The sequence below is a fragment of the Dendropsophus ebraccatus genome, chromosome 7 (assembly GCF_027789765.1).
Source record: "Dendropsophus ebraccatus isolate aDenEbr1 chromosome 7, aDenEbr1.pat, whole genome shotgun sequence".
NCBI lineage: Eukaryota > Metazoa > Chordata > Amphibia > Anura > Hylidae > Dendropsophus > Dendropsophus ebraccatus.
In genome coordinates this window covers 55,534,181-55,600,194 of record NC_091460.1, presented here as the reverse complement: position 1 = coordinate 55,600,194, position 66,014 = coordinate 55,534,181, and the positions used below count along the sequence as shown (strand labels likewise).

General features: G+C 42.9%; 1 protein-coding gene across 3 annotated transcripts; it reads left to right on the top strand.

The window, feature by feature from the left end:
• Window positions 1-5,322: 5,322 nt before the first annotated feature.
• On the top strand, window positions 5,323-59,869 carry PDS5A (PDS5 cohesin associated factor A). 3 transcript variants are annotated; one of them, XM_069977544.1, is made up of 34 exons: window positions 5,323-5,797; window positions 6,228-6,390; window positions 32,608-32,811; window positions 33,973-34,059; window positions 37,097-37,194; window positions 39,445-39,571; window positions 40,272-40,352; window positions 40,694-40,834; window positions 41,904-42,019; window positions 46,242-46,336; window positions 47,428-47,573; window positions 47,678-47,829; window positions 48,175-48,288; window positions 48,645-48,726; window positions 49,605-49,653; window positions 49,827-49,966; window positions 50,330-50,445; window positions 50,773-50,878; window positions 51,080-51,240; window positions 52,171-52,294; window positions 52,493-52,651; window positions 52,734-52,802; window positions 53,299-53,435; window positions 53,528-53,651; window positions 53,856-54,060; window positions 54,195-54,309; window positions 54,409-54,541; window positions 54,703-54,822; window positions 55,096-55,158; window positions 55,862-56,007; window positions 56,249-56,354; window positions 56,447-56,802; window positions 57,330-57,474; window positions 58,750-59,869. In XM_069977544.1, the coding sequence occupies exons 2-34, from the start codon at window positions 6,280-6,282 to the stop codon at window positions 58,783-58,785; spliced, it is 4,164 nt and encodes a 1,387-aa protein (XP_069833645.1). In that variant the 5' UTR covers window positions 5,323-5,797; window positions 6,228-6,279; the 3' UTR covers window positions 58,786-59,869. The 3 variants fall into 3 exon arrangements, with proteins under 3 accessions (XP_069833645.1, XP_069833644.1, XP_069833646.1); XM_069977543.1 differs by having other exon boundaries at window positions 57,327-57,474; XM_069977545.1 differs by lacking the exon at window positions 57,330-57,474 and having other exon boundaries at window positions 5,325-5,797.
• Window positions 59,870-66,014: the final 6,145 nt, after the last annotated feature.

The window sequence follows — 66,014 nt, the reverse complement described above, 5'->3', positions numbered from 1 at the left end:
GCCGACCCACCCCCAGTAAGAAGAAACTCCAGCCCCTCCATGACTTGATTCCATTAGAATCAATTGAACTGTAGCATAGATGGGTGGGGGTTTCCAACCACTAAGGGTGGGTCGGCCAGCCTCCAGTGCTTCAGCCTGGGCCTGGTGGTACAGTCACTGTAATCATTGTTCTCCTTTCTGTGGCTCTCCAGATGTAGCAAACTGACAACTCCCATTATGCCCTGACAATGGTGCCACAAATTTGGAGAACACTGATTCTAAATTATCCTGGTAATACTCCCCTGACCCACGCTGCTATGGGGTGCTCTAGTGACTGATGTGGGTGCAGGCAGCACTACTCCCACCCACAGTACACAATAGGTGAGCAACAGGAAGGCAACTTTTCACAGCAGGTTAGAAGACTTTAACCTGCTGTTATGTTCCAATAGGACAGGCGAAAATGAGAATGAAGGTAATTTTCTTACTTTTACCCTTGGTGCCAGTATGTATTTTCCCCTAGTAACTACTGTAGGTACCACCCTTTAATTTCCTCTGGTATATTAATGCTCCTGTAGGTAGTTTCCCCTGGTATACTGATGCTTCTCATAGGTAGTTTTTGCAAATAGGTGCCCTGATTATGTAATTCCCCCCCCCCCCCCCCCCCCAGTAAATAGGTCACTAAGTAGTTTCTCCCAGTTTGAAGGCCCTCAGTAGGTAATTTCCTGCAATATATACAGTATATTCCTGCTTATGACTGCTTTTTAACCCAGGAAAATTTTCTGAAAAGTCAGGGGTCATCTTATACACCAGGTGCTGTCTTACAGGGCAGGTGCTGAAAAACTTTGGAACCGGACTGGAGAATCTGTGGTTGCCGCATACGGTGGGAGGAGCTAAAAAAAAGTCCACACCCCAGTAACTACTTTCCGTCAGTATATTTAGCCCCCCATAAGGTAATTTTTCCCAATATGTAGGCCCCAAGTAGGTAATTTCCCCCAGTATATGTAGAGCCCCCCCCCATATGAGAGGCCAGGAACATCTCTTCCTTCAGGATGCAGCACAGACAACAACGAGACTTCTAATGTGCCCTGAAGGAAGAGATGCTCAGGCCTCTAGTAGCCATAGGTATGAAGCTGTCTGCAGCCTAAAAGACAGTCATGGGCCACTGACTAGTTACACTTAGGCCTTATTCACACATCCAGTGATTTTTAAGCTCCATGCATTTAAGTCCACTATCTAGCTCCACGATCTGTGAAAAAAAACAAACGTCCAGGATTGCATCCATTTTGCAGTCCATGTCCATTTTTTTTTTTTTTTGCGGATCCATTAAACATTGTACAGTGCTAGTTTTAGTAAAGTTAAACAGTTTAAAAAAAAAAAGTAGAACTAGCTTAGATAGAACATCCCATTCACGTTTTTCACAGATTCACTGACGTTAAATACGTAAAAAAACGTGGTTCCTATAGACTTCTATTGGCACGGATGGTATGAATAGTTGATCATAATCTAGCATATGTCACACAGTGTGCTACAATAGAAGAAATCAGCAAATATTGTCTCACAGCACTATATGTGGCTCATGTGAGGTCCTTCCATATTCATGGAATCATGGCTTGTTCAGGGGCAAAATAACCAATATAATATATGTCTGCTCCCTACTGTAAGGTATAATATCCAATAATTCACATTACATTTTCAGGCTACATTGATAATATATGTTAGGATACCAACAAAAACCGGGATATTTTCTGAGGAGTTTTGCTCCTTGCTATAATATTCCGGCAGGCAGGGTCCTGCTCGCTCACCTTTCTGGCGTCTACAGCCTCAGCACTGATGGCTCTGCTGCTGAAAAAGATGAAACTGCTGTCCTTGTCAGAGGCCAAGTACGTAGCAATCTGCCTTCAATAGTTTAGACTTTAAACCAAAGTGACAACCAATATACAATACATGCAAAAAAAGCATTAGCATTAGGACACACCTCTCAAAGCGTTAGTCATTTGGGGCAAAAGTTATTGATGGTAATGGGTATCACTCCTGAGATTAATGTGCTCCACTCCCTGGCTGGCACATCTGACTCTTTCGCTTCATAGACATAAAGGGAGCCAGTCAGATTTGATTAGAAGACTGGCAGAGACATGCACTACCTCCCCAGCTTAGGATGATGGAAGGTCTCAGGAGTGAGACACAGGGCAATCAGTAACTTTTGACATGTATGATGACATGTAAAAAATTGCTCCAAATGATGGTAACGCTTTAAGGCCCCCCCATACACCTTAGTGAAAAGTTGTGCAATTTTGGTAGGACTAGCTGATGTTAATAGGGGCTCTATGACTCTCCAAAACTATGTCGATTTAGAAGGGTCAGGCATGTTAGATTTTGGAGGGAGATAAGTTGCCTAGGTCCCTGCTGAACATTGGTTTTGTGGGTCACTGTTGCAGTGGTGAAGGAGCTGTATCTCCTTGTGTTGAGTCAGAGACCAGGACATGGTTATCAGCAGAAACCCCAGCGCCATATGTACAGCAGCGGATCAAGCAGGTGAGTACAGCTTTTTATTTTTTTTTCGAACCCAGATGATGTTGTTTTAAAGTGTCACTGTTGTTATAACTTTCAAAGCCTAAATCAACAGATATGAAAGAAAGTTTGCAATATACATTCATTATTTTTTTGTTGTTATCATGCTGTAAAACAAAGCTTTACTTACCAGAAACCCAGGTCCAGTCTCCTGAAGGCAGATTTTCTGACTTGTATTGGTTGAAAAAACTGACTAAACACAGGAATTCCGGCCAGTACAGAGTCAAGGCTCAATGTGTCTGTCAATCACATGACTGCCTTCTCTCTGTGGCCTGGGATACACAGGACTTCCTGTGAAAACAGAAAGTGTTGTGTTTTCCATGATAACTAAAAAATAAATAATGAATGTAAGTTGCAAACTTGCCTTATATCACATCTACTGTTGATTTAGATTTTCAAAGTTATAGGGACAGTGACACTTTAAATGAACAAACAAAATGTTTGATAATCCTTTTACTACTAAATCCTGGCAGGCCCAAGTGCAAAATTTGTCATAGGGCCCCTTAACATTATAGCACTGGCCTCCTTATACTTCATAGACCCCATTAGGTTCTTGGGCCCACACTCTCTGCACCTCCTATTGCTACACCTCTGCATCCTGGTGATCACATAGACATAGATGATTTCAAAGGGCACAGACACAGGTGCTATCTCTGTAACCTCTACAATCAAAAATCTGGTCCTGGCCATTATCCTCTAAGGCATCACACACTTGCCTATATGGGTTTAGTATAGAGTTGTAATAAGAATACATTCATATACTAATGGCCTCATGCACCACCTCTGTAAGCCTCTGATTTTAGAATTTTATTTTTTTTTACAGATTTTGTAAAAGTCAAGCCATGTTAGATCAGATAGAAACACAGAAGCTTTACAATCATGCTCTCTACTGAGCACAGCATCTAGTGTAACCAGAGAGAGGGGACTGCTGCTCCCTCAGCATCCTCATCACCAGGACTGACAGTTTTAGGTCCTGTTTATTGAAGCGTATTTTGCATCTGTATACCATTTTTGCATTTGCTATTTATATAGTGATAAGGCTAGGTGATGTGATTTTACCTGCTTGCACTGTACCTGTGGGACTACACCTATATATACAGCTCTCTGAATTAGAAGATGATCAGAACGTGACAGAAAGATGGTCTGGAAGAAAGGAAGGAATGTGAACTTTCGCTCACAATGATATTTTCCAGAAACTTTGACGCATATGTTACATTTTCAATACTTGAATACACTGCGCATGAGTAGTACCGCCCCATATTCTGTCTATAAAAGTTTACACAAAACAATAAAGGGGGCGCTTCCCCAACTTGTGTTACTGATACGTACATCAGCTGTGATTTTAATGGTGCGTTTACACAGAGAGATTTATCTGACAGATCTTTGAAGCCAAAACCAGGAACAGACTATAAACAGGGATCAGGTCATAAAGGAAAGACTGGGATCTATCCTCTTTTCAAATCCGTTCCTGGCTTTGGCTTCCAAAATCTGTCAGATAAATCTCTCTGTGTAAACGCACCATTAGTTGTAAGCAGAACTGCAGCTGCTAACTCTCAATTAGGAACCATCCTATCCTGGGGAGTGTCTGACTTCATAAAGTCAGGCAAAACAAAAGTTAAACTTATCAATAGCCATAAAAATATCTTACAAATGCAGCCTGTGCTACGTTCATCTGTTTTCTGGATGGAAAATGCCCAATCACGTCTATAGAGAGGCGATTACAATGCAGATGCATCCGTGTATGTTCAATTTTGTATTTCATGCATTCCCGGTCCAGAAGAGACGGATCGGTATTTACTGCATAGACATCTAGAAACGATATCAATGAAATACTGATGCCATACTAATTCTGTGATGCAGATATAAACCTTGCCTTACAATGAAAAGGCCCCCCGGCCCCCCTCAATATATTGTCTGTATTTCTGTACAGAGTTTATATGGGCTGTTATCTAGACAGGGAACTGAACTACAGTTTGAAATATGGATACAATATGGAATACATACAAATGCGCCCATATTTTAACCCCTCTCTATAGACATATCATTTAGCAGCGCATTTTTTTTTTTTTTTTTTTTTTTAAATCCATATTTTACACCTATGTGACTAGCCCCATAGATTACCATTAGCTCTAGCTGTAATATACCGCCACTTTAAGTCATACGCATGCAAAATACTCTAGTGTGATAGCGGTCCTCACACCTTACAGGTTCTATCAAAAACATTACATGGGCAGACACCCGCTTTAATATTGCTCTGGTTTTGTAGATGGACACTTGGTTAAAGAGCCTATTACAAGACAATAACCCCTCCATGTAATTCTTCTTTGGTAAAGAAACATAAAACCCAAGAAGAAGGTGCTGGTGTGAACCAAACCATATACCAAGGGTAGGGAACCTTAGTCCCTCCAGCTGTTGCAAAACTACAATTCCCATCATGCCTGGGCAGCCAAAGGAATTGTATTTTGCACAAAGGTTCCCCATTCCTGCCCTATACTGATGGACCAGGGCCTCAGGGCTGTCTTCTGTGAATGCCTGCTGTGGAAAGAACAACATCCTGTTATCTGAAGGGCAAAACATCAGACAGCATATATACTGTAAAAAAAAAATGGCCTGCTGGGCGTTGCAGTCCCACTTATAGCCCTGCACACTCATCCAGCGTCCTTCAACCTGTTGCAAAAAACTACAACTCCCAGCATGCCATTGTGAGAGTTGTGGTTTTGGCAACAGCTGGAAAGCTACAGGTTGTAGACGAGCGGCTGCCCCCTCCGCAGCTCACATAATGCTGTATTAGTGGCCGGTGACCTGACAGCTCGGCTCTAGGCTCGGGGTCGCCCCCGCCGCGAGGTCACGGGTCACCCAGGATTTTTGTTCAGTTTCCTAGTTCGTCTCCAGGGTTTTGGCGCCAACCGCTAGGTGTCGCTGTGCGCCAGTGAGCGCCCCGGTTTCGGCAGCAGCAGTGGCGGCGGCGCTGGTGGAAGGAGCAGCGTGTGAGGAGGGAGTGTGGCGGCGGCGGCAGGAGTGCACCCGAGCGTGTGTCCGCCATAACCGAGCCCCGGTGCGGGGTCACGTGTCCTCCCGCTGATTGGTGCCCGCTGATCCGTGTGTGTGAGAGAGAAGCCAGGCCGCTCGGGACAGGAAGCGAGGTGCACGCCGAGAGGCCTTCCCCTCCCACACTCCTCCTCCTCTCTGAGAGCCGCCCCGACTCACCGGGCGCCGGATACATGCGGGGGGAGCTCGCCCTCCTCTGGAGGTAAGACCCCCGGGATACACGCCGCACACTCGGGGCCCCGGGCTTGGAGTGCTGACAGGAGAGTCAGAGCCGGAGTTTGCAGTGAAGTGTGAGGCCGCACTCTGGGCCTAGCCGCCCCTCACAGCAGCTTCCGCCTGGGCCCCCCCCGAGTGAGAGGCGCGGACTGCGGGAATCCCCCGGGGCTCGCCCCTCACTCACCCCGGCCCTCCATTCAATCCTTACCGGGGAAGAAGTAACTAGTACTCCCCCCAGTCTCCCCTCCCGGTTGTTTCCCGGTCACACCCCCGGGCTGCCCCTGCACGGCTCCTCCGGTGTCCCCCCGCCCCGGTGTGCTGTTAGTCCCGGGCACCGGGTGAGTGGGGCTTTATCGGGCTGTTTTTTTGTTTCATGTTCTCTACATGGAGGTGACGTTTTGTTTTCTGACCGATAGAGGCCGCTAGAGGACCGTGCAAGCTGAAGCAGAGGAGTCATACGGCTGTATAATGGAGTTCCCTCCCCAGCAGAAGCCCTCCGATGGCAAAATCATCTACCCACCCGGGGTGAAGGACATCACCGACAAGATCACCAACGATGAGGTGGTCAAACGGCTCAAGGTGAGTGCCGCCGCTGCTCATGGGGTACGGGAAGGCTTAGCCCTGCTCTCCAGATAGGGACAGGGGGTATGCTTGTCCCACAGGACACTTTCTGCCTCTACCACATGTGATTGCAGGGTTTTTTAAGGGGCATTCCACCATAAAAAAAAAAAAATTACGATGCCCAACCCGGGTCCTCCACCGCCCATCACTTTTTCCAGCTTCTGAGACGAGAGATTGAAGCAGGACCAGTCTGCAATCTTCTCTCGTTTCTGGTGTTGTGATCCAGTGCTAGTTGCTTTCTTCAAATAATGGCACTAGAAGAGGAGCTGTGTGGGACCAGGGGGTGGACAAGTATTTATTTATTTTACCTCCCCCAACAACAGTCCCCCCCCCACCCCCCCACCCTCAATGTTTACACCATTTAAACCTGCAAAAAATATACTTAATGGCTTTGCAATATAAGAAATAAGCTAAAAAAAGGGGAATAACTTTTTCTCTTAACTGCCCTGACTTCAGTGCTCCACAATGTTAGGTGGCCCAGTAGAGAATAAACAGCACTGACTATGCATATGGGGTGCATTTTGGGGTCAACTTTGTCCCTGTTTCATGGAGCAGTGGGGGGCCCAGTGATTAGTCCCACACACATCAATTAGCTTGTATCACTGATCCCATGAACAGAGGGAAACTTCATGATTTGGAAATAACAATTTTAAGTATCTAAATTAAGGCGCTTTGTGAATCTGATGTCAGATGTCCAATCTTCATTGACACATTCACTGTACTCACAGTACTATATACATGGGGCTGATCCTGTTTGCCTTGCCACCAACTTGGTCCAGACATCAAAAAGGCGAGGCGGTATATTCTTTGGTGCACCAAAAGCATCAGAGGGGCAGATTTTTAACAAAACTTGTATGACATCCATGTACAGGTTTTATTTTTCCACAATAGTACACTAGTAAACTCAGGTGAAGAGGTAAACTCTTATGGTCAATAGAAATGTATCTTATTGGTGTAAAAAGCTGTTGCCTGCTGAGTCCTGTGACTCTTCAGTTTTTGCAAAACTACAATTCTGAGCATTCCCAGTGCGTGCTCGGAGTTGTAGGTTTGCAATGTATTTTATTTAGATGCCAAGTTTGTGTGCATCCACATGTCTTACAAAGCTGCAAAGAAGTAAAGAAGTATCTCTGTTCACAGCATAAAATTTCTTGGGTATATAATGTAAGGGAGTTTTATCTTGGCACCTGTTACACAGATCCCCCTGTGATCTCGGGCAGGAGAACAGGTTTTCAGTTTACAGTTTCATCCCATCCAATTTTTGTGAATATACCACTAAGATCGGGGGGGGTGGGGGGAGGGAATCATTCAACCTTGCTGGTGCATAAATCTCAGTGGCATCATCCATTTTGTAAACCACTGCAGGGTTGTGCTATGCAACTTGGGCAGCTCTATGCGCTAGAGGTGCGCCCGGAGCCCCCAGCGTGCCTGTTTTCCCTCTCCTCTGTGACACGGCGAGACTAGATTCTGATGGAGCCGTGTTACAGAGGGGAGGGGATATCGGTACACTGCGGGCGCTGGGCCCACCTCCAGTGTATAGAGTGGCCCGAGTTGCATATCACAAACTGGCGCATATGGGGGGAACCAGTGCCAGTTTTAAAAATGGAGCATACTGTCGAGATTTATGCAGCAGCGCCGACAAGGTAATATGAAAAAGACATTTCACGGATCTAAGTTGTGTATTTGCTTTAACACCTTTTGCCATCACATTTTCCTTTATGTTTACACCCTTAAAGGGGAACTCCAGGTAGAGGTTAAAAAATGAAACTTCTGCAGAAGCATATAGCATTACTTACCTGTCCCAGTTTTAAAACTACCAAAAATCCATTTGTTTGGGGGGGGGTTGTTCTGTATTCTGTTTCTGTCCTTCCTGGTTGAGCAATTCCCAGAATGCAATGCTTTTCCTCAGCTAATCATCACGGTCCCCCACCCATCACAATTGGTAAAATTAGTGCTGCACCTGCTTCTGGCTGTTCAGAGATGGTGAATCACTCAGGGGATTGGGGGATCCAGCCAACCCTCCTGTGACATGACGCCCTGCCCCCTGTCTGCATCATCAGCCTGTGCTCAGCAAACACACACAATGTGAGACAGAAGCATGAAAGATTTGTCTCCTAAGGGGGGAGAGCAGCAGGAGACAATGTGAACTGGCACAGGGGCCATTTTTTTCACTTCCTGGATTTCTATCAGCTACCAGCGTGGCAGAACCGCACAGATATGGAAATACATTGTATAGACACATATATATAACTTTTTGGGTATATTCACACGAACGGACTCGCAGCGAGATTCTCGCTGCGAGTCCGGCAGGTCCTGGCAGTTCCCACACACTATATACTCGCTGCGGTCATTCACTGCAGCGAGTATGTAATTCTACCGCCCTTAACCCCTTCTGCTCCCGCCTGGCTCCCCCGCTGTAAGCATACATTACCTGTCCTCGCTGCATGGGTCCGGCGTCCTGCTCTCCCTTCTGGCCAATCACTGGCTGCGGCTGGGCAACACACTGGCCGGAAGGGAGAGCAGGACGCCGGACCCGTGCAGCGAGGACAGGTAATGTATGCTTACAGCGGGGGAGCAGAAGGGGTTAAGGGCGGTAGAATTACATACTCGCTGCGGTCGTTTAGTATATAGTGTGTGGGAACTGCCAGGACCTGCCGGACTCGCAGCGAGGATCTCGCTGCGAGTCCGTTCGTGTGAATATACCCTTAATGTACTTTTAATAGAAAACAAGTTTTTCTTATCTAGCGTTTCACTTTAAGATCCAAATCTATAAATCACTTAAAGGGATGTTCCAGCATCATCCATTTCCTACGTTCCTGGTGCCTTGGTAAAAATAGAAAACAAGTCACTTGTATCTCCTGTATCTCCTGTTCCATCAGCATGCGGGCTCCTGTTGGTTTTTTGCTTATTTCTACAGGCCCTATTACACCAAGTGGTTTTTGGCCGATAATCGCTTGGTGTAATAGCTCCTGTTCAAAGGCAACGACCAGCTGACATGCACAACGTCGGCTGATCCTTGGCCACCGCCGCTATCTCCTATGGGCTTTAGATTGTCCGGGCAGCCTCTGCGGCTCTCCTGCTCTGACCTGCTCACTGTTCGCACGTGTAATAGTGCGGGGAGCGAGGGAGCGTTGATGTGAAAGGTCGGCGCTCGCTTGCATCTTACCTTCAGCCTGTGTAATAAGGGCTTATTTTAGAACCAAGCGCTTACTACTGTGGTATCTCACCTTGGTCAGTGATTGTCTGAACATCCAGGTCCTGCTGAGACTGCTTGTCTGAACTATAGAAAAGTTGTGACCCGTGTGTGTAGATAAACATATCTACAGTGTAAAGAAACACAACTATTCCATGCCATTAAGTTATAATTAACTGCAACGGAAAGGACGACACTTCTCGGTCAGGCTGGCTCTGCTTATTGATATCCGCCTTGTGTCTGAGCTGTTTCTTTTGTTTTGAGTGTCTATATATTTTTATGGTTGTCATTTAAAGATTTATTTTACTTCTGGACTTTGTTTTCTCAGGATCATGGTAACTCTGCTTTCCTGATTTTCTCCCCCTTGATTATTGGTGAACTGCTTATGTTTTCTTTAGGCTACGTTCACACAACGCAGCGATGATTTGACTTATTTGCAGTTTGGCTTAGGATTTTCCAAAATCCAAAAACGTCAGTGTTAATGCAGTTTTGCAAATTACAATTAAACCTCAGCGTTTTGCCATAATTTTGAAATATCGCAACAGAACAGCACTGTGTGAATTCAACCTTTAGAGTCTTTGATCTCATTGACATCAGTTACATTAGCGTCTTCAGTGTGTGGCTATGTAGATACTAGCTTTATGGAGTGGGAGTATTTGGATGAGAACATTGATTTAGAAAATGATATGCTTGTTTGATCAAGTGTTAAGTTTTTGCTTCTTTAATAAATTTTGGACTATTTAAGATTACTTTTACACAGCAGTGTTTAAGTCAGTATCCTGCTTAAAGGGCATAGGTCACCTAAATTTTCGTCTTCTGATTAGAGTCAGATACTAAAACTTATTCTGATCTGTTTTTATTTTCTGACTTTTTTCCCCCACATTTTGTACATTATGGGGGCTGCCATATTGCCTCTTCTGTACTTACAGGTATTATGTACATGCTTTACAGCAAGACTCATGGACAAAAGACAGACTCTGTCCCCCTAAGATGAATGTGAACCATCATTGAGCGTGCTCTGTGACCTTTGAAAAGGTCATTCCACAGGGAGCAGCTATTGTCTTGTACTGATGCTATCTACCTACTGGTGTCACATGTTGCTGCAGTGTTGTACAGATCACTTTACAGCAGCCTCCCCTTATTACCACAGACACAACAGAAAGCCTCAGCTTAGTTTTATGCCCCTATTCCACTGGTCGTCAGAGGAGCAAACGAGCGCTCTCAGCGCTCGTTTGCTCCTCGTTCCCCGCTCACTGCCGCCGCTATTCAGCGCGGCTGCAGCGAGCGGGAGGGGCGGCGGGAAGCTGCGGGGGGGCTGCCCGGAGGATCGCTAGATCGTCCGGGCAGCCCATAGGATATAGCAGCATCTGCTGCCGACGCTCCTATTCAACGGAGCGACGTCAGCAGATCGCTGCTATATCAGTCGCTTGTTTTTCAACATGTTGAAAAAGAAGCGACTGCAACGATCAGCCGACATGAACGATGTCGGCTGATCGTTGCACTCTATTCCACGGGACGATTATCGTCCGTAGCGGCCGATATCGGCCGAATACAAACGATAATCGTTCCGTGGAATAGGGCCTTAAGCTACAGTGGTGAGAATGAAACCTGTAAAATCTCAGGATTATTTTAAAAGTACAGTATAGATAGAAAAATGGAAAAGTAGGGGAAAAGTCACCAAAAATTCTTTAAAAATAAATTTAACATAAAAACATTTAAACAATGTAATTTTCTGATGACACACTCCCTTTAAGTTTTTAGTCAAAACTGGGAGTGGAACATAATCAGAGAAAAACTATAATGTCCAAGATTTGCATCTCCTGTGCTTTAGGCCCACATGTAATGTTGGAATACCAATACTGACCCATATACTTTCATGTGAAAGGTAGTGCACCACCACCAAGGACTTATTCAGTCCAAATGACACCCTTTTTTCCCTCTTCCAAACTTAACTTTTAAAAAACGTTTACACTTTATGCCGAATTTTTAAAACCCCATGAGTTGCAGTCTGTTGACTTGTATACCTCACTTATGCTGTTTGTCTGCTGGCCAGCGCTACCTATTGCTTATCAGTCATTGTATCTGTATAGACTCTCAGACTAGCTGCCTGATGCCTTTAAAATCCTAACTCTCCACCCGACGGTTCTCTTGCTTCCTGAGGCATTAGCCTGGTATTTGACTGGCATTGTGGCTTCACATGGGACCTTCTCATAGCTGAGTTCAGGATGACCCAGTAATGTGTAGTATATTTTGTAAATCTGGCAGCATCCCAGTTGCCTCTGAGTGCATCATCATAATATTCAGGTCATCCATAAAGCAATAAAACCAAAAGGATCGAGTCTTTTCTTACAGGCTGTTTATAAAAGTAATCGGTCATCTGCAATTCACTTTTCAAACTGCTTATAGAATATGGAGCCACACGGTACCTTTCTATATATCTGTCTGTGTTCCCATAACATAGAAAAATACAAAGTGCCAGAGAGGCTTTCCCAAGCCCCAGAATTGCTTCAAGCTAGAATGCCTCCTCACTCCCCCTTCCATGCCTGAGCAAGCGCTTCCAGCTCTGTCAGTCCAGCAGGGACCGAGATGGAAGGGAAGTGATGAGACATTTCTAGCTTGCAGCAATTCACATTGCATTTTTCAACATTCTGGAAGCAGCGATCGATGTATGAAAGGTTCCATATGTCTCCTTGATCTAACAATGTCAGCAGTTCAGGTGTGAATTACAGCTGATGGATTCTCTTAAACTAAGTCTAAAGGGTCATTTACATGTTCCATGCACAGTCTGTATATAACAGGGATGGGGAACCTTCGGCCCTCCAGCTGACGCAAAACTACAATTCCCATCGTGCCTGCACAGCCAAACTGTGGAATGTGTATGTTCCCCATAGGGTTTGTGTTTTACAAGAGAGTTGAAAAACTGCCCACCCTGCATGGACCTTACAAGGTTGGAAATCTGCTGCTGCTCGGGCCTGTGGCTATATGTAGTTTATATGAGGGCTGGGAGAACAGTAAATCTCTTACATTGTTTGGCTTAGCAGTGTTATATTTGTTGTGTTATGTAAACTGTTTACATGTGAAGAATATCACCTTTGGGATCTGTATTGAGATGCCTGGTGATCTGATCTGTTACCATTTCCGGTCTGTGTATGCTTCCACTGTATCCCATATAACAACCTTCCTTAGTATGAATTAATAGATTAATAGTAGGTTCCCAGGATACTCTTTGGCTTTGTTCATAATGGATCTATAATGGACTCCAGTGACTTATAATTATTGTTGAATACAGAATAGTGCTACAGATGAACCACCTAAAATGCAGGTACCCCTAAGGGATATAGAGCATTAGAGACTTGAAGAGTCCTAGTTAAATGTTTTTATACATTAGGCATTTTCTGTTTTCTTTTAACTGTTCTAAAGATAGAATGAAGCAGAGGAACATGGTAAGAGTAAAATTGTTCTCCGATTATTTAGACTTGACTCTAAATGGGGGTCTATGTAAGGGCAAAGGGGTCATACTGCTGGGACTCCAGCGAACTCCAGGTAAGGTCTTGAAATTCCCATTGGAAGAGAGCTGCCGCCACCTCAGAGACGGACTTGTCTTGGCCCACTCGGCCAATCGCTGTCCTGTCTGAGACAGAGCAGGCTGTCGCTGCCGAGAAGTGGCTGCTGTCAGTGGAGGAGCCAGAGACACTGCAGGAGGGCACTGGGGAAGCATGGTTAGTTGGTAAGCAGTAAGATGTTTTTTATTTGGGAGATTATATATGCATAAGTACCCCTTTAATAGGGCTTGTGAACAAAGCCTTACTTAGCTTCCTGGCAAACCTGGTTGACACAATATAACCACTGTAATATTTATCATATTCTAGAACTGTGTTCCCTTAGGTGTCAGGGCATGATTTGAGTAGTTTTTCAATATGTTGTTGCAAAACTACAAGAGTAATGCTGGGTTCACACTGTTTTTGCAATCACTTTTGTGTCCGTTAAAAAAGCGGATCCTCTTTGATCCTTTTTTTTTTTTTTTTTTTTTTTTAAGATTAAAGTCAATGGAAAATCTGATCAAAACGGATGCACACAAAGGCATCCCATTTTTTATTTTTTTTTCATCCATTTTTCATCTTTTTTGCAAAAAACGGATTGCAAAGTAGTGTGAACCCTGCCTTACGGCCCTGATTTGCTAAATTAGACAGTGCAAACCTCAAGTATACAGATAAATTTGGTGTATCAGGTTGGCTGATAGATCTGGTATATCAGGAAGACTGCCTCTTTTTAAAGTCAAAATAGTTGGTGCAAACTTAGACAAGATTCACACGTAACGGATCCACAGTGGATTTCACACTGAATTAGCAGCGAAATCTGATTCGGATCCCTTGTCTGCGATTGACAATGAGAAGACATACTCGCAGCAGGATTGATATCCCGCTGCGAGTATGTTAGTGACAACCCCCTTAACCCCCTGCTGGCTGGAGCATATATTACCTGCTCCACACTGGCTTGCTTCGGGGGTTCCCAGGGTGTTTTACCATGCCTCGAGTCCAGTCAACTTTTAACTAGATGGTTAGAAATAAATGTACACATCCGAAACATTGCTGATAAACTTTAAGCGGACCACATTGATGTAGATCATAAACGCATCCGCACAGCCTGGTTTTCATTATGCTGGCCCAGAAGCAAGTGAGTGGTGACAACCATTGCCCTTTGTAAGTAAGGCTTTAGGAAACAAATTAAGAAAGTACTGTGAAAATTTTCTATACAAAAAATATAGATTATTCTCATGAGAATCCTATTCACAACATGTGGGAAAAAATCCATATATATCTTAGGGCTTGCTGTGGAAATTAAACTTTTCTCTGGTCAGTTCTAGTTGGACTCCTGGCCAGCTTGGCAAGCTGTCTCTCACCAAGGTCTGATCCAAGTCTCCCATGTCTGTTGTGCAGGGGGCTTCCTGGCAGAGCATTTAGTAGGGTAAAGAAAAGGATCAGACTCGTCCTGTCATCCTCAGTTAGCAGAGCTTGGCTGTCTGCTAAGCCCCAAAACGTTAGATTGCAGAATGATTTGACGTTTGCCAAAAAAAAAAAAATATATATATATATATATATATATACTGTCCAGCTTTAAACCGCATTGCTGTGTTTTTGTTGTTACTGCAGCAGGCTGATGTTTCGTAGTACAGAACAACATTTTATACCCCGTTACCCCAAAAATGACATCCCCTGAAAATAAGACCTGGTAGAGGTTTTGCTGTATTGCTAAATTTAAGGCCTCCCCCGAAAGTAAAATCGAAAGTTTGTTTGCAAGTATGCCCGCTGAACAGAACACCAGGGCATGTAGCTGTGGCTTTTTTTTTTTTTTTTTAAGCCCACTGCAGTTGTCCCCTACTTTCACTGCCTGTTGCAGAGCAGCTGCACGCAAGACATGAAGATTGTCACTTGCCTCCAACACCCGACGTTTCCTTCTGCAGCCGTCACTTCTAAATGTGCAGGCAAGGCATCCAAAGGCCCATCGCCTGCTGCCATCCCCATTGTCCCATCGCCTGCTGCCATCCCCATTGTCCCATCGCCTGCTGCCATCCCCATTGTCCCATCGCCTGCTGCCATCCCCATTGTCCCCTACTGCTAAGTGTAGATCTGCACACGGTGTGCAGTTATCCCTACCCTGTACGCTCTGTCCCTGCTGTGCATGTTACATGTGAATTATTCTTTATGGAAAAATGACATCCCCTGAAAATAAGACCTAGCACATCTTTGGGAGCAAAAATTAATGTAAGACTGTCTTATCGGGGGAAACGCAGGAGATTTAGTGATGACAGTTCTGTAGTTTTTGCTTTCAGTGTGGAAAACTATTTCTTTAAGAACTGCCATGTAAAAACATCAATTTATATATTATCATTCATATAACTTTTTTTAAAGCGAATGTACCATAGGCTGCATTGCTTTTAAGACGTGGCTCCATCGGTTCTAATGGGAGCCATGTCACAAAGGGGAGGGAGGTTTTGTCATTCTGGGGGCGGGTGGGCCTTCCTCCATAGCTTCGTGCCGATGCGCGGGAACCGGATTGTGGTTAAAAAAAAAAAACTGCGGCACCAGCATCCTCGCGCTGGTCTATTGATGTTAAAATCCTAAAGCGATGTACCTTTATATTGATTTGCTAGTTTAAGTCTTCCTATTATAGCAGAGCGAGCTGTAGTTTTTCTTGGCATCACTTTGCTGACACATGCAGGATTTGTTACTAGAAATTTGACTCAAGTTCTAGGCTTGGAGCCATTGATTTTTTTTTTTTTTTTTTTTTTTTTTTAACTTTACAATTTTGCTAACCAAAAATCTCATTTTTACACTTTTTACTACTGAGCTAGAACTTATTAGGTCCAGAACTACAGCACTGCCAGTTACCCTCTGGATAACAAACTTATCACTGTCAGATGTGTAATACACTTACATGGGCACTGTCACCAAAATAACTCTTCATCTGTCTGTTTTGATCCACTACTTTTCCAGTTAGAGGACTGCCATGCCTGTTCTACATCCGCATGACATCACTTCAGGTGTGTTCTCCTCTGTCATCTTGCTGTTCATTATTAATGTTGTAGAGGTAAGCTGCCATGCACATCTATGAAGCTTTGACATAACACTTGCAGCTGCTATGTTGCTGTTGGTTCAGTAATGAATATTGCAGGTTTAGTTATTGGTGGTGAGCTGTAGATGTAGAACCCAGTAAGCAGCTGTGTAGCACCACAACAGAAGCAAAGAGGATTGTTTTGAGACAGTTCTGGGAAGAAGTTCAGAGATTCTTTAGGCTGGGTTCACATATAGTATTTGGTCACGGTTTTAGACAAAACCTGGAATAAGTCCAAAATACAGAAAAAGGGGCAAATCTTTCTATTGTAGTTTTTCTGTGTCTGTTCCACTTGACGCCTTGGAACAGGACCCTTTGTGGTGGTAACTACATGAAAATATATTTTTCATGTGTTCTTTACATACTTTTGTAAGCGATCTGTACTTACTGCAGTTTATAGTCTGCATATATAATAATCTGTTGCCAAACTGTTCTGTGCATGTCCGAGGGGGCATAGAGGGATTATGTTTTGTTCGTACACATCAATAACACTTGTATATGGACACCTCATTGCCTTACAGGTTGGTTTTACTGTCAGTGAGGTATGTTTAGGATATCATAAAATAAGTAGAATTTAGCAAATATGTATGGTATTCTATGCAGAAGTGTTGATCACTTACAGTTCTTGGTGTCTGGCCGTAGGTGCCTAAAGTGATTGCTTCAGCCGCTTGTAGTAGAGAGCAGTGAACAAGGAAGTTAAGATGCAATAAATGTAGTTGGGCTATGTTCCCAATGCAGGATTTTTCTTTCTGCTGTAAACATACATGGCAGAAATCCAGCGCATACGCTAGGAGTACTTCTGCATATGTCGCCGTTTTTACTACATTCTTTGACATTGGTCCTGTTCAGCTATACCAATTCACAATTGTGTGTTCTGTGCTCAAAAACACACAAAGGGGAAAGGTCTCTTATGCGTACTTAATTGAAATCTGTGGGGAAAAAAATAAATTAAAAAAAGCACAGCAGTTTACAGTGTGACCTATTATGACATGACCTTGAATGTTAAATGCTCTTCGAATATACAATTGTACTGGGGCAGAAATTTCCTGCTTCTTTAGGCTAGGTTCACACTGCTTTTTTGCAAAAAAACGGATGCATTTGTGTGCATCCGTTTTTTCATTGACTTCCATTGTAAGAAAAAAAAAAAGGATCTAAACGGATCTTTTTTTTTTTTTTTTTTCTTTTTTTTTTTTTTTTTTTTTGCGGACACTAATTTTGTGTCCGTTAAGAAAAAAATGCTCCGTTTTGATCATTTTTTTTTTTTTTTTTTTTTTTTTTTTAATGGAAGTCAATGGAAAAACAGATGCACACAAATACATCCGCTTTTTGCAAAAAAAAAAACGGATGAAAAAAAACGTATTGCAAAAACGCATGGTGAACGTAGCCTTACTGGAATAATAGAGTGGTTCTTTGTTGCACATTTGTCAGTGTAAAGATTGCATGCTATTTAAGGCTGGGTTCACACTACGTATATTTCAGTCAGTATTGTGGTCCTCATATTGCAACCAAAACCAGGAGTGGATTAAAAACACAAAGGATCTGTTCACACAATGATGAAATTGAGTGGATGGCCGCCATATAACAGTAAATAACTTCCATTATTTCAATATAACAGCCGTTGTTTTAAAATAACAGCAAATTGAGAAATTTAGTCTTCACAGTTGAGAAATTTAGTCTTCACAGTCAGAGGGGAGGGTACTCTATGCCAAATCGTAGAGTTTATTTTTTGTCTTCACAGCTGGCAGTTTTGGTTAAAAATCTGAGTAATTCACTTAGTTGTTATTTGAGATTAAAATACAAGGCACACAGTATATTTGAATTATTAGAATCTGGGAGGCTGAACTCAAATCATCCTCCCGACTGCACAATAGAGCACTTAATGGTGTTGGTGTGGAAGTCATTGAAAGGTTTATGCAACATAGGTGGGCATCTGTTATGTACCCCAATTTGGGATAATAGTAATTTTCCGGAGTTTGAGAAAATTCAAAATAAACAATTTTGGGTAGATAAAGGTCTTATAAGGGTGGCACAGTTATTTCACCAGGGGAAAGTTCGTAGTTTTAGTGAGGTGGCCGTAGAATTCCGGCTTGAGCACAAGCATGTCTTTTATTATTTGCAGCTGGCTCACGCAGCGAGCCGGTCTGTAAACAAAAGTTTGTTTAGTTTATCTCAGAATACAGTTATGCACACCTTAATGGGAATGGGGGATATGAGAAGGGGTGTATCGCTTATCTATAAACGTATGGTATTGGATATTAAAAAAGGCAGACTTTAGTTGTCGCTCTAAGTGGCAAGAGAATTGGGGGGTGATTTCGGATGAGAGCTGGGATAATATTGTTCAGAATATTGGTAAGGTTTCATTATGCGAGGAGCATAAAATAACCCAGTTTAGGATCCTACACAGGAGCTATTACTCCCCTGCGCAGATGTATAAAATGCAGCTTAGGGAGACTTCATGTTGTCAGCGTTGTACTAATTCTGAGGCAGATATAGCCCATATGTTTTGGGATTGTCCAGTAATTCAAAGATTTTGGAATGAGGTAGCAAGGAGTTTAGATACAAAGCTGGGTTATAATTTACCTTTAACTCCTTATATAGCCATTTTGGGTGCAACTCCTATACTATCTGAGCGTGATGATGCCATATTAGTTTTAAGAACTCTATTCTATGCCAGACTAACGATTTTGAGAAATTGGGTGAATGTTGACTCGCCGTCAGCGAAAGAATGGGTAAACGTAGTCTCGAAAATAAAGAAAAATGAGCAGGTCTGGTATACTAGAAAAGGAATAAAGGGAGAAAGGACTTACTTACGGGTCTGGCAGAAATGGTAGGTGTTTTTTTTTTTTTTTTTTTTCCTTTTTTTCTCTCACGAGCCAGGGTGGGGGTAAGTGTGGGTTTGGGAAGGGGAGGGTCTTAACAATAATCATAATGTAGTAATGTTTATTACTCATTGTTTATATTTGTGCAATCTATGTATTTATTTGTGAAAATAAAAAGGAAAAAAAATAAATAAATAACAGCAGATATTTGCCATTATATGGCGGCCATCCACTCAATTTCAACATTGCGTGAACAGAGCCTTTCTGTGTTTTTAATCCACTCCTGGTTTTGGTTGCAATATGAGGACCACAATACTGACTGAAATATACGTAGTGTGAACCCAGCCTAAAGGTTATTCCCGGTTCCCAAAGTTATCACCTATCCACTGGACTGAAGGTGACAAGGTGATCATTTGGAGTCCGACTGTGCAGACCCAGACAGATTATGAGAACTGGGGGAAAGTCTGCACCTGAATGAATGAAAAAAAAATTACACACTGCACATGTGTGGCAAGCACTCCATTTGTTCCTTGTGTAACGCCTTGTGTTCAGGGCCCCATAGAGAATGAATGGAGTGCTGGCTGAGCACATGCAGAGTGCACCATTTTCTCAGGCATACAGTTTCCCCTGGTTCTTGTGCTCTGTGGGAGGTCCCAGTAGTAGAACAGTCATTTTGTTATACTTGATCCTGTGAGAGTCATAATATGCTGCCATATGTAAGGGAGGCATATTACATGGACAGCACCTTTCTCCTGTTAGCCAAAAAAAATTCTATCTCTATATATAATATATTTGTTATTTAGATAGTTTGGCAGAGTCATTGCAAAAATGTCTGCGGCTGAAAATCAGTTCCATACATCTGAATGAGACTTATATTGCAGCAGTTGCATGGTTTTCATCAAGACCCATTCAGACCAATGAGACGGCCTTGGAATTTCTGCATCAATTCAAATTTTATTTATGCAAAACAAACTCCACAAAAACTGCATCATGGGAGATAAAAACTTTTTTTAATGGTCTTTTCTGGGCTAAAATTGCATATAGTAAGCCTTAGGCAGCATGCACACATCCATGATATACAGGCTGCAGGCTCACTGTACCATGGATTGCACTCTTGATCTCTTATGTAACTCTCATAGCCTCATATTTTCTTAGGATGCTAGAAGATCTGAAACAGTTAAAGCTCTGTGCTCCTGTATAGACACAGCCGTGTCGGTTCAGCAGCAAAGAACCTTAGCTGTTTTGGGGATGACGGTTCCGTAGGAGGTCATGAGTTCAGTCACGGACGTGTGCATGTCGCCTGAAGTTGTTGAGGCTCATTTGGAAAAGTTTACAAAAAACAGTACAGAGCAAAAGTGAAGTGCTCTCCTGGCGATTAGTCTGCAGCTTTCATCAGTCAGTCCTGAGCCCTCGCCAAACGGCCATGTGTTATGCATGTTCTATTAATTTGAAGGATGTTATTAAAGTTTTATGGCTATATCTTATGTTTCTCCATAGTCTGAAAGATATGTACTAGCTTTTTGTGTTTGTAATCACCATTTTGCTACGTAAGTTGTTTGTCATGCTCAGCTTATGAACAGATAGATGGAAGGAGGCTTTCTGTGGTGTTGATTCACAATTTTAATTCAGAACTATAGAGAAGTAAATTGGGGGGGGGGGATGCATAATAGAGTACCTGTCTTCAAAAATAATTTTTGACATGTCATCAGACATAAGTGCTTGGTTGAAACATTGCCACTGTTTTTAGACATGCAATAAAGCTTTAAACTTTTCCAATAGCATTCAGCATCTAACAATTCAGCTAAAGTCATTAAAGGGGTTGGCCGCTTTATAGTAAAATAGGTCAGTGTACAGTATTAGTAAGTATACTCACTGTATATACTGACAGCAGCTCCCTGTGTACCTCATACAGCTAAAATCAGACTCCCCTCATCCAGGCTGGTCTGCCCTGCTCTGTGGTGAGTCTGTCCATAAGATGGCTGACATGGAGGAGCATGTGACCATGTCCCGCCCCTAAGTGTGGAACATTGACCCTGTATATACCTATGGTGTACACTAGGGGGCGGGGCGGGGCATGGTCACATGCTCCTCCATGTCAGCCATCTTATGGTCAGATTTGCCACAGAGCAGGACAGCCAAGCTTGGAGGAGGGGAGTCTGATATTAGCTCTATGAGGTACACAGGGAGCTGCTGTCAGTAAGTACACTTAGTATAGATAGTAATCCACCGGTTCCAAAATATGGAAATAAGGACAAGGTAGTCTTGAGTAATTAATTGCAAGTGCTTTTGTGCATCATTTATTGCGTAACAATGGTGAACACAGACATATCCCGACGTTTCGGTGAATGCACCTTTCTCAAGGAGTCTGGTAGTAGATGTCAACAAGGATAGGAGATGGAGCTGTACTGGCAAGGCTGCGCCCTGGAAGAGCGGATCCGGGCGAGATGTAGGGTTCCACACTGTATGTGAGGGATGAGGCACCGGATGGTGAAGCCAGGCGTTGGTGCGGTGAGGAGCTGGCGGTTCTGTCATCACCCCGCGACTTAGCTTCGCAGAACCGCCAGCTCCTCACCGCACCAACGCCTGGCTTCACCATCCGGTGCCTCATCCCTCACATACAGTGTGGAACCCTACATCTCGCCCGGATCCGCTCTTCCAGGGCGCAGCCTTGCCAGTACAGCTCCATCTCCTATCCCTGTTGACATCTACTACCAGACTCCTTGAGAAAGGTGCATTCACCGAAACGTCGGGATATGTCTGTGTTCACCATTGTTACGCAATAAATGATGCACAAAAGCACTTGCAATTAATTACTCAAGACTACCTTGTCCTTATTTCCATATTTTGGAACCGGTGGATTACTATCTATACTAGATTTACTCCTTTCCACCTCTATACCTTACTGAGTGATACTCCTTCCTCTTACAATTGAGTAAGTACACTTAGTTATAATGTACACTGAGTAATTTTACTCTAAAGTGGCCAACCCCTTTAAATACAGCAGGTCTCATTGCTGACACTCTGTGATCAGGAGAGAGTGCAGAGGCAGTGCCATACACCCCTTGGCCATATCTCCATAATGGCTTGTTCAGACCATGTAAGTCTAAGGGCCCATTTACACAGAAAGATTATCTGACAGATTATCTGCTAAAGATTTAAAGTCAAAGCCAGAAACAGACTATAAGCAGAGATCAGGTCATAAAGGAAAGCCTGAGATTTTTCCTCTTTTCAAATTCATTCCTGGCTTTGGCCTCAAATCTTTGGCAGATAATCTGTCAGATAATCTTTCTGTGTAAATGGACCCTAATGCTACGTTTACACGGCGCGATTATCGGGCAAATTTTTGCGATAACGATAGAATTTGAACAATAATCGTACGTGTAAACACGGCGAACGATCGAAAAATTGTTCATTTTGATCTTTTAACATGTTCTTAAATAGTCCGCAAAAAATTCGCCGATCGTTCCATGTAAACAGTCGTTCACTTATTTTACCTATGTGTGAGATAGGCTTAAGCGATCGCAAAGCAAATTTTCTGTACGATATATCGTTCCATCTATATGCTGGTCGTTATAAAAAAAAAAAAAATCGTTACTTCGAAATCGTTAATTGTACGATCGGTCGAATTATCGCTCCGTGTAAACGTAGCATAAGACTATATGGTTGGAATTAGTGGCAGGCTGGGAAGTGGATTGTGCTGCTGTGTCCTCTCCGCTGCTATATATCCTTATCATGACTGATCTCAACAGTGATGATGTGTCAAGATATTTTTGATGACTGATACTTTTTAAAGCCTGTGCTAGGCGCGGACTGGTGAGATTCAGATTAAGGCTGTGTTCACACTATGTACAAACAGCTGTATGACACATATCGGCCGGATGAACGTTTAAAACAATGGCCGTTGTGTTACATGTTGTTCCAGCCAATAATGCATTATCGGCTGGATGAACATTACTTTAAAATCATTGTGATCCAGCCGCCATATGGGTGGACTGAGAATTGAGCATTGATTCTCAGTCACAGTAAGCCCACAAGACAGCCAGTTATTTCCACAGCCGTATTGAACACTGTACACTGTGTGAACGTCGGCCGTTGTCTCAATTGATTTCAATGATCATTTTTTTAAATGACCAGAACGGTCGTTTTAACAACGGCTGTTGTCATAAAAAAATACGCTGAACATATGTCTGTGAACATAGCCTAAGGCCCCGTTCCCACTGAGGAAAGGTAGCGGAATTCCGCAACGGAATTGTCCGCCGCGGAATGCCGTTAGCCTCCCACTCATAATGGGAGTCTATGGGAGGCGCCCGCTCCTGCTCTGTACGTGCTGAAGAATGAACATGTTCATTCTTCAGTGCGGACAGGGCAGGAGCATGCGACTCCCATTATGAGCGGGAGGCTAACGGCATTCCGCGGCGGACAATTCCATCGCGGAATTCCGCTACCTTTCCTCAGTGGGAACGGGGCCTAAAGCCGCACTTGATAATTTCCCCCCGTGTCCTGTAGATACCAGGCAGGAAACTGAAGTCTTGTTATGAATTCTTCTGGATGGGACGCCGAATCCAAAAGATCTAACTTGTGGCATCTGGCGTGTCTATCCATTCCCATGAGGGATGGTGCCGTACACATGTAAATCCAGCCTTAGAATATAGTTTACCTTTTTATTTATTTCAGAGGAGCAGATCTTCTGGGCTTCTTCATGACTTAGCAGCACATGCTAAAAAGGTGCATGACATAATATATCAAATGAGAAGCTTTGTGTCTTGCAATAGAAATCAATCATTGGTTCTCTAGTTGTTTATTCATAAATATATAAAGTGCTACATTGGGTGTTTGCCCTGGGGAATAATGTCTTGTAGTATAGGTATCTCCATTGTGTGTGTTGCCTCTATAGAGTTGTTGACACTACGCCTGTGCTCGAGCTGAGCTCTCTGATCAGCGTGCCAGCAGACGTTAGACTTCAGCAGTGGAGGAGGGGAAATAAGACGTCCTTTATTATACAGGAATTACTGACGGAGATCTAGACTTCTAGCAGAATTCTGCTTGTCAATGACAACTACTGTAAATATTTTACTTATCATTGAGAAATCATTGAGAAATTATTTGTATAGAGCAGTTCATATCAAAGTGTTACTGCTCTCACTAAGACACACAATAGCAGTCTTGCAGATATTAGACATTATAACCTAGTATATAAAGTATTGTGTATGGTCAGCGGTAGTATGCTGATTATTGCTGTTTAGGCTGTGGCATTCTAAGGGCCCTATTACACCAACAGATTATCTGACAGATTTTTACAGCCTTATTAGGGCTCATGCACACTGAGCAAAAGACGAGGAATTGAAGAGGAAAGATTTCTGCTTGAAATTTCTGCTCTGGTGGAATTCAAGCCCCATTGACTTCTATAGGATTCCTCTAGCAGAATCCGCCCAAAGAAGTGACATGTCACTACTTTAGGCAGAAAACAGATCTGCGGCAGAAACTTCTGCTCGGAAATTCAGCAGTGTGAACAACAGAGTGGAAATCCCATTGAACACAATGAGACATTGCTCTGTTCATTCTTTTAAGGGAGGAATTTCAAGCAGAATTTAAGAGGGGATTCCTCTTCAATTCCTCGTCTTTTGCTCAGTGTGCATGAGCCCTAAGCCAGGAATGGGTTGGAAAAGAGGAGAAATCCAATTTTTCCTTTATGACCTGTTCTGTTTATAGTCCGTTCCTGGCTTTGGCTTAAAAAATCTGTCAGTTAATTCTGTCAGATATCTGCTGGTGTAATAGGGCCCTAAGGCATCATTCGCATGTTCCGTAATTATGGGCAATGGTGCCGTGAACTCCAAAGTCCGTTCAAAGTCCGTTCTATAGCATATCATTCATTATGGTGCTGGTAGCTCCGCAACTGTTTTAATCTTGGCAAATGTGTTTTAGGCTATGTTCCCACACAGTATTTTTGCAAAGTAGTTTGAGTGGGCTTATGGGGATGGAAGACAGGGGAAATGTAGTCTGATATGAGTGCAGGGGAAGAACAGGAAGAAAACCATATGAAGTTTAACCCATGCATTCTTTGTAAGGCTAAACTCACCGTAAGTTTGCTCATATCTAGTACTGGCCTCCCACCAATCTCTTGGTGCTGTTTCACTGTTGCCATCACCAATGAGCAGTCTTTTTCCATTTCTGGGCTGAGAACAGGAAGGTTTGAGTAGTGGTTATGGCACTGGTTGGCGGTAGGTAAGAATGTGTCTCCACTACCCTGAGCACCTTAATAAGAAGAAGAGATATCTTGTGAAACACCTTTACACATTCATTCCTGTCTATTGGGCTGTCACAGATGCACTTATATATGATGGCCTGGCTAGACAATGAACTTTGTATTGTGTTTCCAGTGGAAATACACTTTGCTGTTGTCCTTTTTATTACCCTTTAGCCAAACTTGTTTGAGAATCTCCGCATTGTGAAGCCTACTGTCTCCAGGGTCAGATGTCACCTCATATTAGAATAGACCACGGACAATTTTACGGGACGCGTGAATTCCTAGGCTATTCTGTACACCGGTCATAAAGAGCAGAATTCTTGTGCTAGGAGGCAAAATGGACCCGATCTTCTTCCTTTATATACATTTTCACTGTTCTGTTCATTTGTATCACAACTGACAGAGAGAATGAAAGTATCCCTTTAATATCACTGTCTACTTTGGTATCAAGATGGAAATTAAGGTGGGCCTATAGATAACCTTGGACAGATTATAAAAGTTTTTCCTATCTATGAGACTGCTCAAATAATTCTCTGAAAAAATTGAGACCTTTGTGAAGCCAAAAAACAAAGCTGACATTGTAAGTGATGAGTTATGGAAATGGCACCAGCCTAAGATGCTGCTAAATTTTAATCACTTGATTACATTGTTCCATAACATTCTACAGATATTAAAATTTCAAGTACATTGGAGCAGATTTATCATAAGTTTATAGTATTCCTTTTTGTAAATTTGTCATTTTATTTTAAACCCCTTCCACTTAAAAAAAAAAAAAAAAAAAAAAAGTCCACTCCAGATAATTTATAAGACAACTCCTTTTCTTGTGCCTGTCATTGGGGGACACAGCACCAGTGGGTATAGGCTACTGCCACTAGGAGGCGACACTAGACAGAAGAAGAAGTGACTCCGCCTGGCAGGCTATACCCCTCCTACAGGCACCAGGCTAACCCAGTTTTAGTCTAGTGTCCGTAGGAGGTAGACACAGGTGCATGCACCTCCATTTTTTATTTCTTTTTCTTTTCTTTTAGGTTATCAGGGGGACCGTCGGCGTGGGCTGCCACATCAGACGCAGTTCCCCCTGAGGGTGCATGGAAAGTTTCTTTTCCCTGCGCCGGTCACCCGTCCCCCAACGCCCGCTCCCTGCGGCAGGATACCGGTCCCCCACAAAGGTGCGAGGTGACCGAAGGGGTGACCCTGCGCGCACCTGAAGACGCCGGACAGGTGAGTATTCCTGTCCTTAGCCCTCTTTGGAATCTGGGGGGGGTCATCCTACCAGGGCACCTAATTACTCCCCTTCCCTGCCTCTTCCCCTCCTGTCTCTCTCCCTCCCTGCCTCTCTCCCTCCCTGCCTCCCTCTCAGAGGCCCTGGGCAAGATGGTCTGTGCGGACCTCTTTCTTCAGGGAGAGGGGGTGGAGGGAGTCTCTGGAGCTCCTGCCCGCATGCAGCAGCTCCATAGGGGCGACCGGGGGGTTTACCGGGCTCTTCTCCCTTCCTTTCTGCCGGCGGCCGCGTTCTTCAGCGCTCCGCGCCGCCGTCTCGCTGCCGCCGGCCTGCCCATAAATTTAGTCCCCGGCTTCTGCCGGAGCTAGGCCGCATCGGCGCACACGAGTGACGTCACGGGGGCGGAGCGCCCGCCCGTTTTCGGCCCTTCCCGCCGCTAGCTTGTCTCTTATTGGCTACTCCTGTAGCCCCCACCTGCTCCTTCCTGTGCCCCCTCCCTTCCTCCTCTCGTCTCTGCAGCGCAGCAGCTTGTGGCCACCTGCTGTTCTCTCTGCCTGCCAGTACAGCAGCCTCAGCTCCCTGTGCACAGCAGCAGCAGCTCAGAATCCACAGCATCCAGCGTGCTCCAGCATCCAGTGCAGCTCCAGCATCCAGTGCGGCAGCAGCTCCAGGGTCGGGTAGGCTCACCCAGTGGGTGATATTCCCCTCCTCCACTCTCCAGGCTACCAGCCCTAGCTACCATGTCTGGTCCCCGGGACGACCCCCCTAGGCAGCTCGCTCCTGCGGCTGTGGCGACACACTTTGCGTGTGCTCGCTGCAATAAAAAGTTCCCCTGCGGTCAGCCTGGCCCCCTCTGTCTGCTATGCCTTAACCCTAGTGCCACCTCCCAGGAGACCTCCCCTGCAGGTTCAGATGCAGCCTCCCCTGAGTGGGCTAGATCCCTGTCCCAGGCGATCGGTGACCTCTCTAAGCTGTCCCAGGTCATGATCCATGCCATTGAGCGGTTGCCTTCCCAAGCGCCTCCAGCGGCGGGACCCTCCAGGGTATCTCCTGACTCGCCTTCCAGAGGACGGTCTCATAAGAGATCTAGACTCTCTGTCTCACGGTCACCTTCTAGGAGATCTAGACTCTCTGTCTCACGGTCACCTTCTAGATGTTCCTCAGACCCTTCTCCGGACAGATCCACTGCAGGCGGTTCCGCTTCCCAGCGACCCCTCTCCGCCACCTCGGGGGACCCCTCTGACTCTGCCTCAGAGTCCGACAGGGAGGATCAGCTGGCCTCTGCAGTGCAGGCCTTGATCCGTGCAGTGCGGGACACCTTACATATTGCAGAAGAGTCCCCTTCTACTTCCAGGAGTGAAGTCTCTTTCAGTCGCCATAAGCGACAGCCTTTGGTTTTCCCCAACCATAAGGATTTTGAAGATCTTCTAGCAAAGGAGTGGAATCACCCTGACCGGCGGATTCCATCCTCTAAGCGTGCCGAGGCCTTGTTTCCCTTCTCCCCTGACTTGGTCACTACATGGACAGTGCCCCCCTCTGTGGACCCTCCGGTTTCTCGACTTTCCAAGTCAACTACTCTGCCTCTGGCAGATGGTGCTTCACTCACTGACCCAGTCGACAAGAAAATCTACGCTTTTTCGAAGTCTGTCTTTATTGCGGCCGGTTCGGCCCTACGTCCTACCTTTGCTGCATCCTGGGTCAGCAAGGCTTGTTCCTCTTGGGCCAGGCAGTTAGTCCATGACCTCTCCCTGGACACACCGCGCGAGGATCTCCTGCCTCTGGCCTCGCAGATTCTGCATGCGTCCAAATACTTGTGCGACGCTTCTCAGGAAGCTGCTCGTTTGTCTGCGCGGTCCCTGGCTAACTCTGTAGCCATCCGACGATCTGTTTGGTTAAAATGCTGGTCAGCTGATGCCGCCTCCAAGAAGGCTCTGACCTCTCTTCCCTTTGCAGGGAACAGACTTTTCGGGGAGCGGCTTGATAAAATAATCTCGGACGCTACAGGGGGGAAGAGTTCCTTGCTCCCTCAAAACCGGTCCCGGCGCCCTCAGCCTCACAGGCGTTCCAGCCGTTTCCGCTCCTTTGAGCCTCCGGCGCGTCGTCGCCCGGCTAAGGATGCGCCTCCAGCTCCTTCTAGGAAGCCCTCTTTCAAACCCCGCCCCTCCTGGCAGCCCCGTTCTCGCCCTTCTAAAGGTCCTGCCCCCAAGTCTTCTTCCTGATGGTCCTTTCCCTGTCGGGTCTCTCCCTCAAGTAGGGGGTCGTCTGCTCTCCTTCAAGGAGATTTGGCTCGCCCATGTGCCCGATGTGTGGGTACGGGAGGTGGTGTCTTCAGGATACAAAATCGAGTTCGCGTCCATGCCGCCTCCTCGCTTTTTTCCGTCAAATCTCCCACGCTCTTCGGCGCGGCTTTCCGAGCTTTTTCGGGCGGTTCAGAATCTCCTAGCTCAAGGAGTTGTGGTCCCAGTTCCTCCCTCCGAGCATTTCCAGGGATTCTATTCCAATCTGTTCACAGTCCCCAAAAAGGACGGCTCGGTCCGTCCTATCCTGGATTTGAAACGGCTGAACAGGTTCGTTCGCCTTCGGCGGTTCCGCATGGAATCCTTGCGGTCGGTGGTCGCGTCTCTAGAGCAGGACGAATTTCTTGCATCTATAGACATCCGCGACGCCTATCTGCATGTTCCCATCGCAGCCAGTCATCAACGTTTCCTACGTTTCGCCGTCGGTTCTGGACATTTCCAGTTCGCTGCCCTGCCCTTCGGGCTCGCCACGGCGCCTCGGGTCTTTACAAAGATCCTTGCACCTTTGATGGCTCTGCTTCGGTCAAAGGGGGTGGCTGTCCTGCCATACCTGGACGACCTCTTGGTAAAGGGCCGCTCCAAACAGGACACTTTGTCCAGCCTCCAGATCACACTCGATCTCTTGACCAATTTCGGTTGGGTGATCAATTACCGAAAATCTTCCCTACTTCCCTCCCGCTCTATGGAGTTTCTCGGGATGCTATTCAACACAGAGACGGCCCGTGTCCTCCTTCCTCCCAACAAAGTTGCCTCCCTGCGCTCGGCAGTCTCTCTGCTCCGCTCGGGCGCCCCCTGTTCAATTCGCCTTTGCATGCGAGTCCTGGGCAAGATGGTCTCCTCCTTCGAGGCGATCCCCTTCGCTCAGTTTCATTCGCGCCCTCTGCTGCGGGCGATTCTGTCTCAATGGGACAGGTCCCCTCTGTCTCTTCACAAGAAGATCCTCCTGTCCCCTGCTGTTCGCAGGGAGCTTCTTTGGTGGTTGACGTCTCCGGTGGTCCTCCTCGGCCGCTCGTTCCTCCCCCTCAATTGGCTGGTCGTCTCTACGGATGCCAGCCTGTCCGGGTGGGGGGCTGTCTTTGGGAGCCACACAGCTCAGGGCTCTTGGTCGCCGATGGAGGCTCGGCTTCACATCAATATCCTGGAGCTCCGGGCCATCTTTCTCGCCCTGTCTCAGTGGACCGATCTCCTGAGGGGTTACCCGGTCCGTGTTCAGACCGACAACGTCACCGCCGTTGCTTATCTGAACCGTCAAGGCGGCACCAGGAGCCGCTCTGTCATGACCGAGGCCGCTCGCATTCTCCATTGGGCGGAGCGTTTTGTTCCAGCCCTCTCGGCAGTCCACATTCCCGGGGTGGACAACTGGGCGGCGGACTACCTCAGCCGCGAAAGACTGGATCAGGGCGAATGGGCTCTACATCCCGAGGTGTTTCTTCAAATCTGCCGGCGGTGGGGATTCCCAGACGTAGATCTCTTCGCCTCCAGGCTGAACCACAAACTCCCCATCTATGTGACTCGAGCCCGGGATCCTTGCGCGTTCGCGGTCGACGCCTTGGTGACCCCATGGGAGCAGTTCTCCCTGGTTTACGCCTTTCCTCCTCTGCCCATTCTCCCACGAGTCCTGAAGCGCTTCAAGGCACTCGGCGTTTCCGCCATTCTTGTCGCTCCAGACTGGCCGCGCCGATCCTGGTACGCCGACGTAGTGCACCTCCTGGCCGACGCCCCCTGGCGACTTCCCCTGCGGGCCGACCTCCTTTCACAAGGGCCAATATTCCACCCCAATTTACCTCAGCTGAGTTTAACGGCGTGGCTGTTGAAGCCGCGGTATTAAGGTTTCGTGGGTTCTCGGAACCAGTCATCCAAACCATGCTTAAGGCCCGTAAGCCTCAGTCAGCTCGGATCTACCATCGCGTGTGGAAGGCCTTCTTTTCTTGGTGCGAACAGAATAATTTTCACCCCTTGGTGTGTTCCACGCCCAAGATTCTTTCCTTTTTACAATCCGGGCTGGATAAAGGCCTCAGTCATTCCACCTTGCGTTCGCAGATTTCCGCCCTGTCTGTTCTTTTTCAGCGGGCTCTGGCTTTCCGCCCTCAGGTGAAGACCTTTCTTCAGGGGGTGGTCCATTTGGCCCCTCCTTTTCGACAGCCTTTAGAGCCCTGGGATCTTAATTTAGCCCTCGAGGTTCTACAAGGTCCTCCCTTTGAGCCTCTTTGTGAGGTGTCTCTTTGTTTCCTTTCTTGGAAAGTCGCCTTCCTGGTGGCGATTACCTCCATCCGTAGGGTGTCTGAACTGGCAGCGCTCTCTTGTCGCTCCCCTTATCTGGTCCTTCACGAGGACAAGGTGGTGCTTCGTCCTCTTCCTTCCTTCCTGCCGAAGGTCGTGTCTGCATTCCACCTTAATGAGGACATCATTCTCCCCTCTTTTTGCCCTGCGCCCTCCCATCCTAGGGAACGGTCCCTGCATTGTTTGGACCTTGTCCGGGCCATACGGATCTACTTGTCCGTCACTGCTTCCTTTCGCCGCTCGGATTCCTTGTTTGTGGTCCCGTCGGGTCCGCGCAAGGGACTGGCGGCTTCCAAGACCACCATTGGGCGTTGGATCAAGGCAGCCATCGCAGAGGCCTACCGCGTTCGTGGCAGGGCTCCTCCCTTTCGGGTCACCGCTCATTCTACTCGGGCTGTGGGGGCCTCTTGGGCGGTCCGCCATCAGGCTTCAGTGTCCCAGGTCTGCAAGGCCGCCACCTGGTCTTCAGTCCACACTTTTTCAAAGTTTTATCAGGTCTATATCCTGGCTTCCTCTGACGCCAGTCTGGGCCGCAAGGTTCTACAGGCCGCTGTGCGTTAGGCGGGCCGCATGGGGATTGTAATCTTCTTTCCCCACCCTCTGGGACTGCTTTTGTACGTCCCACTGGTGCTGTGTCCCCCAATGACAGGCACAAGAAAAGAGGATTTTTTTGTACTCACCGTAAAATCCCTTTCTTGTGGCTTCATTGGGGGACACAGCTCCCACCCTGTTTGAGGTTGTGCTCCCGGGGCTTGTTCTGTTCTTGGGGTTTTCGTTCCCGGGACCAGTCTGTTTTTTTGCCTGTTTTTGTTACTATTTTCTACTGCTTGTGACTAAACTGAGTTAGCCTGGTGCCTGTAGGAGGGGTATAGCCTGCCAGGCGGAGTCACTTCTTCTGTCTAGTGTCGCCTCCTAGTGGCAGTAGCCTATACCCACTGGTGCTGTGTCCCCCAATGAAGCCACAAGAAAGGGATTTTACGGTGAGTACAAAAAAATCCTCTTTTTCCAAATGTACTTAGTCTGGTAGTTTTTCAGTGTTGTATACTTTTTTTCAACTTGAGAACTAAAAACATCTAGGGTATTTACCCGACCTGCATTTATTGCATATCCATATAGTAGACAAAACAAATTATTCCTTCTTTACAGGGTTGCTCTAGTTTTATGTGAAGGTCAATTTGAAATGTTAACTGCTATAAAAATGTGGTCTAAAGATGATCGAATTTCCTGTAAGTTTAGGTCCGCGTGCACCCCAAAGCTTGGTATTTGAGATCTATGTCTGTATCTATCTTCTCCAGGCAGCGGGATTCATTTGCCAAGTGATCGGGTTTGCACAAACCCAAGCTTTTTGAAAGTTTGCTCTAATGTGTGCCTGTGCTTTATCGAACGCCTATGTATGTATGTCTATAGTGTAGGGGATGGTACAGCTAGTTCAGATATATACATTTAGTTTAAAGAAATTGTGTGCCATAATCACTACAGGCTTGATTTGCTTTATTTATTTATTTTCTCAGATGGTGGTTAAAACGTTTATGGATATGGACCAGGATTCAGAAGACGAAAAACAGCAATATCTCCCCTTAGCTTTGCATCTCTCATCTGAATTCTTCCTCAGGAATCCAAATAAAGATGTTCGCCTACTTGTGGCCTGCTGCTTGGCTGACATCTTCAGAATATATGCACCAGAGGCACCATACACCTCACATGACAAGCTAAAGGTAATATATTATGCCACTGTCTCATTGGGAAATAATTTGGCTAAAAGCACCTTGTCTATTATTTGGATGCTTAAAGGGACTTAAAGGAGTTGACCAAGGAGTAGAAAAGGAACTACTCTTCCTTTCACTCCACTGCTCTGCTCTTGTCTCCAAAGTATACTTTCCAAGATAAGAGGTAGGTATCTGGTTCTGTAAATTGTCCTACAGAATTGCATTAGCAACAGTGTTGAGCAGATCTCTCAAACTGTTCAGGTTTGGCGATGTTGGATACGACCTAGGGAGACCCATCATTTGGGCAGAAAGGCCCGTTGGGTGCCTCTCTTGCTGTCAATTACCCCTGCACTGCGGGCAGAGCGGTGACTAGGCATGAGGAAATCCCCACCCAGATTAATCATTGCCGCCCCTCTCCCTGCCTCACGCAGCATAATAAAAGTACTTTTTCAAGCTGCTCAGTAGCTCTATAATACTATGATTCTGGGAACCATATCAGTGCCCATTTAACAGTCCATGTTTGTGTGTTGTGGATTAAATTGTGTACACAACAGCTGTCAGTCATTGCTGAGGTGGTGGTGGGAGCAATGAATACAGACCTGCTTTAAAAGGGTAGTGCAGCGCTAAAAAAATATTCACAGAATAACACACATTACAAAGTTATACAACTTTGTAATGTATGTTATGTCTGTGAATCGCCCCTTCCCGTGTCCCACCACCCCCGCCCGTGTACCCGGAAGTGTTTGGTGCATTATACATTACCTGATCCATGTCGAGGGCCGTCCGCCATTTTGTGCCAAACGACTGAGCACAGTTGTGACGCGGCGGAGGGGGGGCGGCGGCAAGGATTCGGCCGTCCGGCCGAAGATGACGTCTGGCACAAAATGGCGGACGGCCCTCGACACGGATCAGGTAATGTATAATGCAGCACACACTTCCGGGTACACGGGTGGGGGGTGGTGGGACACGGGAAGGGGGCGATTCACAGACATAACATACATTACAAAGTTGTATAACTTTGTAATGTGTGTTATTCTGTGAATAATTTCTGATCGCCGCACTACCCCTTTAAGTCTTGAATGCAGCTTTTGCACTTATTTTATCCTATATATTGTATTACTGTAAATCTGTTGAACATTTCCTGTTTGGTAATTCTTTCCCTTTTTACAGGACATATTCTTGTTTATAACAAGGCAGCTGAAAGGTCTAGAAGACACTAAAAGTCCACAGTTCAACAGATATTTTTACCTACTTGAGGTATTCCTTTTGTTTTGTTGTTTTTGCTGAAACTCTTGTAATGTGTCCTGCATAATAGTATTTCTGCAGTGAGTATAAATAGAAGCTTTATTAGTAGCAGTACTACAGAGAACTAGTAACCCAAGACATCTGCCTTAAAGTGAGACAAAAACAAACAAACATATGCCTATATCTGAGCCACTAGTTTCCAGGTACCAATCACACAAGCAGTAGTGCGTATGTATTATCTTTAGCAAAGCTCTGTGAGACAGTGTCTTTAGTAAAAATGTTCTTTCTTCTATAATGACCGTGTCACAGAGGGGTCTGCACCCGCCTTTCTCTTACCACTGCTGCTGCTTCAGACTGCCGCCTGTCTCCTCCTGAATGATTCACACCTGGAGGAGATGTGCTTTTTCCCCAAAGATGCTGGATCACAGAGCATTGCTGACGAATATGTATATGATGTGTGACCAGCATCTGAAACTGGCAGCACGGATATGCAGATATTGAGTTTCCCTTTAAACATTTCCTGTTCATTGTGTCTGTCTTACGGACATTGAACACGCAACCTCCCAGGGTCACCAGCTTTCTGTAGTACTACTCATAACTAAAGGGGTACTCCGGCCCATCTTACTTCCTGAGTAGCTCTGCTGCCGGAAGTGTGACGTCACTGTTGCGTTCCAGCGCCACCATTCTGTGATGTGACATCAGTTGCAGTGAGCGTCTCTTGCTCAAAGTGGTGCAGTTCTCTCGCTTATTGTGAGTACGGCACACAAGTGTCTGAAGATGAAGGCAGCACATTGAGGAAGAGACGCCCACTGCAGCTGATGTCACAGCACACAATGGTGGCGCTGGGATGCAGCAATGATGTAATTCTTCCAGCGGCAGAGCTGCTTAGGAAGTAAGATGGGCTGGCGTACCCCTTTAATTAGGATACAACATTCTCAATACCTATATGGTCAATGCTTCTTTGCCTTCTTCCTGTACACGGTTTGGCATCTTGCACACTGAATAAAAGAGGTGGAATATATAAGCAGAGTCTGCGGTGGATTCCGCTTGTCATTCTGTCTGTCCTATTGCTTCAGTTGGATTTCTCTCTCACTTCTGCTCCTTGCTCAAAGAATAAACAGTGAATCATCTGAGCGGAGAGCAGAGGTGCAAGAGAAATCCAGTTGAATAAGAAAGGCAGAATGACAAGAGGACTCTGCTTGTAAAATCTTCCTCTTTTACTCAATGTGCAAGGGCCCGTAGCCCAACAGAGCTGACTGCATCTTAGCAAAGGTGGGAAGCAGACACTCATGCAGAGCAGCACAAACAAATGTTAATACAGTGTACTTATTGTCTTGGATGAATATCTTGTGACTACTGGGTCGCAACCACTTTTGGGTTGTATTGTGACCCCACACAGCAGAATACACAAGGTGCAACATGGCAATTTTAGGTCTGACAATCCCCTGTTGTGGCTTGTCGTCCCACCCCCCAGCTTTTACTGTGTTAGTATACAGAAACACTTGCAATACCCACTTACCAGCTACAGCCTGTTTTGTCTCTAACATGGACACGTATAGGTTGTCTAGTTAAGGCCTTTTTGGATCTTACCACAGTTCCCCCACAGGAATTATAAAGAAGCAACATCATGGCTTATAGACCAATCAGGACTGACAGAGCCTGCAGGGAGCATGAAGGAATGAGCCGGGAGAGAGGGGTTACAGCTATGGAGAGATTACCTCCACAGTCCTGTCCCCTGATGCAAGCCTCAGCCTGAAGTGGATCTGCTATGATTTGAGGGAGACTTCCTGGGTCAGAGTACAGGGCTGTAGACCACCCTGTGCAGCGCATGCCCTTCCCCCACTTGCACTCCCACCCAGTACAGGGAGCTCTTAAACCAAAGCAATGCTCTTAAACAAAGTCACAATTTTGAAAAACAGTGAGCTCTTAAACCAAAACGCTCTTAAACCAAGGTACCACTGTAGTTAGAATACTCCTACATTGTCCCCACAGTAGTCATTAATCCCCGAGGTGCTTCTTCTGGTGTGCCTCCTAGGCCTCTGCTTGTTACTTTGCCCATGTATTGACAGTACAAACATTGTCTTCCTAGTCCTCACCACAGCTGTTATAGCCGCTGGAAACTATTACTTTTACCAGACTGGCTGCTCCCTCTGCTGGTAACGCGTAGCCTTTAGTTTGTTGCTCTGCACCAGTCTTTGCCAACATGAAGCAATGCTGGAAGAGACCACAGCATATCCTTCTACAGCTGTAGTGTTTTCCATCTGGCAGGCTATAGCTCCCTCTGCTAAAGCCTTTGTAACCAAGACAACTTGGTTTTACCCAGTCCTGTTGTGTGTCACTTTTCTGCTCACATTTGTCATCTTTGGAGAGCGTTTCCTAATTAAAAATGAAAAAAAAAATGCCAGGCATCTGTCATTGTGGACTGGTCAGTATCTGTTGCGATTTATATAGGCTTCACAGCCATAGCTCATGAGCTCCTAACAAAAGGTCCTGCTGTACAGAACAGGTAGTAGATCCCGATGAATGATGTAGCAGATGGAGGAAGGTGTTTGTTCTCCAGCACAATGGCTGCCTCCTTTGGGACAGTAAAGTGTTTTTTCCTCATCTTGCGAAAGTTGTGCACATGCTAGTGTGTTAGCTGCTAGAACACGTATGATCTATTTAATTTCGGTGTGATGTAAGTGGCGTATGCCTATCCTACAGTGATCAATGAGTTCACAGGCCTGGACCCTGGAGTAGCTGCAGAAAATGGGAAAAACTCTTACCTTCTGAATTTCCCAAGGCTCTGGTGGTCTTCACCGAGCTTTGTTTTCCTAGAGGGATGACGTGCCATATGGCAGGAAACACCTGAGACCAGGGCTTGCCTGCAGCAGTCGTGAGGATGTACGGCACCACACAAGGAAAATAGAGACTGCCAGGGAGGCCTGGAGCTGTGGTGCAGATATTTCGGTTATTTACTTCAGATACTGTTTGTTCCTCTGTATGACTACAGCCTTTAAAAGTAGTCACTGACTTGTTTCTAATTGTGCTTCCCATTTCTATTTTTCAGAATTTAGCATGGGTCAAATCTTACAACATTTGTTTTGAGTTGGAAGACTGCAATGAAATTTTTATTCAGCTCTTTAAGACCCTCTTCTCTGTTATAAAGTAAGTATAACTTTATTGTGTTCTTTCAGTGTAATTTTTATCCGAGCTCAGCCGTATGCATACACAGTAACTGACATGTGATGCTTACTTAGACCGCTGGCCCAGAGCTTCCCTTCCTGTGTCGTTGAGTTGGTTGTATGGTTGACTAGAGTGCTGCTAAAGAGCTGTAGCTCTTATTGCCCTTAAAGGGGTCATCCACTTACTGTTTTGTTAGGACATGCAAATGAAGAAAGTACGTAACATAAATAACAGGGCAAAGGTAAAGCAACAGTACAAGACTTAAAGGGGTAGTGCGGTGTAAAGCATTATTTCACTAAATAACACACATTACTAAGTTATACAACACTGTAATGTGTGCTATTTAAGTGAATGGCTACCTTTCCCATGTCATCTTCAGGAGGCTGACCGGACCGCTGCAGCGCGCCATTGGCTGCTCAGCCGCAATTGGCTGAGCATAGATATTGCAGTAAATTTAGGCTGCAGCACCATCATGGTGCTTAAAGGGAACCTGTCAGCACCTATTCTTGTTCTGAGGTGCTGACAGTGTGATGAAGGTCTGTGCTCCTAGTGCCGTGTCATACCTTTTTATTTTTCACATTGGTGCTGTACTTTGTCAGATCGGTGCTGTCGTTTCTCTTCACAACTGTCAGAGGGGGAGTGGTGATGTCTTGGTGCTGCACTTTGACCCGCCTCACCACTACCTCCTCCCAGCTTGTCTTGAATATTCATGGCGCGCGTCCCCCGACCTCCTGCTGACGTCATCTGTGCGCTCCCGCGGAATGATTTGTGCATGCGACGTAGTGGGTTGGTGCTGCACTGAGCGAAGCCATTAAGGGCATAGGCTCTGGCCCTCAGTGCGCCTGCGCCGTTCCGACACTACGGCGCATGCGCGAATCAAGCCGCGGGAGCGCGCGCAGTACACTGAACCAGAAAGCTACAGATGACGTCGCCAGGAGGCTGGGGGACGCGGCCCATGAATATTCAAGACAAGCTGGGAGGAGGTAGTGGTGAGGCGGGCCAAAGTGTGCCACCAAGACATCACCACTCCCCCTCTTTGACAGTTGTGAAGAGGAACTACAGCACCGATCTGACAAAGTGCAGCACCAATGTGAAAAATAAAGGTATGACATGGCACTAGGAGCACAGACCTTCATCACACTGTCAGTACTTCAGAACAAGAATAGGTGCTGACAGATTCCCTTTAAAGGGTTTATCCAGCACTACAAAAACATGGCCACTTTTTCCCCTTTGTTGTCTCCAGATTGGGTGGGGTTTGGAACTCTGTTCCATTGAAGTAAATTTCAATGAAGCTTAATTTCAAACCACACCTGAACTGGAGACAAGAGAGGGAAAAGTGGCCATGTTTTTGTAGTGCTGGATAACCCCTTTAAAGTCTTTATCAGATAGGGGAGAAGGAGAGGTAATGGCATGCACATATGCTTTATAGTGCTATACTCAAGCCTCTTTATTTGACAAAAAAATAGTTGGTGTGTTGCTTATTTATTTTGGTGTGTTGCTTTATTTTTAGACTCATTCCTTTATAGAAGTGAGAAACATTCATGTAATTAAGATGCTAAAATCTCATTTCCTGAGGCTTTCCTATAAGCCCATCCACAGTTTGTGTGTTCCTCAGTCCTGTGTAATACAAATGAGTGAGACTGCCACCTAGTGGCCAATAAAGGAAGCAAAGTAGTATACATTGTAAATGACAAATGCAACACGAATGAAGCAAAATCAAATCAATATTTATTGTGAACGCCCTCTGCCTTTAAAACGCCATCCGTTTTTCTAGGTACTTGCATGCGGTTTCTGGAGGAATGTGGCAGGGAGGTTGTTCTAGATCAGAGGTCTCAAACTGGCTGTCCCAGGCATGATGGGAATTGTAGTTTTGCAACAGCTGGACGACCGCGAGTTTGAGACCCATGTTCTAGATATTTTGGAGAATTAAACTCATCTGGAGGATGTAGGCCTACCCATATGCTTCTGTGACTTCATGTTATTCCAGACGGATTTGAGGATGGTGGGTGTATGTGCCACTAATGGGAGCCCTTTCCTCCTTTAAGGGCTAATGCACACTTCCACTGAGTTGCTCCTGTGCTAGGACGCTGTTCTGCGGACTGGACCTTGGAGCTCCCAGCATAATGATTAATTATGATGTCGGGAGCTCCGATACTGTTTGAAAGTTCGCATTAGGGTACTGACGCAGCTGCTTTTATATCTAAATTTACTTGTGTTTTTTGTTTGATACAGTAACAGCCACAACCAGAAGGTGCAGATGCACATGTTGGATTTAATGAGCTCAATTACTATGGAAGGTGACGGTGTTACACAGGAATTGTTGGATTCCATCCTGATAAATCTCATTCCTGCCCATAAGGTCAGTTCTACTTGTCAGGTTCACTTGCATTTTTTTTTTCTAGTAAATTAACTCTTACAAGCAGGGCTGTGGAGTCGGTAAGCCGCAACTCCGACTCCTGCTCCTTTATAAATAGCCAGTCATATACCAGGGGAGTTATTTATCACACTGGCTCAGCAGCTTCTCCCTAATGTCCTACATGATCCTGGGGCGACTGCTGAGGGAATAAAGGAATACTGTATATAAAGCAGCTTCTCCTGTGTGTGCAGTGGATGCAGCTAGTCTCCAGCCTCCATGTCCTGAACTACTCACAACTAGACTAGATGGAGCAGGTGGTCTTTTCCTGCTGACAGTCTTTAGAATGATTTTTACCTTATGTAAAAGCAAGGTGCAGCTCACCCAAATCTCCCAACAACCGAGGTGTCCAGATACAATACCTGATGTATAAAAAAATAAAAAATAAAATATACAAAACAAATATAAAATATAAAAAAAATATACAAAAGTATACAAAAACAATTCTAACCAAGGTCTGTCCTCTAGATTGTAAAATGGAGTAGATTGATATTTACCTTAGCGATTCATGCAGTACCTCAGCTATTTTAGACTGTTTCCCTGTCAAATTGGCTGGTAATGATGCACTATCATCGATGTATAGAAAATATCTGTACCTGTGTTTTCTGCTCTATTAATGATTAACTTTTTATTTTATATCCACCAGAATCTGAACAAGCAGGCTTTTGATCTTGCCAAAGTTCTATTAAAAAGGACTGTTCAAACAATTGAGCCGTGCATTGCAAATGTAAGTATATTAGGTCTGAGGTAGTCATATATTTGAAAGTGCTGTTCAGAAATGTATATATTATTCATACATCTTCTATGACTGATCAGTGGGGTGTCACCAGAATGAAGAGACAGAAGCTCAACAGAGCACCTTGTTTCTAGGTTTCTGCTTGACTATTCTCAGAAAGCCAAGCTCACCGGTTTTGAGCACCATGACAGTCTCATAGTTGGCACATGGCAACCTTACTTGCATCTGAAATTATAATGTTCAAATCTTTACACTTAGTAAATGTGGTTTTGTGTTTTATATTTGGGTCCGAAGTTTTTTGCGTTGTTTACATTTTATATTTTGCCTAATAGTTTTTCAACCAGGTCTTAGTGTTGGGAAAATCCTCTGTGAGTGACCTGTCGGAGCATGTGTTTGATCTCATTCAAGAACTGTTTGCCATAGATCCAAATCTGTTGATTTCTGTGATGCCACAGCTGGAATTTAAGCTAAAAGTAAGTAAAGAAGCCTGCATCTAATGTACTACTTAGCCTGTTCTTTACCCCAAACTACATTTCCTTTGTTTGTTAGCAGTATCGAAGATATCTTTTTTATATAATGCACAAGCCAGGTAGGAAAGCAACAGAAAGGTAACCAGTAGCACTCACCAGTCTTCAGACAATACGTATCTTTATTCAGGGTGACCTCAAACATATTGTTGTGGGGCAGGGGGAGACAGATCCAGCAGATGCCGTGCCCTCAGGCTACAGCCACTTCGCGGGTAAACTTCCTTGAGCTTGAGGAAGCAGGAAGTTTACCCGGGAAACGGCTGTAGCCTGAGGGCACGGCATCTGCTGGATCTGTCTCCCCCTGCCCCACACCAACATGTTTGATGTCACCCTGAATAAAGATACGTATTGTCTAAAGACTGGTGAGTGCTACTGGTTACCTTTTTGTTGCTTTTCTTACCTGGCTTGTGCATTATGTTGGATGTACTTATATCTGAAAACCTTGCTGAGCACCACATATAGGCAAGACGATCGGGTTTGAACAATCCTGTTATCCGAGATACCAAGAGTGACGCTTCCTACACTTAAAACACATTTTTGAACGCATCCTTTACCACTGAATGCTATAGTGCCGACATCTCTTTGAAGCTTGTGTGGTCAAAATATTGTTTAGTCTGTGATGACATCACATTATTTACTTACAATAGTCACATAGTGACTGTGCCTACTTCTGACTCCACTATAAATGGCTTGTCTCATAACTTGTACTTTTAAAATCACCTCACAAGATGTTTCAGAGCACAAACTTCTGGGAGTCCTAATTTAGAATGTACCAATGTAAATCACGCCAAAAGGCCTGTGTAGCTGGGGATGGTGTACCTCTGCTATTAAACGAAAAATTCTGTCATGGAGCTTTCTTTACCTATGTTTTCTAAAACCATCGATCCTACCTTTTGTTAGAGATTACAATAAGCCATTAATTTAAAACAAATAAAATGAATGACCCAAGTATATAAGTCATTTGTACTTTATTTTGGTGTGTAAACCCCTTTTGTGTTATGGTCTTTGTTCACAGAGTAATGATGGGGAGGAACGTCTGGCTGTGGTACGGCTTCTTGCAAAGCTATTTGGTTCTAAAGACTCAGACTTGGCAAATCAAAACAGACCTCTGTGGCAGTGCTTTCTTGGCCGGTAAGCATTTTTTATTTACTTTTGTGTGTTACGATGTAAGTGGGGCACTCAAAATAACATTAAAAAAAAAAAATCATTGTTAAAGGTCTATGAGTGTAGACAACTAAACACCCCTAGAATTATATGACAGCCTGTATTTTTGGTCATATATTGGCTACAGTTGGTGAACATTAGTTCCATATATATATATATATATATATATATATATATATATATATATATATATATATATATATATATATATATAGGAAAAAGAGCAAAGGACAGCATCTCCTCATAAGGTGCTTATAGTTTTATTGTGCCAGTTTGCAAAAAGAAAGTGCAACGTTTCAGCTCTATGAGCCTTTGTCAAGCATATAACATGATGATACTCATCGCCATTTTATATTACACATGCCCAATCACCAAAGGGTTACAATTAAAACACAACCAATCAATACAGAGTGGGCGGTACTTAAAAGTATACAAACAGTGTCGTAAGTCCATATCCACGGGAAACACTTCTAAAAGTTACTGTCATCTACCGTAATTCATATCATCAATATGACTCACTATTCCGCCTTCCATATATCACCCGATCCTTCCGGCTACAGGACTGCACATCGTCATGATGTCTCACGCTGTCTCCGGCACCCGGTTTGTAAACAACTTCACTGCGGTTGCGCACACTCAGCCACACCACTGGGGGATTCCCGACGTCATCAGGGTCACATGAGGCTTCACTACCAATGTCAGCTCCGTCAGTATAGGACACCCCCTCGTTGTCATGGTTTTCGTAAACATTCCTCGATCTCCATATAATAGCTCACGGGCTCTGCATCCATCAACGTGGCAGCGTATTTCATTCAATGTCCATTGATTGGTATTGGTAGAGTATATACCAGTGTATCCGCACATAACAATTAGTAGACAACACGGGGCGTATTCTCCATAAGTTCTCACTCCATCCGGAATTAAAAGATCGCCCCGCTATCTTCAGCTTTATATTTAGTAGTGCCATACACCAACCCTTGAAAAAAGGGAAAAAAACGCAGCAATACCGCAAGTGAATGTTCACACCACTCGAGACCCGAAAACCCTCTTCTTCTATACAACAGTCAGTGAGGGAGCAAAATGGAGAAAGTGACACCGATTGTGGTCCATTAACATAGTCTTCAGCAACCCTGTGAGTGCCAAATTCGAGTGTATAACGGAGATACAGCGCTTCTTGTCACTTCAGAATATGCAGCCTGGCAGGTCTGGAAATCAGATGATATACACGAATAACCTCTGTAAAATACATAAATGACATGTAATTAAAATCATAAAAATGATGGGACATATATACAAGGGAACAAATTGGGTATGCACTCAATCGAACACATTTAAGTTTAATTCTTGATTCATACCCCTAGGCCACATACAGTTCAATGTGCTTATCCATCTCGCCTCTTTTCGTTTCAATAATCTTTCTCTATCTCCTCCCCTTCGCAATGGAGGGACACTATCAATAACCCGGAATCTAAATTGGCTCACAGAGTGCCCTGCCTCAATAAAATGCTTTGCCACCGGATGTTCTGTCTTTCTCAACCGTATGGTACTTTTATGGTTGTTCATTCTTGTTTTCACCTCGGTTATGGTCTCGCCCACATAGCACAGGCCACATGGGCACTGGATCATATAGACAACATATTTAGAGTTACAAGTATACCGACCTCTGATCATCAATGTTTTACCTGTGTGTGGATGCTGAAAGCTGTTACCCTTTACTAAATTCGCACAATTGCTGCAATGTAGACAAGGGTAATTACCATCACGGACACTGGCTAATACTTGCTGTGTATCCCTCTTGTTAGTGCCAATATCTGAATGTACCAAATAATCTCCAATATTCTTACTCTTCTTGTATGCCATGATAGGTGGTTGCTTAAACTCTGGTCTGTCCTAAGGGATGGTCTAGGGGATAAAATACCAGAGTTTAAGCAACCACCTATCATGGCATACAAGAAGAGTAAGAATATTGGAGATTATTTGGTACATTCAGATATTGGCACTAACAAGAGGGATACACAGCAAGTATTAGCCAGTGTCCGTGATGGTAATTACCCTTGTCTACATTGCAGCAATTGTGCGAATTTAGTAAAGGGTAACAGCTTTCAGCATCCACACACAGGTAAAACATTGATGATCAGAGGTCGGTATACTTGTAACTCTAAATATGTTGTCTATATGATCCAGTGCCCATGTGGCCTGTGCTATGTGGGCGAGACCATAACCGAGGTGAAAACAAGAATGAACAACCATAAAAGTACCATACGGTTGAGAAAGACAGAACATCCGGTGGCAAAGCATTTTATTGAGGCAGGGCACTCTGTGAGCCAATTTAGATTCCGGGTTATTGATAGTGTCCCTCCATTGCGAAGGGGAGGAGATAGAGAAAGATTATTGAAACGAAAAGAGGCGAGATGGATAAGCACATTGAACTGTATGTGGCCTAGGGGTATGAATCAAGAATTAAACTTAAATGTGTTCGATTGAGTGCATACCCAATTTGTTCCCTTGTATATATGTCCCATCATTTTTATGATTTTAATTACATGTCATTTTATGTATTTTACAGAGGTTATTCGTGTATATCATCTGATTTCCAGACCTGCCAGGCTGCATATTCTGAAGTGACAAGAAGCGCTGTATCTCCGTTATGCACTCGAATTTGGCACTCACAGGGTTGCTGAAGACTATGTTAATGGACCACAATCGGTGTCACTTTCTCCATTTTGCTCCCTCACTGACTGTTGTATAGAAGAAGAGGGTTTTCGGGTCTCGAGTGGTGTGAACATTCACTTGCGGTATTGCTGCGTTTTTTTCCCTTTTTTCAAGGGTTGGTGTATGGCACTACTAAATATAAAGCTGAAGATAGCGGGGCGATCTTTTAACTCCGGATGGAGTGAGAACTTATGGAGAATACGCCCCGTGTTGTCTACTAATTGTTATGTGCGGATACACTGGTATATACTCTACCAATACCAATCAATGGACATTGAATGAAATACGCTGCCACGTTGATGGATGCAGAGCCCGTGAGCTATTATATGGAGATCGAGGAATGTTTACGAAAACCATGACAACGAGGGGGTGTCCTATACTGACGGAGCTGACATTGGTAGTGAAGCCTCATGTGACCCTGATGACGTCGGGAATCCCCCAGTGGTGTGGCTGAGTGTGCGCAACCGCAGTGAAGTTGTTTACAAACCGGGTGCCGGAGACAGCGTGAGACATCATGACGATGTGCAGTCCTGTAGCCGGAAGGATCGGGTGATATATGGAAGGCGGAATAGTGAGTCATATTGATGATATGAATTACGGTAGATGACAGTAACTTTTAGAAGTGTTTCCCGTGGATATGGACTTACGACACTGTTTGTATACTTTTAAGTACCGCCCACTCTGTATTGATTGGTTGTGTTTTAATTGTAACCCTTTGGTGATTGGGCATGTGTAATATAAAATGGCGATGAGTATCATCATGTTATATGCTTGACAAAGGCTCATAGAGCTGAAACGTTGCACTTTCTTTTTGCAAACTGGCACAATAAAACTATAAGCACCTTATGAGGAGATGCTGTCCTTTGCTCTTTTTCCTGGAATACGATTGGGGTGGGGGTCGAACCCCGTGAGGACTGTGCATCCCGCATTGCGTTACCGCGGATCCAACTTGTATTATATATATATATGTATGTATGTATGTATGTGTATGTATGTATGTATATGTATATATGTATGTATATATCAGATTTTCTTAAATCTTTCTAGTGGAATCGCACTTGAAAAGGTTTAGTATCTAGACATCTAGTTTCTCATAATTCTTGGGTTTGAAAGGCTGGTTACTTCATAATGGGGTTTTGCAGATTTTATCCCTGACGAACATAAGAGCTGTGAAAGGTTGACATCCATCCAAGTTGCAGAGTGTTAAGGCAGCAATGAACGTCATGAGTCAGCTCTGTCATTGTTCCCTGCAGTCTGTGAAATATCCTTTACTGCAGAGGTTATGGTTTAATAGGGATTTTATCCTCCATATTGCACACAGTGGCAAATGACATTTTAAAGACATTGCACGTTAGGGGTTATGCTTGCAGCTTTTACCTTTTTCCATTCATTCGATTAATATGTAAAATGTCATGTTTCTGTTCATTAAAAATATTTTTGATAACTGAGGTTTTACTATAGTTTCTTCTTTTTTTAGTTTTAACGATATTCATGTTCCTGTCAGACTGGAAAGTGTCAAATTTGCTAGTCACTGTTTAATGAATCATCCTGACCTGGCTAAAGATCTCACAGGTAGGTTACTAATGTATAATAATTAAAGTGTCACTGTCATTTAAAAAATGTTTGCAGAGATCAGTAGTCCAGGCGATTTTAAGAAACTTTGTAATTGGGTTTATTAGCCGAAAAATGAATTTTTATCATGAAAAAGCAGTTTGAAACTCTCCCCCCTGTCTTCATTGTTCTCCTATGGAGAGAGGGAAATGAGACACCAAAACAGGACAACAAAGAGTTAATTTGCAACTACATGACCCGGCTATCTCCTCTGATGTCAGCACTGACCTCTCTGACCTCTGAATACAGCTTCACCCAGCTCCTGTAATCCTTTTGTTCTCTGCTCTCAGCTGCCGACTAACTCCCTCCTCCCCCTCCCCTCTCTATAGAACAGATAGGGTTGTGTCTGATGCAACAAGCCACAATTTCCTGATATTTTGCAGTGAATGGAAAAGAGGAGGGGGGGGGGGGGTTATCTGGGGAAAGTCTTTTTAAATGCAGATAATGGCATATTTGCAGTTTCTTAAAATTGTCTGGACTATTGATTTCTGCCAAAAAAATAAAAAAAATACGACAGTGACTCTTTAAGGTAATATCTTTTTTTTTCAAAGAACCTGCCCATGTTTGAGTAAATGTAAATTTCCAGGACCTCTCATCGTTGACTACTTTAAAGTAGTTCTTACCAGCAGTCAATTTTCCAATATAAACAGTATTGAACAGGGGTTATCATAGACAACATTGTTTTATATGTGGGGCTCAGCTGATATAGTACAGACGATATATTGTCCCTGCAGTGCCCTCTACAGGCAAATTGTAGTACTACATCTGGCAATTCAAATGATTGGCCGTCTCTGTGATATATGGATCAACTCAATGCGAGCCACTGCTAATTTGTTTCTCCACACAGACTCCTAGTTGGGACCTCCTACTAGGATAATCAAATCATTTTTATTCACATGCAAAGTAAAATAAGTACAAAGGCTCCATGTTAGGTCATACAGCAAATACAGAAACTAAAGGACATGTCCTGTATTTTCAAGTGCTTACATATTGAGCATATGTAATAATGCACATTTAAGTATGAAAATAATCAAAGTGTAAAATCTTTGCAGAGTTTCTAAAGGTGAGGTCACATGATCCTGAAGAAGCAATTCGGCATGATGTTATCGTGACAATTATTACAGCAGGGAAGAAGGATCTTTCTCTTGTAAATGATCAGCTGCTTGGCTTTGTTCGTGAGAGAACATTGGACAAGAGGGTATGAAATAAAGCAGTTTGTAGTGCGCCGAATAGTAAATATACCCATGTTCTGTGCACATGAAATTTGACTCTTATTCATAATATAACCTGTGTCCCTTATAGTGGAGAGTCAGGAAGGAAGCTATGATGGGCCTTGCTCAGCTGTACAAAAAGTATTGTCTGCATGCTGAAGCTGGGAAGGAAGCTGCTGAGAAAGTGAGCTGGATAAAGGATAAGCTTTTACATATATATTACCAAAACAGCATTGATGACAAGTAAGTAGTCACTTATAACCTGGAACTGTTTATAGTTGTATTTCATAACGTCAGATAGTTGATTGATTGAGACCTTGTGCTTCTAAAACAGTGCTAAGCAATAAGCATTTCTGTAAGAAGTTGTTCCAAATATGTTAGGCTAGGTTCACACTTGCATTAGGGCATCCATCACAGCCTCTGTTCAGTGCCACAAAACATCGGTGGACGCTCCCTTTAACAATGGATACCTTTTGTCTGTTCAGATCCTGCACAATAAAAAGAGATTGTGACCGAACTCCAACTAAAGTGTGAGCTTAGCCGTAAATGTACACGTAATCTAATCCGCCATATTTAACTTTCTACTAGGTTACTTGTAGAGAAAATCTTTGCTCAGTATCTTGTACCACACAATCTTGAAACGGAAGAACGGATGAAATGTCTGTATTATTTGTATGCTAGTCTGGATCCAAATGCTGTAAAGTAAGTAAACCATGTTACACAGTGGTGAGAAGGCTGGAATTAACTATATAGGTGTCCTAACTTTTAATTCCTAGCTGAAAAGGGCCACCAATCATTCAAATGCCTCTGTATAAATTGCCTATTCTGAAATAGTGTCATGTACATACATACAATGATCAAGTCACATGCTTTCAATGTAATGCATTCATTCATAATTATCTTAATTTTAGAATACAGCTTTGCACACACAAGTATTGGTAATTTTGTGGCAAACTACTGCTGCAGAGCAACTTAAAGTATTTATCCATCTGTAACTGTTCTAAAATTGGTGTCTGTTTTAATTTTTAACTTATATGTTTGGTTTCTGTTATACTCAGGGCACTAAATGAAATGTGGAAATGTCAGAATATGCTAAGAAGTCATGTCCGGGAGTTGTTAGATTTACACAAGCAGCCAGCAGTAAGTATTTATCCTAACAGGTGTTGTGTACACTTTTTAAATGATCCCCAGCATAGCACTTGCACATTATCTGATAGATGGGGACCCGTCATACCACCAAACTCCTTTTTGCCAGAGATCACATATACACAGTGAATGATACACAGTGAATGAAGCTAGGAGCAAACAGCTGTATATGTTGTGTAGTTTGTCCTGCAGCTCAGCTGCCATTCACTTCAAGCCTTTGCTGTCCAGGCATGATGAGAATTGTAGTTTTGCAACAGCTTGGGGGGCACTGGCTGGCTTTATCAGCAAACTGCACTGCAGAGGAATGGACATGCATCGGTCAGAGACTGGCAGCATATACAAAGTCCCCAGAAATTCCCCCTAATTTTACATTAATTGTGTGCCCAAATGCACGCTTTCCAATAACAGAATGCATGTGTTTTGCGCGGTTAAGAAATTGCTGTATGAAATATTTATTATCAAACAACTCTGCTCAAAATATTTTGGAGCTTTTGATAATTTGGGTGCTTTTGTTGAAGTTTATTTGAGCATTAAATATTGTAACTACATTTTAAAGCATACATGTCTGTGTACATTTTCAGACTGTAACCTGTCAGGGGAACGAGCAGGGAGAAGTGCGCACTGCCATGAATTACTCTCCCCTCTCTCTGTGTCCATCTTAACCTGGTCAGCACCATAGATTTAGATTATGCAGCCGTGGAGCTCACATAACACAGAGCTGGGAGAGAACACGCTGCATTCTCCTGATCTGTTACAGTCAAGACTCTGACTGATCCAAACTTTTAACATGTCTTTGTGACATGTCAAAAGTTTTTTCTAATGACCAGTTCTGTTTATACTTAATACATCTTCTGTTATTCCTGTCTTCACAGTCTGAAGCAAACAATTCAGCCATGTTTGGAAAATTAATGACAATAGCAAGTGAGTAATTTCACTCTTAAATTCATTGCCTTATACACATAAAGTTTATTTTTTGTGATGAAATTCTTTGAAACCTTTTAAAGCTGTTGCATGTAGTCCTCTTCTGCTGTTTATTAAAAAGAACTGTTAGTTTTTCTAATATAATAATTTGTATTTATTTCACTATTTTATAGAAAATTTACCAGATCCTGGAAAAGCACAAGATTTTGTCAAAAAGTTTAATCAGGTTTTGGGTGATGATGAGAAACTTCGGTGTCAACTAGAGTTGCTCATAAGTCCAACGTGCTCATGTAAACAAGCAGATGTCTGTGTGGTAAGAAAGCAAGCAATGCTTTTTTAGTCTTTTTTTTTTTTTTTTTTTTTCCCATCCTAAAAAATTTGTTGAAATGTTTAAATTCTTGTATTGTGCCTGTAAAGACTTAGACTACCATAGTCCTCCACAATATGGCTCTCTGAAAAGGGCATTAAGCTGGTCAATTGAGCCATTTAACAAGACAGATGTATGCCACTTCAGTGCATTCATTTAAAATAAGTAATCCATATAACATCATTTAATTTGATCCTAGTCTTTAACTATGGCCTTTGACCATGGATAGAAATACACTCCAAATTCCTGAGAACTTGCTGACCTGTTGCATGAAATAAACATGAACGTTATAATTTTTTTCTTTTAAAGAGAGAAATTGCCAGAAAACTTGCAAACCCCAAGCAACCAACAAATCCGTTCTTAGAAATGGTAAAATTCTTACTGGAAAGGATAGCCCCTGTACATATAGATTCAGAAGCAATCAGGTATGTTATAGAATTAGAAGCAATATCTATTTGATTCAGAAGCACTGAAAGGTGGCAGTAAAGTGGTATCCTTGCTCTTTGGGTTTATCCTTGTCACACGACTCAGCATTATTTCCTCATTCAGAGGCTGTTCCAGTCTTGCCAAAAGATCACATGACTGCACCTCTTATTCTTCTTCTTTATAGAGTGCATTTGGCTATGCCCGATGTCACTGTCAATGTCTATGTTGTCCACAAAATGCTAAAGTGTGTGGATTGCTTGAGAAGCATCACATTTATATACTACAATATTGAGATTTAGATTTTTCTTTTGTATTTTATATTCTAGTGCATTAGTAAAGCTAATGAACAAATCCATTGAGGGTACTGCAGATGATGAAGAGGAAGGTGTGAGTCCTGATTCTGCCATTAGAGCAGGATTGGAGCTTCTAAAGGTAAACTTGCTTTTGCTTCATTTCTTATGTAGATAGTTTAGACAGAATAGATAAATATAGTTTTATTTGCATTTTTGTGGATTGAGTTTTCTTTGTAAAATAGCAGCTGGTATTGGAGGCAAAATAAGTTTGGTTCTTTTTTTAATCCCCACCCCCATTCCCATTGTTGGAGAGCCATTAATTCGTATGATTTACTTCTAGGTACTGTCCTTTACCCATCCCACTGCATTCCACTCGGCAGAGACGTACGAGTCCTTCCTACAGTGCCTTCGTATGGATGATGACAAAGTAGCAGAGGCAGCAATCCAGATATTTCGCAACACAGGACATAGAATAGAAATCGATCTGCCACAGATACGATCGTAAGCATTTTGTGATCAATGCATATATACGTTTATGTGCTACTTTATAGTGACCCAGGTTCAGGATGACTTTCAGGATGATTTGTTCTGATACAAATACACTACCCTTATAATGCAAATGTATTTTTAAAAATTCATGAAATATTAAACTTGTAAACCTTTAATGTTTTTATTGAGGCCCTAGATACATGATGCTTTAAACATAATTTAGCATCTGTGGTACTTTGGTTTTTCTAACTTAAAAGTATCCCTGTCATTTAGAAAAAATTAAAGTCCGAAGTGTTGATTGCTCAGTGTCAGACAGATCAAAGGTTTTAAATGGAACCAGTCAGCACAAAAAAATGCTATTAAGGCACTAAACATTGCGAATACATGAAAATACATGCTGCACAAACATGTATATCTTCCCTCTGTCTGCTATGGACCACAAACATACTTTAAAATCTCCTGCGCTGTATGTAAATCTGCCTGAACTAGGTTTCGGGGTGGACCCTGTGGCCCAACTAGTCACTGTCCTGGGGCTGTACAGCACTGTAATCATGTCTCCCTGATTACCCTTTAAATGCTCATTCTGACATTTGATAGGTTTTTTTTTTTCCGTCTTTGGTAATAGGGTCTTGGAACCATACAGTGTAGGGTTTTGTTTTTTGTTTTTTACAGGTTGGCACACTACAGTCTTAAAGTCTAAAGTAGCAGAACATCTGCATGGATAAAGGGACATTCTCGATCAAAGAACATATATATCTATTGTTTCTGGGTTGTTTTGGTTTTTTTTTCGTTTTTTTTTTTAATGCAATTGTTTTTCAAAATGTTCAATATACGTTTGTGTAAAAAAAAGTATCAGATTGTCTTTCCGAGGCTTCTATAATCTGCTTATTTTTTAATTAAAGTTGAAATGTTAATAAATTTGCTAAATCTGTACTTTATTAGGGCGCTTATTCCAGTTTTGCATCAGAAGGCCAAGAGGGGTACACCTCATCAAGCAAAGCAGGCAGTGCACTGCATCCATGCTATATTCTCTAATAAAGAAGTGCAACTGGCTCAGATCTTTGAGGTAATGTATTTTTGTGATGTGAGCAATTATTTTCAAATTGCTGTAAGAATCCTTATCTTTCCCTTAATGGATGGTGCAATGTGGCTTCATTTATCTGTTTAGAATCCATCGTTATATCAAACTTTATCCTTACCACCGCCTACACTGCAACACAGCCTTAATAGGTGAACTTATTTTCTTCTTCTTTTTTTTTTCTAGCCCCTCAGCCGAAGTCTTAATGCGGATGTGCCTGAACAGTTAGTAACGCCTCTAGTATCTCTGGGTCACATTTCCATGTTGGCACCTGATCAGTTTGCTTCACCAATGAAATCCGTGGTGGCAAATTTCATTGTTAAAGATTTGTTAATGAATGACAGGGTAAGACTTCTTAAATGTTTGTTATTGATGCCTTTTATCTTTTTTGTTGTATTTTTATTGTGTTTCATTTCTTCATTTATAGACCAATGGTGATAAGAATGGCAAACTCTGGTCACCTGATGAAGAAGTTTCACCAGAAGTTCTTGCTAAGGTATGGTTACATAAGCCATGGCTTTTTTTGTTTTCTGTAGAACATTTAGCTACTAGTTGATTTCTAGGAATTGTAGAAGATTTATTTACTCTTATAATCCGCAAGTTATACAGATGTATATTAACTGAATCAAGATTTATTTTATGGTGAATGTCCTAAAGCTATCTGCACTGGCATCAACCTGCATAGAGGGACTGGGATTCTGAAAATGGCTAAGCTTGCTGTTCAGTATCTGTAACTTTTATACAAATGTATGTACCCATCCTTGGGGTCCTTGATGGTCATAAGTGATCACCCTGCCTTATACAGAGACAGTGAGGTGACCATGTTCAGCTGTTTCAGTCTCCCAGTTGACCGAATTGAGCTATTTGAAGGCCACACACACAGCAGCAGCTTCAGGGAGGATTTTTATAAGTGTCTGTATTTTTGTTTCACGCTAAGTTCGTACGCAATTCTAGAAAGTACTGCATTTAGTTTGTTTTCATTAACTTTTTAGGTGCAAGCAATAAAGTTACTAGTGCGCTGGTTGCTGGGTATGAAGAATAATCAGTCAAAGTCTGCAAATTCAACTTTGCGATTGCTCTCAGCTATGTTGGTCAGTGAAGGAGACCTGACAGAACACAAAAGAATAAGGTGAGATGTTTTGAAAAAGTGTAGCAGGTTCTAACATGTGTATCTTTTTCTGCTTTCTGATTAGATATTAAAATTGACTTTCATTATTTCAGTAAATCAGATATGTCACGTCTAAGGTTGGCAGCAGGAGGTGCTATTATGAAGTTGGCACAAGAGCCTTGTTACCATGAAATAATTACACCTGAGCAGTTCCAGTTATGTGCACTGGTTATTAATGTAAGTATCTCACATTCGTCCTTTACCTCCTTTTACGCGCAGATGTTAAATGATCACATTTAGCTATTTATCTTTCATTTAATAGGAGCTGTATAATCAGCAATGCAAAACTATAATACATGGTCACAAAGCACCCTTTTTCTTTATAATGTCTCTATCATTTGCCATTTGCTAATAACACATATTAATGTGTTTGTCTTGCAGGATGAATGCTACCAGGTTCGACAGATATTTGCACAGAAGTTGCACAAAGCATTGGTTAAGCTGCAGCTCCCACTTGAGTACATGGCAATATTTGCTCTCTGTGCCAAGGATCCAGTGAAAGAAAGACGGGCACATGCCAGGCAGTGCTTGCTCAAGAACATAAGTATAAGGAGAGAATACATCAAACAAAACCCTATAGCAAATGGTGAGTTTTCGTAAGGCATGGGAAAACAGTCTAGAGGTTTATTGTAACATAATTCATAAGAGGGTAGTAATGTAAAAATTATTTTTTTTTCCCTTTCAAAATATGACGATTGTGGTGGTTTGTTTTTTTCACAGAAAAGCTTTTGTCTCTCCTGCCGGAATATGTTGTGCCATACATGATTCATCTTCTGGCCCATGATCCAGACTTTACTAAACCTCAGGATATTGACCAACTCCGTGATATCAAAGAGTAGGTTTTCAAGAAGCAGTGGCAATTTCTTAGCTATTATATAAGAACAGCCAGAGTATATTAGCTTTTGCTGAATGCCTATTCTCTTTCCTGATGCAGGTGCCTTTGGTTCATGCTTGAAGTTTTAATGGCAAAGAATGAAAACAACAGTCATATGTTCATGAAGAAAATGTGTGAGAGCATCAAACAGACACGGGATGCACAGGCTCCTGATGATCCTAAAGCAAATGAAGTGAGTATTTCTTTAGTATATTGTTAGGACTTTTATACACACGGCCATGTAGTTGCTTTATGCTAGGTCTGAGTTTTCCCATAGAGAAATTAATGGAAATGTAACTTTTTATGCTTTTATTTTGTTGTATTATGCATAATTCATCTTTTTATCCCCCTCAGAAATTGTATACTGTCTGTGATGTGGCTCTTTGTGTTATGAATAGCAAAATTGCTGTCACTCTTGCTGAAGCACCTAAGGAACCAATGTTACCAAGCAGATTTTTTACGCAGCCTGACAAGGTAATTCTAAGCCTCCATGAAGTTTTTTTTTTTTTTTGTTCTGTTCCCACCTCCTAATTGTATATCTGAAAAGTTAAGGCAGTGGGTGCTGTTTGACAACTCACTTAGACATTTGACACTTGTGCAGAAAGTTAGTCAAAGGAATAACTTTCATTTTACATGCTTTAATAACATGTCACTTAGAGCTCGCTGGAATGTTCTGTGAAATGTTTGTATTGCTTTAACTCTATTCTCAGCTTTTGAAACAAAATAACTTGGTTCTGCATTTAACAGGATTTTATCAATGACAAAAGCTACATAACTGAAGAGACGCGGATACATCTGTTAACAGGAAAGGTAATCTTGTCGTCCTTTTTTAAAATTTACCTTTTGTGAACCCTAAAATTTCCCTTAAGGGTAGCTTCACACACACTGTATCGCAGCGGATTTTATGCTGTCGATCCACAGCAGATTTTATGCTGTCGATCCGCAGCAGATTTCATCTAAATAACTGAACATAGCATCAAATCTGCTGCGGATCCTGTACGTGTGAATGCACCTTAAGTTGTTGCATTAGTAGCAGTGGATACAAATTGCTACCTTGGAACGAGGGTGCTTTTGAGACTGGTAGGAACTGTTGAACTAGCACAATCTTCAATGGCTATTAGAGGACCCTAAACTAAGGCTGCATTTACATGTCTGTAAAACCTGGCCGTAATTGCAGACAAACGACAAACTCATTAATTTGAATGGCTTAGTTCGCACACCCATTTGTATTTCAGGACCATGGTCTGCGCCGACAATAAAATCGGACAGGTCCTAGTACGGTCATCTGTTGTGGCCGAATTAATGGGTCCATGCATTGCGGACAGCTACAGATGCACATCTTTAGTGCTATATGTAGCTACTGGTCCACAGCTATGCACAGCCTTACAGACATGTGAATGTAGCTTTACAAGAATTATACATAAATTTTAATTTGTCTGACATTTTGCTACTGTACTATTAACTAAACATGTCCTTCATTTATCTCCTTTTCTCACAACTTTTTCTCCTGTAGCCAAAGCCAACAACTGTCCTTGGTGCTTTGAATAAGCCCCTATCTGCTACAGGCAGGCGACCTTATCAGAGGAGTTCTGTATCTGACGCTGGAAGTAATTCTAGTGTCATTTCAGACTCTGATCCTACTGTTCTTTTACGGCAAAGGTAAAATTAAGACCAATTCCTTTTTTAATAAGTCTACATGCATGTGATAAGTAGAGATGAGCTAAACTACGGTTTTGCTTATGTTTAGTGATAAGCAAAAGTTTTCATTATCACTAATAACAAGGTAATCTGAATGAAGGGGAGGATTTGTGTATTCACTTTTTGTGTACAAGTCGATCATCATAGGTACAAAGGTTGTTTGACATATTGGTTGAATTTATAACTGGTTATTTTTCCTTAGGGATCAGAGCTCAGAAGTATCAGAAATTGGTGTAAGTGAAAATGAAGAGCATCCAGTTAGAATGATCTCTGTTACCCCAGTAAAATGTGATGTTGTGAAGAACAAGGTACAGTAACCTTACCAGTAACCTTTTTCCCTCCCCCTTTTTGTGATATATAACTAATTGTGTCCTCTCTTGTTTTGTATATTGTTTGTCAGGAGGTGATTTCAGATCAGATAGCAAATCCTATGCTGGTGGAAAAAGAGGCAAGAGGCAAAAAAAGGCCAGCAGCTTCCCCTGGAACAGAGAATATCCATAAAGAAACAGAGGAGAAAAAGACAGATGACGTAACGCCAGCACCACCACCCAAGCCTAGAAGAGGACGACCGCCAAAGTCAGAGTCTCAGGGCAGTGCAGCAAAAAATGATGACACGAGCAAGCCATCTGGACGAGGACGTAAGAGGGCAGCAGCCAGTCAAGGAAGCGCTGCAGGGGGGGAGGCAGGCAACACAAAGGTACCAAAACAAGATGTTACAGCCAAAAAAACAGCACAAAGACAAATAGATTTACAAAGGTAAGAGATTTTATTTTTAATTTATTATTATTATTATTATTATTATTCCTGAAGTTATTTTTTTTTCAATCAAATGGGTTCAAATCAAGTAGTTACATGAAATTTACCGTTTTCTTTGTGGGACAGCACTATTACTGCCCTTAGGCTAACTTTTTTTTTTTTTAATTCAGTTTTATTCAAATGGTACATAACAAATGAACAATTGCAGAGCTGCGTCCGCAAGAGTGACTATGGAAACACATAGGGAATGGCCACTTCACCAATTACTTTCTGCAGCAGTAACTTGCCTTAATAACTTTCAAAAGGTGCCTGAATGTCTGTATAGCGATACTTTACAGCCCCATGCTGTCTCCAGCTCACCATTTTACACAAGCAAACAAGATCTGCCGTCAGTCATTTTATTATTGAGGATCGTTTATGCATAATGTTTACATAAAAAGCATGTCTCCTATAGATTATAATATTTGTTTCTATGAGTTATGTAAACAGTGTTGTGCCATCTGATAATGTGTTAATTCTTTCAGCAGCCTTTGTCTGGGCAGTGAAGGAGATTCCCTATGGGACATAGACTTCAGTCCAGGATATACAGCTAGTGATGCAGATCTTTTTAGTGCATTTGAGAGCAGCCAGGAGACAGAAGAGACACAGATAGAAGAGAGTGGTTTCTTAAAGGTGCAGTGTAATAGTGAACAGAATAGAATGTGTTTAGCTACAGTGTAATTAGTGATGTGTGTATTCCTTTTTTAAATAGATATTTGAAAGGTTTTTTTTTTTTATCAAATATGGACAGAGAATCCAGCACACATGGCAGACAGCTAATTATACCAATGTAGTGTTCAGTTCAGCGGAATACATGCTATGTTGTATATCCAATGAGTGTGACACAATTGACCCAATATAATGAGTTTCTTTACCTTTCTATGGCTGCCTAATGTCGGGGGGTGTGTGTGTGTGTGTGTGTTTTTTTTTGTTTTGTTTTTTAAACAAGTATGATTACTAGGTGATGTGAAACCCAGTTCTTTTGATCGGCATGTGGGCCCAGCAATTGGAGTCATCATACAGACCAGTTCATAGGACCATGCTCAGTAACCTCAGTATGTGATCTAAGGGGTTCCAGCAGCTGAGACCCTTCTTGATCTAAAGAAAAGGGTCCCTTAGGCTGGGTTCACGTTTTTGCAATTCATATTCTTTCAATCCTTTTTTTTTTTTTTTTTTTTTTTTTTTTTTTGCAAAAAAACGGATGCATGTATGTGCATCCATTTCGATTGTTTTTCCATTGAATTCCATGATAAAATCGGATTGAAACTGAACAGTTGTTTTTTTTTTTTTGTTTTTTTTTTTGTTTTTTTACCGAAACAAAAATAAGGTTGACCATGTTTTTATGTACGTTAAAAAAAGGATCTGTTTTAATCCGTTTTTAACAATGGAATTCAATGGGAAAATGGATTAAAACTGATGCACACACATGCATCTGTTTTTTCCACACGTTTTTTGCAAAAAAAAACTGAGTGCAAAAACGTAGTGTGAACCCAGCCTTATATTTCTTCAGAAGCAGAGCCCTGTACTTGAGGCAGTAAATTCAATAATATACATGGAACAAGTCACCGATCTACATTGTGCCAAGTTTGGCTAAGCGTTAGAGGTTATTCAGGATTAGAAAAAGCACAGCTAAGACTGCTGCAATATCTGAAGGAAAAGCAGCAATGTTTTTCTAAGCTTTGATAATAGAACAACCCTTAAAAAAAAAATATATATATATATATATATATATATATATATATATATATATATATATATATATATATATATATATTTTTTAATATTCAGACTAATAAGTCCCATATAGATTGATTTTGTGTGTTGCGATTAAAATATGAAAAGTATGTTCTTGATCTGTGTTGGTTTTTGTCTTGTTTGTTTTTCTAATTAATTTTTTTTCCTGAATAGGTAAAAAGAAAGGTCCTGAAAACAAGGCAGAAGTGACTGTCTAAAACCAGGCATGCTTCACACTTCAAGATTCAATTCCATTTTTTATGCAGAAGAGAAACTGCTCAATCAATAACTGCTTTCTATTTTAACAAATACAAAAAAATCCAGAAATGTTAAGTCTTCAACAAACCCGCGTAATTTTTAGGACTTTTTTTTTTATTTTTCTCTCCATCCATTAAGAACACGTTTTGGTTGTATTGGGTCTCCTTGACACAGAGTGTCTGCCGTATTCTGCTTTACAATACAAAGCCAGAAAGTGGTGATTTTTGACAGTTTTTGACCCTGCACATAGGACTCACTGTAAACAGATTGTACTGATCTTTTTTGCTGGTGTACATAGAGGCAAGGCACAACCAAGGGACAAGGGAAACGCTTGTTGAAGGAATGTGATGAATTGATTGATTAGAAACTGTTTTATGTAAAGAGAAATTTGTGCTGCAAGTCTACTTTTTAAATAGAATGACATGTACAGCCCCCCGCCCCTACCCTGTTCTCCCAGAAGATGTTTTGCTCCGCTTATCTCTCTGCACTAAATGGGAGAGGAATTAACCATTTATTTTGAAGCAGACATTTCACTTATCACTCATTCACCATTTATTCTGGGTTAAGATTTAGTTAAATGTACATATTTTTTTTCCCCTTTTTTTTTTAAACCGTATGTGAATTCTCATAAAAGCCGTTTTCATGAAATACTCATGTTGGAATACTGTACTGGATAAGCAAGACAGTCCGGCATTTGGTTTTATAATGTTGGTTGCCAGATTTTTAATAACATTTTAAAACTTTAAAAAAAAATCTTTTTGTTTGTAGTAAAATGGTTGCATTAGGCAGCTGTATACAGGAGACGTGGAAGTGCTGGCTCTATGATTTTAAGCTGTTTTGCTGTTCAGAAGTCCATGTTTCTTGTTTGTCTCAATCATTCTCCCAGGTTTCTGTTTTAGATTGGTAAGTGTGCACTCTGCATTTTGTCAAAGGGTTAGTGGACACGTACGTGTCCCCTAATGTTGCCTGTGCACCTTGTATGTACACATGATCATATTTAAGTTTTGTTGCATACAATAAACGCTTCTAGGTGTCACATTGTGTCCATTGGTTATTGTTTTAGTATTTTACTTTTCTTTCCATTTTCATCCTATTCATTATAAAGCTATTTCCTAATGGTAGGCATTGCAGCTTATATCTCTGTTAGTAATTATCTCTGGGGCTAAGAGAGAAATGGATTTCTAGAAATGGTTCCACTCTTTATGGATAGTGTCTTGTGTTCACTTGAACTGGTGGTAAAGTGCAATGCCCGACACTGCCAGTCTCCCTGTTATTGAGAAAAACCTTTTGACATAAGACATGTCAAAAGTTTTCATTGCTTGGAGTCTATAGATATAAGAAACAGGAGTGCTTCACTTTCCAGGTGGCTGCAGTGTCCGTCCAGCTGGCTTTATAGACTTATAACGGCGCCTGTCCAGTGCAGCACAATGGAGTTGGCTACCAGTCAGGAATTGCACTTCTCCCAGCAATATTTAGTTATGGTTGGGGGTCTCCAAGTGATCAAAACTTGTACCATGTCTGATGTGTTTTTTGTAAATGAAAGGGACACTTTACAGGGAATCTGTCAGGTCTAAATCATGCTCAGAGCTGCAGACATGAGCCGATAGCGAATAGGTATGTAAAACATATGATATCTGTCTCTTAGCTAATCGCTGTTTTCAATGTATTATGTTTTTCTTATAAGCTCATGAGTCGTAGGGGCTCTGCTAATCTGTAGCATGCATGCCTTTGTCCTTTATAATTGATGTACAAGGCTCGGTGCCAAACCCTATACATCAGTTACAGGAGGAAGGAGAACGTGCATCTGCAGCTCAGCACCACCACTATAATGCTTAAAAGTGCACCTGTCATGTTGGAAAAACAAACAAAAAAACATTTGACGTCACAGAGAGAGGTCATAAGTTTTGATTGTGATTTATGGCATGAACGAAAATAGGACATTATGGAGCAAGTCACATTTGTATATAAGTTAGCAAATTTTCTTGGTACTTGCTAATTTTGTGATACTGGAAGTGGGTGGGGTTAATTTGAAGTGGCTGTCGTATCTAGCAGCCCAAGTAATGTATTAAAGTCTGGTGAAAATTTTTATTAAAGTATTGTATTGCCCCCAAAAGTTATACAAATCCCCAATATACACTTATTACGGGAAATGCACATAAAGTGCTTTTTTTCCCTGCACTTACTACTGCATCAAGGCTTCACTTCCTGGATAACATGGTGATGTCACTTCCTGGATAACATGGTGATGTCACGACCCGACTCCCAGAGCTGTGCGGGCTGTGGCTGCTGGAGAGGGGGACACTGAGGGACACAGGGCACTGGAGGGACACTGAGCATCCCTCTGCCATCATCCTCTCCAGCAGCCACAGCCCGCACAGCTCTGGGAGTCGGGTCGTGACATCACCATGTTATCCAGGAAGTGACATCACTATGTTATCCAGGAAGTGAAGCCTTGATGCAGTAAGTGCAGGGAAAAAAGCACTTTATAAGCATTTCCCGTAATAAGTGTATATTGGGGATTTGTATAACTTTTTGGGGACAATACAGTACTTTAATTAAAAAAAAAATTGCTAGACTTCTCCTTTAAGCTTACAGCATGGAAATGTGGAAATTCATAGCAAGCATAGATTTCACTTTCTAACTTCAAGAAATCTAAATGTACCAAATGTATTAACATGCCTTTTTAATTTGGAACATTTTACCACAGTGAGTTTCACTTTTGGGTCGTAGTATGATATACCAGCCATAAGGATCCCTATACACTGTAATCAAGGTCTGTAAGCTCATTGTATGTCTCAGGCATTCCTGCATCATAATGTATTAAGATACAGTGCACTCTGGAACACTATTGAACTGACACAGCAGTGTCAGTTCAGCAACGTAAAGCTGTAGCCATTCGGGTGTTCACTGCATCGTAATGAATTATGCAGAGTGTCCAGTTGGAGGTGAAGGGTTCCGTCTGATATACAGCCAACTTACGGACCGTAGATCAAACTATGTGAATCTGGCCTTACAGGCTGTAAACCCATGTATATAGTATTTCTAGGTATAGCTCGTTTATTTTACTTCTTATACAGAGATCCAAATTTGGAGCTTTGTATCTGAAAAATAAAGCCCTTACCCCCTTTGATATATTAATCCTTGTAGGATTTTGCATTTATTTAGGTAAAACGAAACTTATCCAGTTTCTATGAGATTTCAAATAGTGTCTAAAAATCTGTAAAACATATGAATAAAATCTGGCCTTTTAAAAAAAACTTACACATTCAATATACAATTATAAGCAAACACGCCCTGTCTAAAAGTCATGGTGTCACACATTTCACCCATTACCATTGAAGTGTTGATCTCAAGCATTATCTGTATTTTTGTTATAGTTGCACTTATATGCTTGGAGCATTGCACATTTTTATGCTATCCAAAGTAATGCCCGTGAAGACGTGAGAGTGAGTGGACTAAGAAACCATATTGGCCTGATAGAACAAATGTTCTTGTGTCAATTCTTTGTCATGCTTGCAAAGCATTCCCCATTATGTATACCTAGCATAGACATCTGCAGCAGCTCCTGTGCCCTTTTGGAAACATCTGGTTTCCTGCTCACCTTCTTAAAGGTGAATTTGTGTTGCTTTTCCTTTTTACTTGTGCCTTATCTCATGAAATGTTGAGAAGCAATGTCCCTGAAGGTGGTGGGGGAATGTATTCTAATCCCACCTTTTTGCTCTTTTTCAATTTACTTTGTCTTTTTTAGTGAATAGAAAGAGCACAAAATGCACAACCAAAAAATTTCCTTTAGGGTTTGTCGACTTATTTTCCCCTTTGTGTCCTGCCTCTTGGTGACATCTTCTTGCCCTGTCTGTTCTGCAGTCATGCTATCCTGACTAGTGTTACAGGCTCATTGGAGTCTACAGGATTTTTTTTTTTTTTTTTTTTTATATACCATAAATGTTTGGGGAAAATATTCAGCATTGGACCATACCAGTACCCAATGTTACCTGACTATAAATGACTGTAGATAGTTCTGTGTATAGTTTGCTTTGTGCTACAACATCTTTTCGTGTGTGCCCTTTTCAACTAATTTATTTGTCTTCCTTACAACTCAGTAATATTTTGAACTGCTCTTTAGTGAACACTATTTACACCGTCAAACTTTGTATCTGTCTCTTAATATTCTCCCCTTTTAAGGTTTTCTGGCCATTGTACACACTTAATAATGAATCCAGGTTCCTGCAGGGAAAATAGCCATTTCTCTTTTCCCTCCAAAGTGTACATACAGCTATTTAATAAAGTATGCTCTCTTATTAATATTGATTTTGGATTTTTATTTTTAACTTACTGGTGGGTGACACCAATTTGACTTTGCAGTGTCAGATTTTTATTTACAAAATGACAATGTTGTAAATTGGAACCATGTGCCTCCTAATATTCATTTACCAACAATGACTCTCTATCTTAGAAAACAACAGCTCTAAAGGCTAGGCATCTTCCTTCTCTGCAATCTGCTGTCAACTGGTTGTTGCTGTTAAGGGGAAATTCACACTGTTACTGAAAGGTAAATCAAGGCTTCCCCTAACCTATGACCACCTATAAATCTCACAGAACCTGTTACCCATTTAAACACCAGTGTACTTACTCCTGTGAGGGTATGTTTGCACATGGAGTTTCCTTGTGTTAATATAATGGATGGCGGGATGGCAAATAATTTACTGACTTTAAATGGCGCATTCACGATTGCATTTTCATTGCATTGCTGCATGTATGATCACCGCCTAAGGCCACATTGATGCAGTGTGATCCGCGTTTAGCTTCTTGGTGCTTAGCAGAACCCCTTTGCTGTGCTGCTTCTTGATTGCATTATAATCACATGTGGTGATTTAAATGCCATTCCTGTTCCACTGGGAAAAGATAAGCGCCTCAGAAGTGACACTACACACTGAGAGCTCTTTGGTAAAGAGTGGCCTGGCAACATTGAACACAGTGTGCAACAACAGGTGTTAGTCTGGTGTTCTGAGTTGCAGCTTCTGTTCTCATCAGGGCAGGGAGTTCTCATAATTACAAGGAGGCGGCTTCAGCCCCAGCAGAAAAATCCAGGGTACTGGTAAGGTTCTCCCCAGTGCGAGTTGGTGAGATGTATTTGAATTACTTTCTATTTCTTATTGCCTCTTTATTGTGCCTCGTTTAGGAATATGAATCTAAGGCTGCCTTTACACAGAGATTTATCTGACAGATTTTTGAAGCCAAAGCCAGGAACAGACCATAATCAGGGAACAGGTTATACAGGAAAGATTTGAGATTTCTTCTCTTTTCAAATCCATTCCTGGCTTGGGCTTCACAAATCTGCCAGATAAATCTAAGTGTCAGAAAGGAGTGTAGATTGTCTACTGACTATGATCGTCCTACCTGTGGGGTATGCATTGTTAAATTGGTGGGAGGCAGAAGTTCCCTCTATCTACTATCTTATCCTCTGTGAAGTGATTTGATTTGACGTTGGAATCGCTGGCGAGATCCTTGACAAACTCTAACATCTATAAAGGGATCATGGTGATATAAAGCTCACTCTTTGCGGATGATGCATTATTGTTTTTGTCTGATCTGAGCGCCACTGATGACTTTCAGAACTCACTACGGTTCTATTTCAGGATACTGCAGCAATTCTGCGAAGAGTGAGGTTTTAGAATTAGGGAAAAAACTGCCCACACAAATATGGGCCTCACAAGGTCTTGGTTCACATCCAGTGAAAACACACTTGACGTACTGACAGCATAAAAACTGGAAAGGACCTTGGTTCTCTTTATACTTTCAATTATTCACCGCTTTTTGAAAAAAAAATAGGGGAATCCACCTGCCTTTATCCTTCATGGGACGCTGTCCACTCATAAAAATATTGAGTTTTTCTAAACTCTTGTATCCCACTCTTGTATCCTACTAAAGCACTCTGATGGATGATTCTCAAATATTGAGTTCACTAAATTTATATAGCAGGGGAAAAAGCCACGAATCGCACTACAAAAACGTATGCTCCATCGGGTAGTTGGAGGGGTGGGATTCCCTAATATTAGGGGTTATAATCTGACTTGCCTGTTTTTAGGCACGTTTTTGATTGGATACATGCCACTAGTCAGTTTTCAAATACACAGCTAGAATTGGAAGCGGTGACTCCCTAAAGCCTGGTGGCATGTCTCCACTCAAAAGTAGCATCCTTCCCTCTTCCTATGAAGGGATCGATTATTAGAGATACCATTATTGCTTGGAGGGTAATTATGAAAATATTTAAACTCCCTTATTTGGTTACCAAAAAACTTTCATTGTGGGACCATCATAATTTCAGCAAGGTAGAGAGGACGGACCACCAGTATGAGGGTATTACTGCAGCTGTGTACCTTAGTACTTCTGAAAAGAGAGAAATTCCTGATACCAGTAGTGTAATTTGGTGGGGGCAGAGGGGGCGGTCGCTCCCGGGCCCACACAGGCAGGGGATGATGATTTCACCAGTTAATGCTGTCCGCAAAAGCTATTGCTTATGCAGACAGACTTAACAAATGTCTATTGACTGTAGGTGGCCCCTGGCCAGCAACCAGAGCTCCTGGGGGGCCCATACGGCTACCAAATGTGCCTGATTTGAAGAGAACATAGGGTTGAATGAGGCACAGTGATTAAAAAGGCTCTCCACCCTACAAATCACTGTTGTGGCCACAAGAGGCTGTTCCCTCCCTTAGAGCTGTGGGCCATCAGTGATGTCCGTTGTGCGCTCACAGAGCAGGGAGAGAGTTGACATCAGAAGACTACAGTACTGCAACCGCCCAGCAGGTTAATTAAAGAGGAGGAGACCTATGTGGGTGGGTGGGGTTAACTCCTGGGAAGGATGTTACCTATGGGGGTTGGGGTATGGAATGTGCTGGCTAATTGAAAAGGGGGTACCTAATTTTGAGGTACATTTGGTGGTGGTGGGGTGTCTAACCACCAGGAGGATTAGCAGGGAGACTACTGCTGGGGAAGGGGGTGGCTGCATGAGGAATACATACTGGGGGGCTTACCTACATGAGATGGTGCTGGAGGGGATGCCTACATGGAGAATAATACCTTCTATATGAAGGCACAGAGGGCCCTAACTACTACTATATGGTAACAGAGGGAAATAATAACTATATTGGGCCACAGAAGGTCTAACTACCATATGGATGCAC

Excerpts from the sequence above, each read along its gene's own strand:
- PDS5A (XM_069977543.1), top strand. The coding sequence starts at position 6,280 with ATGGAGTTCCCTCCCCAGCAGAAGCCCTCCGATGGCAAAATCATCTAC. Across the intron at positions 49,967-50,329 it reads AACAAGCAGATGTCTGTGTG|AGAGAAATTGCCAGAAAACT; the intron begins GTAAGAAAGCAA and ends TTTCTTTTAAAG. Across the intron at positions 53,436-53,527 it reads ACAGAACACAAAAGAATAAG|TAAATCAGATATGTCACGTC; the intron begins GTGAGATGTTTT and ends TCATTATTTCAG.